The 72089-nt window shown below is 37.3% G+C and overlaps 1 protein-coding gene and 1 long non-coding RNA gene across 5 annotated transcripts; one reads left to right on the top strand and one right to left on the bottom strand.

Annotated features, from left to right (window-relative positions):
* Positions 1 to 23627: 23627 nt before the first annotated feature.
* Positions 23628 to 27056, top strand: LOC147494030 (uncharacterized). Of its 2 annotated transcripts, XM_086566297.1 has the most exons (6): positions 23716 to 23912; positions 24430 to 24571; positions 25034 to 25260; positions 25712 to 25969; positions 26367 to 26424; positions 26506 to 27056. In XM_086566297.1, the coding sequence occupies exons 1-6, from the start codon at positions 23850 to 23852 to the stop codon at positions 26715 to 26717; spliced, it is 960 nt and encodes a 319-aa protein (XP_086422423.1). In that variant the 5' UTR covers positions 23716 to 23849; the 3' UTR covers positions 26718 to 27056. The 2 variants fall into 2 exon arrangements, with proteins under 2 accessions (XP_086422422.1, XP_086422423.1); XM_086566296.1 differs by having other exon boundaries at positions 23628 to 23912; positions 26367 to 27056.
* Positions 27057 to 43995: 16939 nt separating this feature from the next.
* On the bottom strand, positions 43996 to 67388 carry LOC147494029 (uncharacterized). Of its 3 annotated transcripts, XR_015199990.1 has the most exons (7): positions 67222 to 67361; positions 67012 to 67132; positions 65954 to 66036; positions 63903 to 64064; positions 63726 to 63800; positions 45571 to 45749; positions 44088 to 44439 (listed from the first exon to the last, which is right to left on the bottom strand). It is a non-coding gene; the product is annotated as an uncharacterized LOC147494029 (long non-coding RNA). The 3 variants fall into 3 exon arrangements; XR_015199988.1 differs by lacking the exon at positions 63903 to 64064 and having other exon boundaries at positions 43996 to 44517; positions 63726 to 63773; positions 67222 to 67388; XR_015199989.1 differs by lacking the exon at positions 63903 to 64064 and having other exon boundaries at positions 63726 to 63773; positions 67222 to 67388.
* Positions 67389 to 72089: the final 4701 nt, after the last annotated feature.

Raw genomic sequence — 72089 nt, 5'->3', positions numbered from 1 at the left:
ATTCTAATGCAATCAATCTATGTTCGATTTGGGACTGTGCAGAAGCCATTCCTTATTAATTTATTGGTTTTGCAGCCATTGCAGTGATATCTCCTCTTTTTATTGAAGAGGGAGGGATTTTTGACAGTGAAAACCGATGAGTGGCCTGAAGAGTTGAATCAGTTTAAACCTGAGGATGAAAAAGCTAAGAATATTGTCATAGATTTGCTGGATTGGCAGGTGTGTCCTCTTTTCTTTGCAAGTTTAGTGATTTTAATTACCAAATGCAATCAATCTATGCTCGATTTGGACCAATCGCGAAGCCATTCCTTATCTATGTTCAAAATTCCCTAAATGCAGTGTACATTAGTAATTTATGTAAAATTATTGCTTATGGTCAACTGTCATTGTTCCCCTCATAGTCATCCGCACAAAAGTTATGCATGTTTTTAATTCATCCCATAGTCATCCGCGCACAACGTTGTGAACTTTTCTGTTCAGACAAGAAGAAATATTGTTTTTAACTAATATGGGCTTGTGTCGCGTGGTGATCATGTTATATTTATTTTGATGCCTATTATGTTAAATAGCTAACCAATGGTCCTCATCGGCGTTGATAACAATGTTAGAGGAGATTTTGTATATCTCTCTTATAGTTAATTATGCGTGGTCGATCAATGGGTGCTGTTTTTAGCAGGATTTTACTTGCGTGTAGTTTTGGGATTTGCAATTTTTTCCTTGCTAGCAACCCGTTGTTCAGTCATTTTCCTTCATGGGCAGCACTAGAAAAGCCCCAAAAACTGAATAATCTGTTCCTTGATTCAGTGCCCCATTTGAATGTGTCTCCATTGACTCCTTTTGTAGTGATTTTACACTAAATGAAACGTTGCCCGATGACGCTATTTCTCAGTCTGCTCTCTTTTTCTTTCTGATCTTCTCTGATTTCTTCTGTCTCTCAATCTCTTTTTTATTTCTTAGTTTTGTTTTCTTCCTCACAAAGACCCAGAAAAAATTTACTTGCTCCATTTCTCTAACCCTTTGCGATGCAATGTACTAAAACCTGCCCAACACACGACACATCAGAACCATGTCAACTCATGCTTATGAGGGAGACCTCCATCCTCATTGTTGTTAGATGTATTTCCTAAGAACTCCTTGGTAAAGCGATGTGTTAACGTTCATTTCTTACAAGTAGTCATGACGTAGTGTGTCGAACTTCAGCTTTTTTATTTTATTTTATATAAAGTAGTCTTTAAATGGTGTTGTTTAGTGATTACTGTCTTATTGCTTTTCACTGTATTATTGCTTTATAGACTGTGCACTTCATATACAACCAAGTTATTTTCCATTTGCCAGCGTTTGGAAATGGCTGGGATCGGAGGCCATCCAAATTTGCTTTCTGTTAGTGATAATAGTGTGTGCCAATAACAACAACAGGCTCAGAGAATTAGAGAAAGAGAGAGGAAAAGAAATTTGACTTCAGTACATATAGCCCATCGAAGGGAGCGTATCCGAAGGAATTATTATCGACGAGTCCAAAACCAAAGAAATGAACAACTTGCTTCTCAAAGAGAACGCATGTGTGTGGCATGGCGCTCGCCTGGATTGATTCCTGCTGATGAATTGTTGAACTCCAACAGTCTAACCTCTCATAGGTTGACCCACATACGCCGCCAAGCTAGGAATATTTCCAGCCAAATGCTTCGTGCAAGTCAACATTCACAGCGAAGACGCCTGACTCCTATAAGGCAACGAGCCCCAAACTTAGGCAATCAAGAATTGGGTTGTATTGATGCAACATCACTTCCATCAGAAAGTGGAAGCAATGATGGTAAATCTAAAACCCCTAGAATTATTTTGTGACTAATACCACCCTAGCTTATTCCTCAATGAGACAAATTATTCCATGCATATCGCATTATTGATTGAATAAATTTGTCCGTTCGTATCACATCTCCTATTTTGTCTTATTTTTGGGAAATAGGTTGATTGTCTCAACTTTTCAATCCCAACATACCCAAAAGTACTTCCAGGAGGACCTGTATGTCAATTTACAGTTTTCTGTGTTCCTGTTCCTCAGCTCTATTTGACACTAAATTTCTTAGGCTTTTAATCCTTTAGTGCATTCTGCTTTTGGAGTTAAGCGGGAAGCCTGCTTATCCTGTTTTTGACCAAGGTCAGGATCATGACTTTGAGGAGGATTGTGGTTCCGGTAACAATCAGAGTCAAATACATTAGGCTTTTTTGTGTGAACATAATAAAGTGAATACTTATATCATAAAATGAGGAAATTCGGACGCCGGTCATAATTATCCCTCCCACATGTAGCCATGTAGGTCACGCCTAATTTTGTGTATGTACTACATTCTTTCGGTTACATTGCCCAAATGTGAAAGCAATTTTAATCGAAGCTTCGATTAGGTGGATATGTATTTCATAACATAAACTAAGATATTGGTAAACAGAAGGCCGAAAATGTATATCATAAACTAAGATAGTGGTAAACAGAAGGCTGAAAATGTCAATAAGTATTTTCTTATTACTTTAGAGATTCTTTCAATGATCGATTGAAGTAGACTTTTTCAGTATCAGTGTTTGTCAAGATGTTATACGCGATTGTACTTGGTGTGACCAAACAACTGGAAGGCATTAAAGGACCAGGACCTTATGCGTCCTCTGTATATTTTAATCTATATACTTGTAAGGATTTTTAAGTGTTACTTCATAAGCTTCTGACATATATATGTATTGCATCATTTTTAACTATTCCTTTGTTTCTCCATCATTGACAGAGGTACCATCTCCCGATGAAGTGGAGGTTTATTTGGTTCTACAAGATTGTCTTCGATTGTGAGAAAATTATGTGTTCAGGGAAGAGGTTGCTCCTTGGGAAAAAGAAGTCATAATTGATCCGAGAACACCAAAGCCTAGTCCAAATCCATTTTCATACTCCTTTGAGGCAAAAACTGACGTGAGTTTATACTTTTGAAACTTGAATGCTACTACAGCTGGTGATTTTGTATTTCCATTTCTTCAATACTCCCTTTTTCTGCTTAGTAAGTAAAGACTGAAAGCATGACTTGGTAATTGCTGTGGGGATGCGTCAATTATTTAATTTCTTTTCAAATTTAATTGTCCTTTATTTATTTCCACTTAAATATTATCCTTCTCCTTTTCGTTCACATCATTATTTTTGGATGGAAGATGGAGTTGTTCAAGTTTATGCAAACAAAGATTGTAAGATGTCAACTCCATAGTTTATTGTGCTTCAGGATTTTCTTACATCCTTTCTTATTATCTTCAGAATTTTTTATGCTGTTCTTTTACCTCTTTTCTTTTATGCAACAACCTTTTTCACTGATCTACATCGTATTCTTAGAGTGATTGCAGCAGGAAATATTCGAACTCTCTGTCATCATCGCCTGGTCCTTCTTAAGCTTATTGTGTGTTACTTAGGGATTTAATCCATGGCTTAGAGAAAATCAGCAAAAACAATTCTGTCATCATCGCCTGGTCAATATATGAGCTTATTGTGTGTTACTTAGGGATTTAATCCATGGCTTAGAGAAAATCAGCAAAAACAATTCTGTCATCATCACCTGGTCAATATATGAGCTTATTGTGTGTTACTTAGGGATTTAGTCCATGGCTTAGAGAAAATCAGCAAAAAAAAATATTAAAATAATATAATACCGCAAAAAGATGGATTCTAATCCAACCTTTGTCTGATTTGCAGGTCCTTCAAAGTTATGCAGTTGCAGTTTAGGATCTCAAGGCTACTCCTTAAGGATTTTTTATTTAGTAGAAGTTTTTAGTTATTAGTTTTTCTCATTCCCTTATGACAATTGTGGCGATAATTAATGTATCTTTCTGATTCAAATTTAGAGGAAGCAATTATTCTTCAATTCCTATGTTTGCTATGTTGAGTATGGTCTTTAACTCAAATCTATAATAAACAATTACAATTTTTTTTCTCACATTCTTTGCATGGTTTCCGTCTATAGAACCAGATGACATATTTTGTTAGATTATTTTAGTTGTCACTTTGGAAACAAGTTATCATACATACTTTTTTTAATACATTAAATTTGTCATCCACGTGTATATAACACATGTTTTTTGCTAGTACATATAAATATAAATATCAATATATATATATATATATATATAAAATACCCCAATTCGAGTTCTTTGCTACATTCAGGCTACATCCATTTGACATTTTATTTGTACCAATTTCGATCGATACGATATAATCGAATGCCTACTTTTACTCTTATGTATTACGCTTCTAATTACTAGTTTTCTTATTATTTATTTCCAATATGGGTCCTGGGATACGCCGAAACAATCAAATCAATGGAAGGAGGTATGGGCAAAGTTAAAGAAACCCAGTCATCTTTTTTTTTAGCATTCCGATAAGAAGTAAATGATTTTGCCATTGACAAGCGATTTAAGTAATTCCGTGGGAAATTCTTCATATTTGTTAAAAAAAGTAGTAGATACCACCTATTTCTAACATGCAAACCATGATATTAAGCGACTTGATAAAACATAAAGAATTATATTTCTAGGAATCTGAAAACAAAGCTAAATGCGCACGCCCAACGAAAGATCTTATTATACGTATTGCTTCATTAGACAAATACTATATCCATGTTTCCAAAGTACGTATCCACATAATAATAGATAGACTTCCTCTCCTCTTTAAACAGTAAAGTGAGAAACAAAAAAATGAGGGGGTGGGTTATTACTTTCAGAGATTCAAGTTTCTACATATTAAAAGTTTTCTATTCTAATAACTACCATCAGAGAAGCTTTCTTGACCAATTGGGTAGATCAAGAAAAACAAAAACAAGAGGCCGCCACAGAGCTGAATATGCAACAACAATCCAAGGGCGATACCTAAACGGAAACTAAGTTCCCACTCACGACCCATGTAACAAGCTACACCAAGTAAGAAGTGTAGAACAATTAGTTCATAAGGACTGCCATTGTATAACCATTCATCAACGATCAGCTGCCTCTCATATTGGGTAAAAGTGCAACCCTATAGCTACTATACAAATTATAGCACCATAAATGATATTGTTTCCATAAAGTAGAGACCCGAAAACGGGTTCATGAATACCATCAATATCTACCGAGGAGCAAAGAATGAAGGTAATAATAAATACGTAGTTGCGGTCAATAAAGTAGGGATCATCAAAACACCGAACCATCCAATGTAAAGACGGCTTCCGGTCTTTGGTTACCTAGTTCTGAAAGCGACCCCATAGGCTTTGGCTTTCGTGTCTCTCTAAAATTGCAGTCATGGTAAAATCTTGGTTTATTCAATCATCAGGGACTCCCAAGCACACAAATTATCTACAAATGTAAATAGATAATTGAAGGCTTGTTATTCAACAGTATACCACGACTTATATGCTCGTGTCAACCAATATCATATCAACACCAATATATATAGATTCTATCAAAACGATTTTTGAATGAAAAAAGTGAACTACAAAAAATGAAATAATGGGTTGCCCGGGACTCGAACCCGGAACTAGTCGGATGGAGTAGATAAGTTCCTTATTGAAATAGGATAGGGAAAAACTGATAACTGTAAAATGAATAGTCTACCTACGAAATGAACGATGAATTCAAAACGTAAGTAAACTAAAACTGGACTTAATAGTCTCAATTATCAAAGCTTCTACTCTCGATGCGAATTGCACTAAGTGGAGTAGGAAGTTCGTTCCACTCCTAGTTCCCTAGCATGGATTGTCTTCTAAATCTAAGAAATCAGTCTTAAGTCAATGAGAGCTTTACGAAATGTTATGCTAACAAGACGCGTTATTTTAAATAACTAGATATAATAAATAACAAGATAAAATATAACCGTAGTTAATCTAATGGCTACGAAAATACGATTGTTTGAATCTAGATAAATAAATTAGAGGGGAATTGAATCCACCTCGAATCCAACTTAACGACCTAGCGTAGAATATTGTATCTCAATTCTCACGTTCTTACGGCGAGAATTTCGAGTTCTAATCCCTAGTGTTCATGGCATTCCTACCGAATACTAACTAGCATGTGAGGTCGTCCACCCATTCTCATGGCGAAACACGACCTTCTAGAGTGGAATAGATTCTACAACCAATTCTATACTAACCACTAAGTCTTCATCAAGGCTTCATCAACCCCTCTAATGGAGGTTTTAGCCTTGATTCATCAAACTAACATTTTCCATTGAATCTAAACTAAACATAATGTAAGAAATTGAGATTTACTTAATTAAACAATAATAAATCTAATTTAATGGCTGGAATGGAATAAGAACAAGAATTTAAATTAGATCTAGAATGGAAATGACAAGAACGAAATTGAATAATAACTATTTTATTTATCTAATCAATCAAGAACAATCATTCAAGAATTTAATCTAAAACAAGAATTGAAATGGAACTAACACTTAATTAATTAATAAAACTAGATCTAGAATTCTATATATTAATTTAGGTCTAACTAGCTACCATTAACAAAGAGCTAAGCTTTTGTTTTTATACATCCAGATCCAAAAATCGTGCATGGGCTTGGAGCCATGTTTTGGGCCGCAGAATCGTGCCCAAAACCCAATTCTTCGGGTCCAAAAGGCCTCTTCAGCTGCAGTTCGCTTCAACAGACTTTTCGTCCACTTCTGCTCCTCTGATTGGGTCAAGGCTTGGACCATTGGAAAGCTCTTTTCGAGCCGGTCGTTTTGACATAAGGTAGGCCCAATTCTGAGGTCTGAGTCTAAAGATATGGTCTTCGGAGTTCTGTTGACTTTGTGCAATCAAGCTTTACTGCATGGACTTTGACTTTTCATCTTTTGACCGGGCTTTACAAAGGCTTCGTCTTCTTGAATCTTGGCCTTTAATCACCGAACTCCTTAGTAACCAACCATTGCTCCTTTATCTCATCAAAGTGGCACATTCCTGCACATAATTGACTTTGAAGCCCGAAATACATAAAACACGTGAATCGGTGATTAACTCTTACTTATTACTCACATAATCGGTCTAAAAGTATGATCAAGCTAAGGGGTTAAAACTACAGTTTTGGGCTTTTATCAACCACCCCAAACAGCATTTTGCTTGTCCTCAAGCAAATACGAAAAATTAGCATAAGTGACCAAAAATGGAGTTCTATCTACTCTCGTCTCACGAGTCGCGATTGCATTGACCATATGCAACAAGGCCTTAAACCACTAGGAATTCCCTAGTGGGCGAAGTTATAACCTCGTGAGAGTTTTCCAGTGAAGGTACTCACAAACTTCATCTATACTACAACGACTAAGAAATAAAACTATTGTTTTCTCCTTCATGTCTCAACTATCTATACATCTCACTAGCAAATACATAAGAATAACCCAAATAACCCTAAGCTAATATATGCATAATAATCAATCATCTAAAATAAACATATAACAATGAGTAATACTATGAAATGTAATAGCAGGTCCGTTTATGAAAACTTCGAATAAGCGTCCTTAAGTAGGTCCTCACATAAATGTCAAGACAAAACCACTCGATTTTTCCACTCTGTTCATTTGCTCCAATTAATGCGGTGGGCACACTTTACCTTACAATCTCAATGACAACAAGGAAGCCGAGTCGATCAAATACATCTGCCACTTACTATCACACTAACATATTCCTAATTGAGCTAGAGGTCTTTATTAGGTGTTCATGGGGGATTAGGAGATGGTTTAAGAAGGAAGGAAATGGATATACAAAAGGACAAGTCCGAGATAATAGAGTCTTCATATTATGTAACTTAGAAAAACCTTGTTATTTTCTTTTTGCTTCTATACTTTGTTTCCATCCTTAGCCATATTTTTTCTTTTTCTTTTCTTTGGCTTTTGACTCCCTTTTATTCTATTTTTTGGAGTTTTGATTTATTTCTATTTTTCTTTTTTTCTTTGGATGGAAACTTCTTTTCTTTATTTCTGAAGCAACTAACTAATTTTTGTTTACACAGGTTTTTCTCTTTTCCTTTCTTCCTCATTCTATTCTCAGACTTATTCTAAAATGGGTAGGTTGATTTATTCTCTTTTTTATTTTTATTTCTTTATTTTTTTGTTTTTGTAATAGGGTAAAGGAATTGTGGTTTATGGAAGGCTAAAGGAAGGCTCGAGAGGGGCTTACTAGCGGAAAATAATTCATAGGTTTGAATTTCGGCTATATCGATCCAAAGAGGGCCTAAATTCTCGCTTAGGATATGGCATAGTGATCAAGCAAGTGGACGTGTGATTTCTCTATCCGGATTTTACTTCTCCCTTGTGTCATTTCTCAAATGTTTTAGGCTCATATCGGCTTTAGGCTATATTCTCCACGAGATTTGTAGAATAAGTACTCTAGCCTAGATTTCAAACTTATCATTGCTAACAATCATAGATACTCATGTAATATATTTATAGATAGATGCAAAGATTATTACCTACATATTAACCTATGTTTCTAACAATTATTACGATGCAAAAGCTATGTGAGACTTCTAAATTGTTAAGAGCATAAAGAAAGAAAACAATACCAATATTCCTAAGTGTATAGCATACTTTTTATTTATATTTTTGAATTTTTGAAATTTTAACTAGAAAACAAGTGCATATTATACATATCTATATCCTAACAGATGTCTTAATTACACGTGTTTCTATGCCCCCAAACAAGAAGCATGTTTTGTCCTCAAAGCATTTAAATAAAGAGGGTAGGAAAAATACCATTGAAGCGCGTGAAATTCAGGAACATCTGCAAAACAAGGTTAAAACATACAAATATAGTAATATAAAAAACTGACGCAACTCTATAAGAGTTCCACCCATTATGGGGTTAACAAATTAAATTGCTTGGGACATAAGCGGACACTAACTTAACTAAAACTTACCTCGCCCCCCATTTTTACTCGTCATCCTCCTCTTCTATATGAGGTTCTTTCTCATCCTGCCATGCCATAACAACTTGCCACGCCTTCCGTCGGCTTGTATCATCAACTAGTGCTAACCTGTCTAGTGTTACTTGGTCTGATGGGGTGTAAGGGGAAACCAAATGTGGTTGCACCTGCCATCCCGACCAAGTCATGGCTCGAATGATCTTACCACAACGATTGGTGGGTCTCATGGTTTCGACCCTTTCCCAATCTGTGTACTGTGTACTGTGTACAGAATATGGGTAGGCAAGCGCGCATAATGCGGCAAACCAAGACAGGCATAAGAAGGTACTTATGCCTCAAGGTATGGCCTCGCTTCAGAGTAGCAACTAAAACTCGGGGAATGTCATACCGACGACGTCCCTCAGCTAAAGCAAGGAAAACGTCACCAAATGATATTATTGGCAGAAGTAAACTGCCGTTCCCCTAGAATGTTCATCATGATGAACAACATGGTTGTGCCTACATTCAGCGATAGGCTACTCAGGGCGATGTTATATTGGTCTTGGTCCATGATACGAAACACCCCTCCCCCATAATACTCATGGAAATAGGCATATTCATATAGGTATGAGTTATCTGTCATATATCCCCACGTGTGCATAGGGTCAGGTAATGGCAACCCCGAAACCAAAGCTATCAATTGCTTATTGAATTCCATAGTCGTGCCATCAATAGCAAGGGAAAATTTTTGTTCTCCTTCTTGGGTACAATAAAAAGTAATATTATTATAGAAGAATTCAGTTAGCTTAGGTGAAAAAGAATCGTCATCACTCACCAGAAGATGCCGCCATCCTAACTGCACGATCCGCTCGCGGAACGATGCTCCATAGGTATCGGTTCCCATCAAGTCTTCAAATGACTGTTTAGGAATCACTATAGGAGGTGTCATCTCAAAACTACTCTGTAGAACAGCTGCGAAAACCTGGAAGAAACCTAAGAAAATCGGAATTTCACTGCTTACGAAAAGGAGGCGGAGGGGCGCCTTTAGGTTTTGAATTACACGATTGTTTGTCGGTCGCTCTTCTGCTTGCGCGCGCTCTGAGATTTTTCGATTTATAGTGTTTTAGGGCGAAGTCGCTCTGCTTGAAGCCCGACGAAAAAATTTATGGAAGTGTATAGGGCGCAGCGCTTTACCGAAGCGCCAGCTTCGTAGAAATCTTAAAACAGTGTTTACAAGAAAAACAAGCAGAAAAAGCTTGGAGTGAAAGGTGAGAGATGATTGTGGGGTGTAGTATGGGTTGTGAGTGTAGATTGATGGAAGTTTAAATAGGTTCTGGTTTCCAAAGCGAATCGGCAAGTTGCCAAATTGTTTTAAAGGCAATTTCGGAAATAGAAAACTGCCAAACCCGAAAACGGAAACTAACCATAGTTTTGATTTCCTAACAACCCTGGTATCTTTTAAACTTGGTTTAGAATAGTAACTTCTAAACTCTACTACATATCATGCTACCACTACAAAAAAAATCATAGATATGCCGATATCGGCCTAATTTTCAACTTTGACTCCAAGACAACTTTACGAAAGATGATCAAAATAAATTATATTAAAATAATATGAAATCCAAGCAATCGAAAACAAACAACTTAATATTCCAATCTAACTACTGAAATAAAATTCCACTAACAAAACAATAAAAATAAAAACAATGAAATAACAGGACCAAACCGATGGTGAACACCTAGGCGTGTGAAGAAGATGGTCCCGAGATGGAGACCCGGGTTACGTGGTGAAGAATGGCTTGAGCCATCCGCTGCGGCGGCGACGCTCATGCCTCTCGGACTTCGGTGAGAGACGGACTCATCCACGAAAGTGGCATCGTCGTAGCATCTCTATCTTGAACAAGCGTACGTCTTCCATCTCGATCTTGAGTCTCGCATCTTCGGGCTTGGTGATTACGGTGGATAATCTCCAAGTTAGACAAGATATCTTCCCGACCCCTTTTCGAGCATTTCAACTCTCGTCCGAAAAGTTCGTTTGCTTATTTCGAATTACAATTTGTCTATGTCGGATATCTTCACGATATCGATAACCGCGATCGAAACCGGTTTGCGATATTATCATTCGTTCTAAATTAGAAGTATGACTATCGAAATTATCCTCAACCAACCATGTCATATCTTCCCTTCATTATCCGACTCAACTTCATTCTCTGCGCGGACAACGGCCAAGTCTCTTGGATGCATTCCTTATAAATACTTGCATTAGAATGCAATTTGATCTTAATAGGAGCAGATTTAGCGACAGCTCTAAATGAGAGCATAATCTTAGTGATCAATACGGGGAAGAGGCCATGCTGCTTTTCCCACTCCTCTAATCACATTCAAAATTAAATCGAGGATGCAGAAATTACACTCATTCGTTTGCAAAATCCAGAACGAACGTCACGGAACCGAAGTCCGATGTCGTGACTTTGTCTTTCCCGAGGGCGTTCCTACCAATCCACCGAAGCTCTGACCCGGTTGATTGGTTCTCGTGGTCGTCCGGCAAACGCAATGAGATATCGTATTGTATTCACCCTCTATGACCGTATCTTTCATCAAAACAGAACTGCAGATATCGGGATTCACGAATGGTCGTATCTAGGTTGGTTCTGGTGATTCCTAATAGCTCGACCAACAACCGCCTCGTTACTTCCCTCCTCGCTCTCGCTATCCTAATGAAAATCCTATTTCCCTCAATTCTCGTTTCTTATAAAACTGTTCTACCAAATCATAGTGATAGAACTCATCCGAGAATACCACGATCGTTTCCAATCCCTCTTAATCATATTGGCGCCGTAAAATGGTGCGAAATGGTCGGCCTCAAACGCGTGCTCGGCAACATTCTTCGTCGTGAAGCGCCATTGAAGTTTCTTAGATAACAAATGGTTTTGTAGCCTGTGGGGAGGCGAGTTTGATAAAAACAATGATGAGAAACAATGGTGGTGGCGGTGGTGGTGGTTCTGATGGCGGGTTTGAAAACTTGAATTGGTGGGTGTTTTCTTGGTGGAAACGGTTGGAGATTGTGTTGGTGTTTCACAAAGGGCGTGGGTGGTCTTTCTATTTTGATGTATTCTATTTTTATTTTTATTTCTTTATTTATTTATTTATTTTTTTTTATTTTTTTTATTTTTTTATTTTTTTTTTTTTTTGTTTTTTTTTTTTTTTTATTTTTTTTTTTTTTTAATTTTTTTTTTTAATAAGCAAAAACATTAAGCAAATAAAAACATAATTCACACCATAGAGAAACATGACTCAAAAATACGAGAAAACTTGCAAGAGTGGAAAACGTGAAATATGTGAACCGTGGACTTAGGATCCGGTACTTACAGCCACACACTCCATAGGGAGGGCCCGGTTACCTTAATGGTGCACTTACCATTAAATGGAAGTGAAAGGAAGTACACCAATGACAAGGGTCATTCCTCATATATAGGGTCCTCGTAAAAAGGACTTCCTCTATATCGGGGGGCGAAGTAAGTGAAAATGTTTTAATCGTTGACCGTTAACTTGAAAGGTACCGTTGTCCTTGGGATTTACCAAGGTAATTGCCCCGTAAGGGGTGACTTCATAACTTAAAAAGGACCGGACCAACGGGTTTTAGTTTCCACTGGGAAAATATGTAGGCGGGAGTTGTAAAGCAAAACCTTTTGTCCGACCACAAACTCTTTGCCAAAGATATGCTTATCATGAACACGTTTCATGTTAGCTTTATAATCCTTCGAGATCATAAGAATCGCCACGGTTTCTTCAAGCTCATTTAATTGTAACTTGCGTTTGACACCCGCCTCATCAATATTGTAGTTAAGGCTTTTTATAGCCCACACGAGCACCTGCTCTAATTCAACCGGGCAAAAATGACATGGTTTCCCAAATACAAGTCTAAAGGGAGACATACCTATAGGAGTTTTGAAAGCAGTTCTATATGCCCATAAGGCATCCGATAGGCGCTTGACCCGATCTTTCCTATCGGGGTTTCTTGTTGTTTCTAAAATCTTTTTGATTTCCCTATTAGAAACTTCTACTTGTCCGCTAGTTTGTGGATGATAAGGAGTTGCTACTTTATGTGTAACTCCATACTTTTTCACTAGGGATGCAACAACTCTGTTGCAAAAATGTGTTCCACCATCACTAATGATGGCTTTAGGAATGCCAAACCCGGCCGAAAATATATTCTTTAATAAAAATACAACGGTCTTATGGTCATTGCTACGGCAAGCTAGGGCCTCTATCCATTTAGACCGCGTAGTCCACGGCAACTAGAATATAAATATAACCGTGGGAAACGGGGAAAGGGCCCATGAAATCAATATCCCGGACATCAAAAATTTCTACTATCAAGATTGGATTTAATGGCATCATATTACGCCGTGGGATTAAGCCCAAGTTGTTGGCAACGAATACACGCCTTGCAATGCACTTGGGGCATCCTTAAAAAGGGTAGGCCAATAAAATCCACATTGAAGAACTTTAGCGGCTGTTTTCATTCCGCTAAAGTGGCCACCACACTTTTGTCATGACAGAACGATAGAACTTCATTATATTCCCACCGGGAATGCAACGACGAATAATCGATCCGCACAATACTTAAAAAGGTAGGGCTCATCCCAGTAGTATAACTTGACTCTGGCCAAGAACTTCTTACGTTCATTTCTTGTCCAATTATAAGGCATAACATCAGCCGCTAAATAATTTACGATGTCCGCATACCATGGTGATGAAAAAATAGCATACAGATGCTCATCAGGAAAAGAGTCCGGTATGGACTCAGAATCACTACTATCGTCATTTGTAAGTCTAGATAAGTGGTCGGCAACTACGTTTTCGACCCCTCTTTTGTCCTTTATTTCTAATGTGAACTCTTGCAAGAGAAGAATCCATCGGATTAATCTCGCTTAGCATCCTTCTTTGCAAGAAGGTACCTAAGAAATCGCATGGTCCGTGTAAACTAAAGTTTTAGAACCAACCAAATAAGGACGAAACTTATCTAAAGCGTAAATGACAGCTAAGAATTCTTTTTCAGTAGTTGAATAATTCCGTTGAGCATCGTTTAATGTTTTACTAGCATAATAAATAACAGTGGACTTATTATCTAGTTTCTGTCCCAAGACAGCACCAACTGCATAGTCACTAGCATCACACATGAGTTCGAAAGGTTTAGACCAATCAGGAGGCTGTATAATAGGTGCAGTGGTTAGGGCGGCTTTTAAGGTTTCAAAAAGCCCTGTTTTTCGATTAAAATTAAAATCAAAGATTGCATCCTTCAAAAGCAGGTTAGTTAAAGGCCTAGCTATTTTCGAAAAATCTTTAATGAAACGCCTATAAAACCCTGCATGGCCTAGAAAGGCTCTAATCTCACGGACAGTCCGTGGTTTAGGTAGGGTCGCTATCTTATCTAGTTTGGCTTTATCTACTTGATGCCATCACTAGATACAATATGACCTAGTACTATGCCCTTTTTGACCATGAAATGACACTTTTCCCAATTTAAAAAGCGAGGCTCTTTTTCTTCACACCGTGTCAAGACCTTAGACAGGTTAGACAAGCATTCAGTAAAGGAGTCTCCATAGATAGAAAAATCATCCATGAACATTTCCATAAAGCGCTCTACCATGTCACTAAATATATGAAGCATACATCATTTGGAAGGTACGGGGGCATTACAAAGGCCAAAAGGCATTCGTTTATAGGCATATGTTCGAAGGGACATGTGAAGGTTGTCTTTTCTTGGTCATCAATATCAATAATAATCTGAAAATAGCGGAGTAGCCATCCGAAAACAATAAAAAAGGCATGACCAGCTAGGCGTTCTAGCATCCGATCTATAAATGGTAAGGAAAGTGATCCTTTCGTGTCATAGCATTTAAACGTCCCAGAATCAATCTGATTCTCCATTTCATAGGACCTTGAGTGACAACATAGTCACCCTTCCCGCTACGCACCATGGTAACTCCCGATTTCTTAGGAACTACATGAATGGGACTTACCCATTCGCTATCGGAGATTGGGTATATAATACCCGCGTCGAAAGTAATCGCAAGACTTCTTCCCTAACCACCTCTTTCATGGCGGGGTTCAAAGCGACACCGAGGTTCATGAGAAGTTTTCGCGTTATCCTCCAAATGGATCACGATGAGTGCAAACATTAGGGTCAATTCCCTTAATGTCGGCTAGGGACCAACCAATCGCAGACCGATGTTCCCTAATCACCCTTATTAAACATGTCTCTTCATCCTTAGTTAACGGAGAAGATATAATTATCGGGTGACTATCATCCGGATCAAGTTGAATATATTTTAACTCAGGGAAGAGGTTTAAGCGCGGTGTGGGCGGAATGTCCATTGATGTTTCATAAGTGTCCTTATCTTGCGTAATGAAGACTTGCTTAGGTAGCAAGTCTTAAGTAATCGATATATGGAGCAACCGGCGGTCTACACAATTGGTGTGGACTCGGGATGGTGTTGACTTCCTCTAAGTAGGAGTCATTTACAAAATCTGAAGTTCCAAAAGAAAAAGGAATTTGTACATATTGTTTTCGAAACGTGTTGTTAAAATAATCTTGAGCTAAACTCTCGATCATGCTAACCTCCCCATCTACGAATCGAATCCGTAACTGTTTCATCATTTTAAAACATTTACCTCGGCGGAAAGATGGCCAAAAGATAAGGACATCTTTCCATCGCGACAATTTATAAAGCGCGTTGGCGGTTGCCAAAGAGGCGCCCTAAAATGATCGGTCTGAGTCGTTAATTTCCTCAGTATCGAGGATAACAAAATCAGCAGGATAGTAGAAATCCTGAACCTTAACAAGCACGTTTTCCACTACACCTTTAGGATACTTAATTGACCTGTCCGCTAATTGCAACGTTATTTTTGTAGGTTGCATTTCCTGTAGACCTATTTGTTTATACAAGTAATACGGGAGTAAGTTAACACTCGCCCCCAGGTCTAATAAGGCGGTCGTCGTGTGGGAATCTCCTAAGGTGCATTTTACAGTAGGACGACCAGGGTCCTTGTACTTAACAATTCCATTATTTTCGGATAAAGTTGGGAACTGTTCAGTTAAAAAGGCGTCTTTAGGTATGTTGGTCTTACGCCTAGTAGTGCACAACTCTTTAAGAAACTTAGCGTGGTTAGGTAGCTTTTTAATAGCTTCGAGAAAAGGAAGGTTTATCGTTAGATTCTTGAAAACGTTCCTAATTTCCTCAAAGTTTGTATCCCTGGTTAGCATGGCTAATTTTTGAGGGAACGGTGGTTTCGCTCTATATTTCGCATATGGCTCTACTTGCTGTGTAACCTTGGCTTTCGGTTTCTTTGGTTGTGATTTAACCGGTACCTCTACCGTGGTAGGCTCCTCGGTTCTATTCGCGGTATCTAGTTCGATATCCGGTGTAGGGATTACGGATGGGGTAACTATAAAGCGTAGTTACTTTGTTATCAACCACTCTTCCGAATCGGAGAGTGGTGATGGCATTTAGGTCACCTACGATTGTAGTTTCCGTACTAGAATTACCGTTTATCTCAAAGGCTGTGTTTCTTTGTTTTAGGGTTTGGTATTGCTTGTCCCGGAAACACGCCTTTGGTTGGGCTTTAAGCTTGGGCTAACTGTTGTATGCCCCCGATTTATGGATTGTAAAATCTGTTGGTTTGATTGAGTCATTATGCGGAAAAGTTGTTAGGTAACTTGTATAAAGGCATCGATACGATCCGGTTGTGTAGGTGTAGTAGTCACGGGTGGTGTGGACCGGAACTATCTCTCATTGATTATTTATGGGTGGGTTGTGATAGTTATTATTATTAACCTAACGATACCTCTATTGGTATTATAATTATTATAATTATTCTGACCTTGTGCTTGACCTTGTCGTGGTTTTAAGCTTTGGTTGTTATAATTATTATAATTCCCTTGACCTTGTCCTTGTCCTTGTCCTTGCCTAGGTGGAGCTTGGTTATAATTGTTTGCTTGCCTAACGTTTTGATTATTGTACCACGGAGGTGTTACTTGTTGATTATTTCTCCAACCGGGGATGTTGTCTCCAGGGCGTTAGGAATAGGATAGTTATTAATAGAGTAAACATTATCTTGTTACGGTGGTTGTTGTTCATAAGCTAGAGGACAATAATCGTCGAGTGCTCTGGACTCAAACATAAATTACATGGGTTGGAGTTTACATTCATGACGGGATAGGCTTTTGTTGAGCGAAATAGCCTCTACTTTTTTAGTTAGAGATTCGAAAATTTTTAAGTTACGGATCGGTTTTAGTCTCAAACATACCGGCGGCCTTTATGTTGAAGAAGAACTAGGCTAGGCGGGGATATCATCACTACCCCAATTATTATTCCGTTTAGTTTGGTCTTCTAAAAATTTGTAAGCCTCCGGGCTCCTTTACTTAGGAAACTACCCCCATTCATTATGTCAAGGACTTCTTTATGGTGGTGTAGAAGACCTTTGAAAAGGCACGAACTAACGTGTCTTTAGCTAAGTTATGATGTGGACACTCTATAAGGAGATCGGTGAAACGATTCCATGCCTCGAAAAATGATTCATGAGGATTAAATGCGAAAAAATGAATCTTGGAAAGCATCTCATCCGTCTTTTAGGGGTGGGTAAAATGTTCCATAAACAAATGAACAAGTTTAGCCCACGAGTCCACGAAATTAGGCGCTTGGGCGTTAACCAAGACGCCTTTATCGGGCTAATGTGAAAGGGAATACCCCGGTTTAATTTGTTCGCACCTACCGTAGGATGATGGAATGTTGTAAGGACTTGTTCAATCCTACGATAATGGCGATAAGGTTTTTCATGGTCTAACCCATGAAAAACGGGTAACAAATTAAATATGTTTGGGGATTCGAAAATCCCCCAATGGGTTCCGCTAGAGCGATGCACGATTTAGGGCTATCGCTCAAGGCTTTGTAGAAGTCGGAGAGGAGTCTCTTTTCTTCCCCATTATGTCGGTGGTATATGTGAAATAGTAGCTAGAGGTGTAGTGTGTGGTATACTAGATAGACTTGTTTGTTGTCGTGTAATTACATTTGTTGTTTTGTTCGACCGGACCTTAATCTCATGCAAGACTAAGTTGAGCTTAACTAAACATGCAACACTCCAAACAATTACGATATACTAGTAGAAAACCTCTAACCGGAAATGCGAGGTATGGAAGAAAGGAATACCTGATATAAATCCCTTGCTTCGGCTTATGAATAGCGTCTTGTGTGCGTGTTGGTGTATATATAAGAGATTAGAACAACTGAAAAATATGAAAGATCAAAGTTTGAATCAAAACCTGGAAATCCGGAAATTTTAACATGGCGCTCGCCAGATAGAAGCCAAGGCGAGTAATTTTCAGATTACGGTGTTTTAGGGTGGGTCGCTCTCCACATGGGGCGGGTCGCTCGATGTGAAGTCGAAGTTCCAGTGTTTGGCTGGTCGGCTTGGTATGAAGCGGTATTTCGATTGGTAGATAAAATTCCAAACTTAGCGCGCTGGTCAGCTCTCCTTGAAGCGTAGGCTCGTATTTTTCTCGTGGAATTTGTCAAAGCTGAAATGGGCAACCACAGTATGAAACAAATAAGGGTGGGTGGGTTTAATGGGACTTAAAAATGACTACTTCTACTATAAAAACAATGCTAAAGTGTAACTAAGATGGCAGCGGCGCCATTTGATAACTGTAAAATGAATAGTCTACCTACGAAATGAACGATGAATTCAAAACGTAAGTAAACTAAAACTGGACTTAATAGTCTCAATTATCAAAGCTTCTACTCTCGATGCGAATTGCACTAAGTGGAGTAGGAAGTTCGTTCCACTCCTAGTTCCCTAGCATGGATTGTCTTCTAAATCTAAGAAATCAGTCTTAAGTCAATGAGAGCTTTACGAAATGTTATGCTAACAAGACGCGTTATTTTAAATAACTAGATATAATAAATAACAAGATAAAATATAATCGTAAGTTAATCTACGAAGCTACGGAAATACGATTGTTTGAATCTAGATAAATAAATTAGAGGGGAATTGAATCCACCTCGAATCCAACTTAACGACCTAGCGTAGAATGTTGTATCTCAATTCTCACGTTCTTACGGCGAGAATTTCGAGTTCTAATCCCTAGTGTTCATGGCATTCCTACCGGATACTAACTAGCATGTGAGGTCGTCCACCCATTCTCATGGCGAAACACGACATTCTAGAGTGGAATAGATTCTACAACTAATTCTATACTAACCACTAAGTCTTCATCAAGGCTTCATCAACCCCTCTAATGGAGGTTTTAGCCTTGATTCATTAAACTAACATTTTCCATTGAATCTAAACTAAACATAATGTAAGAAATTGAGATTTACTTAATTAAACAATAATGAATCTAATTTAATGGCTGGAATGGAATAAGAACAAGAATTTAAATTAGATCTAGAATGGAAATGACAAGAACGAAATTGAATAATAACTATTTTATTTATCTAATCAATCAAGAACAATCATTCAAGAATTTAATCTAAAACAAGAATTGAAATGGAATTAACACTTAATTAATTAATAAAACTAGATCTAGAATTCTATATATTAATTTAGGTCTAACTAGCTACCATTAACAAAGAGCTAAGCTTTTGTTTTATACATCCAGATCCAAAAATCGTGCATGGGCTTGGAGCCATGTTTTGGGCCGAGAATCGTGCCCAAAACCAATTCTTTTCGGTCCAAAAGGCCTCTTCACCTATAGTTCGCTTCAACAGACTTTTCGTCCACTTCTGCTCCTCTGATTGGGTCAAGGCTTGGACCATTGGAAAGCTCTTTCCGAGCCGTCGTTTTGACATAAGGTAGGCCCAATTATGAGGTCTGAGTCTAAAGATATGGTCTTCGGAAGTTCTGTTGACTTTGTGCTTTTGTTTACTCACGCGTGGACTTTGACTTTTCATCTTTTGACCAGGCTTTTACAAAGGCTTCGTCTTCTTGAATCTTGGCCTTTAATCACCGAACTCCTTAGTAACCAACCATTGCTCCTTTATCTCATCAAAGTGGCACATTCCTGCACATAATTGACTTTGAAGCCTGAAATACATAAAAACACGTGTCGTCGGATTAACTCTTACTTATTACTCACATAATTGGTCTAAAAGTATGACTGCTAAGGGGTTAAAACTATAGTTTTGGGCTCTTATCAAAAACCCCTCCCCAAACCGTGCCTGCATTTTTAATTGCACACAACTTTCTCTATGTATAAATATAATCTAAAACAAAGTTCCCTAAATGGCACTTTATTTTAACTTTAGCTAAATACTCAGTTGATTCAATCACTACTGAGTAGTTGCCACAAGAGATGAATATGCAACAACAATCTAAGGGCGCATACCTAGACGAAAACTAAGTTCCCACTCATGACACTCATTACTATGTCCACGACGTGTCTCAACCCCACTATAAACTATCCTTTATAGAACTCATTACTATGTCCGCAATGTGTCTCAACTCAGCCAACAACTCTCCTTCATAGAACTCACTACTATGCCTGCGGAGGGTCTATTCCCTTTCGCTCTCACTCTTCAAACTTAATATCATGCCCGTGATGTGTCTCAACCCGGCCATCAGCTCTCCTTCACAGAACTCACTACTATCTCCACGAAGGGTCTCATCCCCTTCGCTTTCACTCTTTAATCTCCATCATGATGCCCGTGAAGTGTCTCAAACCAGCCATCAGCTCCCTTTATATAACTCACTTTCATCTCTGCGAAGGGTCTCTTCCCTTTCGCTCTCACTCCTCAAACTCAACATCATGTCCACGAAGCTTCATAATCCTCTACCATCTCCGCAAAGGGTCTCCTCCCCTTCGCTCTCCCTATTCAAACTCAACACCATGCCCGCGAAGTGCCTCAACCCAGCCATAAACTCTCCTTCATAGAACTCACTACCATCTCTGCGAAGGGTCTCATCCCCTTCGCTCTCAATCCTCAATCTCAACATCATGTCCACGAAGGGTCTCAGTCCCTCCGTAGAATGTGGTCTTCTGAAATACGATACGTACTGGAAATTTGATCAAACTCCATAGAATATCCAGTAGCAACTCAGTTTGCCCCCAAGTTTGATTCGGACACGAGGGTCCCCGGAGGGTTTATCCCCATCGCACTCATTTGGATAACCCCACGGCATATATGCGAAGGGTCTTCTTAAATCCCTCCACTTTCCTTCGGAATGCACATCTAGGAACAACTCAATCTGCCTCATGTTTGATTCGGACACGAGGGTTCGCAGAAGGCTCATCCCCCCGCACTTATTCAGATAGCCCCACGGCATATCCGCGAGGGTTCTTCTCAAACCCCTTTGCTCTCTTTCGGAATGCACATCCGAGAACAACTCAGCCTGCCTCATGTTTGGCTCTTTACACATTGACCTTAGTTGTGAAGCAAGCATGGAATCCAATTCTATGACCCAAACTCACTACCCACTCCTTACTGCTTCAAGAAGAATGACAAAACAAATTATGAATTCACATTAGAACAAATCCCAATCATTATTCTAACTACATAAAACTAAACACATATTACCTTTACTAATTAGCCTTGCAAGAATTATACGTTCTTCCTATTGTTTAGCCATTAAACAGTGAAATAAACTATCTAAAAGTTCCAATTATTAGTTTACAGACACAGACTTGAAAAGGAGATGAACCAGACAACCAATCTTTAAGCAACACTCATTCAATATCAAACTACCCCACAAATCGAAATTCAGTAACGATTTAAGAAAACTGAGGATTCAATATCACTCTAATGACTCTACGAGAAGTTTGCACCTTGTAATACTCTCTCTAGTGAATATAACTGAGTTATCCAAACTTTGTAAAGAAAAATTCAATTTTGGAGATCAAATGGTGAAGCTAAACTGATACTGTTAGGATGCTGGAAGTTTAAGGACTTATCTGAAAGTTCCAATAATATGAAAGTCTACCAACTTGTTAGACCATAGTAGCTAGGAGAAATCGCCATTCAATGAGCTGACATTGATTCCATAGAGGAATTCTTCCAGTAAGAGAGTTGTTCAAAAGGTCAATGTACTGCAATGAAGATGAGCAGTTGTAAAATAGTGATGGTGCAATCTGGCCCACAAACCTGTTACTTCCCAAGTTAAGATAAACCAACTGCTTAAGATGGCCAAGTTCGGTAGGAATCTCCCCATCAAATGCATTGTTTGAAAGACTAAGTTGTTTGACTCGAGAAAGCGATCTAAGCTCGCTCCTTTGGAATAGGACCAGTAAAGAAGTTGTCCAATAAATCAAGCACGAATAAGAAAGAAAGATTTGAAATTAAGAGCTGGAGATATTGTTCGTCGAAGTGACTTTCCACTGAGGACAAGTAGAACAACATCAGTTCTTGCATTGTTACACTCAACTTCTTCCCAGTTGACACAAAAGTCTCACCTTGTAAAACTCGTTTTTTGAAGACTTTACTCTATAATCATCAATCCAGAGAACCACATCGATCCCACCGAGGGCGCCAAATGTTGTATCACCACTTTCCCTTCTTTCATTTTTTTTTTCTCTCTCTCCAGGTCTAGTTTTCTCCTTCGTTTCTTTCTTCTCACTCCCCTCTTTCTCTTTTATATCTCCTCCCATTTATGACCTTAGAGCATCTCTAGGTGGACACATTCGTGGTCGCATTCTTCAAATTTGAAGAAATGCGTCGGAATTTCCCGGAATTCCAACTCTAGGTGGACGCATTCGTGGTCGCATCACTTGCTTGTTCGCAAATTTGGCAATTTGGATGCGGATGTGGCGCGACATTGGTAATGTCGCGCGCCATTGCAAATGTCGCCCCACAACTTTTTTGACTTTGACCAGCACCACACGCGCCAGTTGCACTGTCGCGCGCCACTCCTAATGTCGCGTGGGTTGTTTTCAAATTATACATGGGCGACATTACAAGCTGTCATGCGACGATGCGATTAATGTCACGTGGGTTGTTTTTTGGTAATCGAATTTGCGACCACCTAGAGTTAGTCGAAATTTGCGACCAACTTTTCCATTCGCATTCTTCAAATATGAAGAGTATGCTACCACCACCTAGAGATGCTCTTATCTCTCTTTCATCTTTTTATGACCTTATCTCTCTTTATATATGTTTAGTTCAAGGGACATAAAATGGTTTTGGGCCTATTTTCTTAGCCAATACATACTATAGTTTTGGGCCTATTTTCTTGGCCCAATACATATATGATCCATCTATAAATATGGCGACTACAATAATAGAACCTAATCATATTAAACAAAACTAAGAGTTTATTTATTTTTCCCTCCTTAACGAAAGTTAAATATACAAATTATTATATTATATCTCTAATATATATTATCGTTTCTCTCTCCCCTTATTTCTTTAACTATTTAACTTAATTTTTGTGTTTGACATTATGTAGTACTCTAAAATTGAACTAGTTAGATGTGATTATGAGAATTTGATATATTTTGTATTTAGAAATATTTGATATGATTATACTATTATACATTTTGAAAATATTAAATATATACATCCAATATAACCGATTAAATCACCAATTAATTGCATATCGCTCATGGACCAATTAGTTCCGAAAACTTATTTTAAATGGTTTGCATAGAATAGAAGGACAGACAGATAGATTATTAGTCAAACATTGAGAATCTTCGAAAACTTGGTTGACCAAAAACTGAATACAAATTGGAAAAATTATTTCCGTTATGGCGGAGAAATAAATTTCACGTGATCGAGATATGTTCTGAAAAACCGAAACAATCATTTTCGGAATATCGGAAAAAATTCTTCAACCACCAAATCTATCTCACTTCTTCTTTAACTCAAACCAAATTATTACCATCTTCATTTTTTCCATTAACAAGTAGCAATAACAATAATTACAAGAAAAACATCTGCTTAAGAACAAGTAATAATAAAACAGTTGTGAAAGCAATGGCAACAGAAGGAACAAAGATGGTGAAAGCAATTAGAGTACATGAGCATGGTGGACCTGAGGTAGTAATACTTTCTTCATGCTCTTACTCAAATTTAGACCACCCCAAGATGTTTGTTTGTTTGGATTATTACTTCTTTGTTAAAAGATTTGAACTATTTTGCTTTTTAAGGCTTGATCATGTGGTCGTGTAATTTATTTTTTGTGCAAATGTGATCATTATTGGAAACTTGTTAAGCAGGCCCCTACCTGCATCGAAATCTGATAAACTTTCCCCGCTTTCTCCTCATGTACAATTTTAGAGAGGTTGTTACATATAGGAGGTACAAAGTAAGAGATGCGATGTATTTACCACTAAAATCTAGAACCCTAGATCTAAATATATGTTTTACCTATTACCTGAGCCACTATTTATGTTTTTGGGTTGGAAGCTGGAACCATTTTGAGTTTTATAGTACAGATGTAAATTCATAGTGCACCCTCATATTGGATTGAATTGGGTTAAAACAAGAACTTCTTGTTTATTCATACATTTGTGTAACGGTTAGGGCATTAATGTACTTCTTGAACTGCCTGCAGGTTTTGAAGTGGGAGGATGTTGAAATAGGAGAGCCAGGTGAGGGTGAGATTCGTGTGAAGAACAAGGCTATTGGTCTCAACTTCATTGATGTTCAAATTCGTAAAGGAGCTTACAAATCTGCTACATTGCCTTTTATTCCTGGTGCGTTATATGTGTTTCTAGAGCGTGATAATCATTATATGAATTGTGACTACAAGTCTCCAAGTTTTAAAACTTGATAAACTTTACATGGGTCGCTTCTGAATTTGGTTTAGCATAACATAACAATCTGCTTTAGCATAACATAACAACATTTTCATATTTTCGGATGATAAGTATGGTAGTAGAATATGAATCAATTTGGTTTTGCATCTGGGTGAGGAGGGACGGTAGAGCTTCGCTCCATACTTAAACGATACAGGAGAGGCAGAAACTGGCTGCATTTCTCGACTTTATTTTATTATATCTGTCTTGGTATAGGTGGCTGAAGTTGTATTTTTGAAATGGAAAAAGGCTAAACTATAGAGTGGATACTATGTGTCTGCTGCAAAAAAAAAATAAAAAAAAAATGAAAGTGTAGGGTGAGATTAAATTGTTGAAAGGTCTTTCTCTTCCCTTAATCAGGCAGAGAAGCAGTTGGGACGGTGACAGCTGTTGGTCCTGGATTAACTGGAAGGGATGTTGGAGATATTGTTGCTTATGGGGGAAATCCAATGGGTTCATACACTGAAGAACAGATCCTTCCTGCAAGTGCCGTGGTGTCTGTCCCATCTTCTATAGATCCTATTGTTGGCGCTTCTGTCATGCTAAAGGGAATGACAGCTTGGTTCTTACTTCGCCGATGCTTCAAGGTTTGTTTATAATTTCAGTCATTTGGTACCTTCAACTTTATTTTAACTTCAATTGCAGTAGCTCATTGGAAAATCATGAAGTTTAATAGCACTAGGACATGTCCACCTAAGGTTTTAAGACCTCAAATGTTTTCGAAAGAGATAGATGTAAGATGGGGAACATAATGTATGAATTCTTTAATGTACACATTCCCAAAAGAACCATGTAATAAATATTTTATGTTTCTATTTTACCAATTGTTTCATTTTCCTTGTTTGGAAATTCTGTACTATAAATGAATAATGAATTTTCTTCACAATTTTTACATGGTACATACTATGAGTAATGTTTGATGTTTATCGCAAGAAAATGAATTGTTTCTGCTTGTAGTGCTCTCCTTCTAAATGTTTTCCCCAGATTGTTTAGTTAGTGGTCTTTTAGTTCTGAGATGTGTGGTTTATGTTTATGAAGGTAGAAGCTGGACACACGGTCCTTATTCATGCAGCAGCTGGAGGAGTCGGGTATCTTTTGTGCCAGTGGGCAAATGCCCTTGGCGCCACTGTAATTGGAACTGTATCAACAGAAGAGAAGGCAGCTCAAGCCAAAGAAGATGGATGTCACCACATCATAATCAACACTCAAGAGGATTTTGTTGCTGCGGTCAGCATGATAACATCAGGCAAAGGAGTTGATGTTGTCTACGACTCTGTAGGAAAAGATACATTCCAGGTAGGCTCTGTAAGAAAAGATACATTACGATGTAGACTTTGTAGAAAACATACATGCTAGGGAAAAAATCTGTGTGTTTTAGATAATAGACTGATTAGTGTTACTATAAAAGGGATTTTGAATAGGCAAAGACCTACCACTTTTAAATTCTGTATTGACTTGTATATCAAGAGATTGGGAAGAGCTGTTAGCCCGTAAGTATTTATTCTTATCTATTGGAACTTGATCATGTTCCAAAAAAGAAAATATTTGTAAAACATTCATATTGAGTGTTACTTGATGAATGACTACATGAGGACAAGTGAACTAAATTGTTTTCTACGCTTCCATGTATACCACTTACCGACTGTTTATTGTACAGATTTCGGATTCTTATGTTGGATGTACGTTTTTTCAGGGATCACTGGCATGTTTGAAGACTTGTGGATACATGGTTAGCTTCGGGCAGTCATCAGGTGCAATAGACCCTGTTCCATTGTCCGCGCTTGCTGCAAAATCATTTTTCTTAACAAGGCCCTCACTCTTTCACTACACAGAAGCTCGAGATGAGCTACTAAAAGCTGCTGGAGAACTGTTTACCAATGTCGCATCTGGTGTGTTGCGGGTTCGTGTTAACCACACTTACCCTCTTTCACAAGCAGCACAAGCTCATGTAGATCTTGAAAATCGTAAAACAACTGGTTCTGTAGTGTTGATACCAGATGGTGCTGACCTGCAAGGATGCAAGCCTGATGATGTTTCAATTTAATTTTGAAAAGACCCGTGAATAGTATATGATGGTATATACCTTCTCAGCATTTGTATATGGTGATTGGTTCCATCTCGCAGACATACTGTATATATCTGTGGTCTTTACAATTGAGCTGGTATAGTCTATGAATCGCGGTAACCAGGCAACTTTAAAATGGGTGTGGTATCGTGTGAATGCTATATGTTTCCATGTAAAATATCATGTCTATACCTTGATAGAGCCGTTTTAGAAGTGCAGATCTTCTAAAGGCCGTATCAGTCACCAGTTCACACATTGCTCCCTTCTGGTTATGTATCTACTATTTTGATTTGTAGAAGGTGTTCTTTCTTCCACAGATACTATCTGCATCAATTATCAGAGATTGCATCCCTTCTGGCATATTCTTGCCAGTTGTATTTTATATTGTTTGCAAAGGGTAAAAGGTGGAGTCTTAATACGGAGTGAAAATTAGCAAGTTGTTTTCCATGGACATGAAAACAGTGAGTAGTATGTAGCCTTGAGGGTAATTTGTAGTGAAGGACACAAGGAGAGTATGTAGCACAGTATCAGTAAGAGTAATTAACGTTAAGAAGGATGCTAATTTGTAGTTGAACATTACCTGAGATCTTTGGATCTTTCAAGTCACAACAGCTCTGCTTTGGCGCCCGCAAACGGTTCTGTTCTTTGATACCGGTTAGACATGCTGACTGATGCTGAGGTCAATTAGACGGGGTTTAGGGAACATATGCTCCATAGTAGCTTTTAGTTGGGGGAAACAAGAGCCTTCAGCTAACAAAATGCCCACAGCGGTTTCCTAAAGTCGTGGCCTAATTTTAAGGTACGCCGTGCACTTGTCCATCTGTTACTAAATCCGATTTTCTAAAACTAAAATTTATATAATTTGTTGTTTTTCCCTTGTTATATTGACCCAATTTATGTAATCCAGCAAATATATACAAGATTCATTTTCATTATATAGCAATAGATTTTTACAAGTTGAATACGTGGTATTTGTAGCATATTTTCTTTAGGAATAAGAGGCAAAGAAGAACGACCAAAAGGGAAAAAAAGATAGTAATGAAGTTCATTGTCACTGGCGATCAGTAGCAAGTAGTAGAAAATCTCTTAGTTATTAATCATTATACATCTCCCTATCACAATGCACAACCAACACATAAGTTATATTTGAGAGTGAATTAGATTTCCACCCCCAGTTCTTTCAATATTAGACTTCCACCCCTAACTTCACACCAAAATACATTCCGTCTGTTTGCTGCATGTGCAAGTACACATCTACCCCTCACCGTAAAAATGACAAATAAACCCTTTGACTCCCCAAGACCAAAACTCATCCAATTGCCACGGGCATCATCACACCCATCTAACTCCATCTAATCCAATGAACCTAAATTTTTTTTCCCTAAATGACGTCCACTACCCCTGCCCACCTAAAATTCCCAAAATAACCTCACTCAAGTTTTCTCAATGGCCACGTGTCATCATCCTAACGAAATCTATCAACGGTGGAGAACAAAACATGCACAACACGTCTCATCGAGAAACATTTTCAAGATGGCACATGTTACTCTTCTTAGCTAAGCTAAGCTCAAGAAAAAAATCGTTGAATCATCCTAAGTAAAGCTCCAACATTTTCATTGTGAACTCCAACATGATGTAAAGCTCCATCTTGACAAACCCAACTTTATCTAGTTTACTAGACAAATCCATATGAACAAGAACTCAAAGCAAGTACACTGAAGCAAGTAAGTAGGTGGTAGCTGGTTTACTTACACGTGATCTTACAAAAACTTCAAGGTAAGTTGCTTAAATTTCGCACCTTTAATCAGTTTTAACATGTTTTTAGGTGGTTTAAAGTGTGTCAAGTGAGAAATGTAAAACTTTTAGTCCAGTGTTTAACTTTCATGATAATGTTATTGTTAAAAACATATGTTTGAGTACAATCTATTTAAGTTTTTGTCATTGTAACATGAGTTATTGTTTATATAGTTGAAAACGTGTATAATGGTGGAATGTTTTGTTTTATAAATATGTTTGATTCATGCTTGTATTGTAAGCTGGATATTTTGTTTGTTTGGTTGTTATAATAATCAGATGGAATGGGACTGTTTGGCTAAAAGAAACTTGATCCTTCATTATCATGGGACATTTCAAGAGGCACCTGATGGTTCACTATATTCCCAAGATAATTATCGAGGTGGTGTTATGGAGAAAATGAGGAATGTGGACGGGGATAGGATAAATTTTATGGATTTAGTAGATGATATAAAGGAGAACTATTTGTTTGATATTAGTGTAGGATTTGAAATATTGTACACTTTGAATGGTGAGAAGGTGTATGTTAAGAATGACAATGATTTGATGCAAATGTGGGCTAAAATGGAGGTAGATATAAGGGGGTGGAGTCATGTATTTGTTGAACTTGAAGGGGAACTTATAGAGCTAGTTGAAACTATGATTGTGCCAACTCCACAAGTTAGAACTTCAAAGTGTAGGAAGCCTACCAAAAATGCAAAGAAAATGAGTACAAGGAGAAGAAGTATCACTAAGAATAAGTCTAGCATTAAAGATAATGATGATTTTTACTCAAAGAAGTGTATTGGTGCATTAGATGATTCTAATGGAGAGGATGACTGGAATGAGGATTTACCACCAATAGTACCTCTAAGTTCAGGTCCACAAGTTGATATATTAGCTCCACAAGCTGATATATTACCTCTACCACCACATACAACCAATGCATCTACTCCACATATTTCAGTCCATCCTTTATATCGATTCCACAACACCCATTTCACATGCACCAACACCTTTTTTTTTCTCCACCACCACCACCACCACCCAAGACCCATGAGATTGAGGGGGATGATGAGGGGTATAAGAGTACACATTCTTCCTCGAGGATGAGGAGGACCATGTCATTGCAAACAAAGTAGACTTTGTTGACTACATTCTGCGGGGACTCCATGTGATATTGATATAGATGAGGGAAGTAAGCGAATCGGAACAAACCAATAATTTGGGAGGTGGGAATGGAGTGGCCTAACATTGATGTTTTGAGAGATGATATACAAGATTTTTGTATAGGAAATAAGTTTGTTGGTGACTTAATCAAGAATGACCCATTAAGAATTAGAGTGGTTTGTTTAGGGGAAGACATAAATAAGGTACAATATCCATGGGTAGCTTATTTCAGGAGAGAGATGAAGATGGATTCACAATGAGATCAATACCTTTGAAGCCAATACATACTTGTCGGTGATTGTGATATGTTGAAGAATGGCCAATGCAAATTGGGTAGTCGAAAAAATTCAAGATCAAATGAAGGTTAGTTAATTATAAGTGTGTGGAGTTTAATTATCTCATATTTGTCTTTTTACATTGTACTAATGTAGTAACTCTTCTATTGTTTTGTCCAAGGTTCATTTCAAAACCATGACTCTGCTTTTCATAAAAGAAGAAGTCATGAGGGTTTTCATGTCAATATAAGTTATTGGACAGCTTGGAATGCAAGATTCAAGTCTTTACAACAGATTTATGGTGATTATGAGGAAAGCTACAACATGATCCCAGTGCTATGTAACATGGTATACACTTTATAAATGTTTACACTTTGTGATTTCAACTGTCAAATTGATTGTACTGAATAATTGCATGTTTGTTGCTTGCTTGTAGATTCATGAGAGTAATGGTCTATCAACTATTGCAAAATACTCAAGAGATGTTGACACACTTCAGTTTGAAGGAGTGTGTATTTCATTTGATGCTTGTATTCAGGGTTTTTCAGTTGGTTGTAGGCCATTAGTGGGGTTGGATGGTTGTTTCCTTAAAGGGAAATATGGAGGCCAGGTGCTTAGCATGGTTGCTTTAGATGGAAATAATGGTTTATTTCCATTGGCTATATACATTTGTAGATCTGAGTGTAAGCAAATCATGGAGTGAGTTTTTGAGTATCATGGTGAGAAGCTAGAACTACACCCTCGCTGTTACCTTTATTTCCGACGAGCAAAAGGGTTTGATTCAAGCTGTAGTGCATATTTCCTAGAGCACAACATAGGTTCTGTTTCAAACACATGTATAAGAACTTCAAAAAGTTGTTCAAGGGTGAGTATATGGAACAACTTGTATGGGCTGCCTCAAAGGCATATAAAAAGGAAGACTTTGAGAGGTGGATGGAAGTGATAAAAAAAGAAAACATTGAAGCACATAAGTGGTTGCAAAAGGAGGAATATGAAACATGGGCTAGGTCTCATTTTGCTGAGGAACTTAAAGCTGAACAAGTAAGTAGTAATTTCTCAGAGTCTTTCAATAGTTGGATCTTGGAACTGAGAGACCTTCAAATTACCTGTTTACTTGACAAATATCACATTTTGTTGATGAGTTTAAGGTACAAGAGAAAACAGGCTTGTAAATAATGGGATCAAAATGGATTGGTCCCTAGAGTGAATAAACATATATCCAAGATGATTGAAGTATGTCCCCACTACACATTTGAAGGTTCAGATGATCATCTTTTTTGGTGAAAAATTACCATGGTGATAGGTGGGTCAATCAATATTGTGGACCACACTTGTGAATGTAGGGCATGGCGATGACCGGGATTGTGTGTGTTCATGCGGTGAGAGTGCTCTTACCAAGGAGAGTTGAGTGGGTTGAGTAATGCAGCTCTTTACTTTTGGTCGCAGAGTACAAGCTAGCTTACACAAGTAATGTCAAACCCATGAAAGATGTCAAAGATTGGCCTAAATCTGTAAGTATGTATTTATATATGAGTTTTATATATTTGCCAAGTTTAATGTTCTTCAAACAAATTTATGTTCTTTAAACAAATTTGTAAAGTGTTCTATTTTCTTAGGATCCAACCAAACATGTGAAACCACCTCCTTTGGTGAGGGGTATTGGAAGGCCTAGAAAGGAGAGAATGAGGGCTGAGGATGAAAATGAAAATGGGCATGTCTATAAAAAGAGGAAAATGACTTGCAGCAAATGTCAAGGAGAAGGGCATAATGCAAGGTCATGTAAGGGTCCTGCTGCATCAGAAGTATCAAGCAATGGAAGTAATGGAAGCAATGCAAAGAAAACAACATCAAGACTGAAACCTAAACCTTGGACAAGGTCTAGAACTGTGACAGGAGAGTCCACTGTCATGGACAGGGAAAAGTAAGTTGTGATTGTACTAGGTTAGTCATTGTTACTAAAATGATACCAAATCTAAATTGTTTTTGTCTTGCTTTGTAGAAAAATTGTGCGGAAGACTCAGAGTGGTATTAAAAAGTCAAAATACAAGGCATTAAGAAATGGCAGTGATGCTCCTGCAAGTGATGCTCCTGCAAGTGACCCTATAGCAGAACCACCAAACAATGCACCAGTTAGAGTGGCACCACCAAGACATGAATACCCAAGGAAGAGCCAAAGCAATGGACATACCTTTTTCAAAGCACCGAGCAATGCATATACATATATGGGTGACTTGATCATGAAGCAAGGAGAGGGGCAAAGGAATAGTGTAAGTGTTTTACATGCTGCTATGGGTGACTTGATCATGAAGCAAGGAGAAGGGCAAAGGAATAGCGTAAGTGTTTTACATGCTGCTATGGGTGACTTGATCATGAAGCAAGGAGAGGGAAAAAAGAAGAAAAGAATAGTGCAAGTGTTTTACATGCCGATCATAAAGAAAAACGAATATTGCTAGTGTTAGTCGCTAGTGTTAGGGCTCCTTTCAAGGCACCAACAAATTGTGGAGTAGCTACTAGTGTTAGGGATCCTTTCAAGGCACCACCGTCAAGCCGCTGGAGAAGCTATCCGTGAAGCCCCAGACAACCTAGACCAAAGTTCAAGGTGGTCGGGTTTAGTCTTGTTACTTTTGGAGTTACTTTTGGGATACTTTTGGAACAATGCAATCAAGAGTACTCTGCAAATCAATGTATAGTTGGATGAATGATACTTTGTAAGTTAGTATGTTTGCATTTGTTTTGGTTGTTTTTACTCATTTTGGACGAAACATGGTGTATCTTGGGTTTTAAAACTCATTTTGGTATGTGTCAATGTATAGCTTATTTTGGTTACTGACCGATGGATTAATGGCGATCTTGGGTTTTAAAACTCTTTTAAAATTGGCGCTTATGGATTTATACTCTTAAGTTAGCAAGTTAGCATATTAAGAAAGAAAGTTGTGATATTGTGTTTGCTTATATAGGAAGAGACTCATATAGAAATGAGTACTCTATAGAAATAGAAATATTGTGATGAGTTATTGTGATAATTTTACATCCGCTTTTTCTAGGAGTTTTCTAGGTCGGCTAGTCAATGCCTCGTGAATAAACATTGTTCATCTCTCGTTCTATAAAGGCATAGCCACCCCCAAGCACAACTCACATCACCAATCACATCTTTCATCTCCTCACACAAAAATGCAAACAAAACAAACTCAACAAACAATGGTGAAAGCAGAACAATGAATAAATTTGAGTTAGATAGCAAACAAATTGAACAATCTTTTGAGCAAATCAAGTCATTGCTCAAAGACAAGAAAGATCGAGGGTGTTCTTGGAGATGATGGAGAACGATGGTAGGTTAAGTCTCTCAAAGTCCAGTAGATCGCAATTGCATGTGCTATTTACTGATTGGACTCTTATTTTGGTCGATGTGAAGATGAATTAGGATCATATCCTCCACCGGCTTTGCTCCAAAACCGGGGTTTGCTCCTCCACCACCAAAGGGATTTGATTTGAAATTTGCATCACAAACTTAACCACCACAACCAACACCACCACCAACAAAAGCACATCCTCTTCTTCTCAGGCGATCATCAAGAGTAGGTGGTCCAGGACCATCACAATCACCTGGTCCCACTACTAAAAAAAGGGCGTTTTATGACAATTTTTAGCTGTCATGAAATACATATCATGACACTTTCTGATTGAAAATCTAGCCGTCATTACTGAGGGTGTCATAAAAAGTCAACCAAAACCGTCATTAAATTTATGACGGTTCATAGAAAGATGTCTTAGAAGGTCCTCCCATTATGACATATATTAGTCTTTAAAATGTCATAGTAGGTAAGTTTTATTATGACACCTCATATATAACCGTCATTAATTATAGTTAGAACCGTCAAGAAATTAACAATATTTTCTAACAGTTCACGTCAGAACCATCATGAAATACCAATTGACTAATGTGGAACCGTCATGAAATGCCCATTGACTACTGTTGAACTGTCATAAAATGCCCATTGACTATTGTAGAACCGTCATGAAATGCCTATCAACTACTACAAAACTGTCATTTTATGGAAGAAAAATACGTCAACAAATAGTTTACACTGTGACAGTTCTTCTACAACCGTCATCTTTTTTTTTTTTTTTTTTTTTTTTTTTTTTTTTTTTTTTTATATTATATATATTTTTATTATATTTTTCCTGTAAAAAATACTGCATAATAACCTGTAATTCAATTCCTACCTAATAACCTGTAATTCAATTCCTAATCTGTAAACTTATTTCGCCAATAAAACAGCTATAAAATTCTCAAAAATAAAATTAAAACATCCACAATAACTTCAACCCATGTATTTTCAAACCATTCGGAAACACTTATTCCTTACATCAATTTATCATTTATCCAACATCACTGAAAAATACTAGATACATTTATTTGATAGCACATTCAACCAAACTAAAAGTCATTCTAATAAACTCCATCATCAACAAATTAAATATTAGCCAAGGAACTGCATATACCGATCTAAACTCGAATTGTCTTTAAGCTCAACCCTGTAGTTCCAGCTGTGCAAAGATTGGAACCATTTATCAGAAAATTTTATTGCTTAAACTAAAATTCAAGATAACTTATTAAAGAAAAGAAAAGACAGATAATCTTTAGTTGGTCAGAGCTATTTGCAAAACGAAAAATCACAACTGCTAGAAATGCCACTGGAAAATGCTCAGAATGCCCACCAACATGAATAAAAAATCAGTCCATCACCTAGTGTAAGAGCAGTCCCTACTTTGCCAATTCACTTACATAATCAATGTTGTTAACACTGGAACAATAAAAGCTTACTATTGGACACCCCATCTTGTATAACACACATCTAGCATGATTAAAAAAAAACTAAAGTTCATCTAATTAGGGACAACACTTATTTAGAGCTAGTCCATACTATATACAAAGATACAAGCGAGATGTATAACATGCAATGACCGGCCATTAGGGAAGGATATAGGACATATTATAGATAATTAGACAGGTACCTTATTTAAAGCTTGAAATACAGCCTCAACAATGTTGACTTATTTCATTAGGCTAGCTTCAAGATGCAATTGCTTTGACAAGAAAGCAAGGGGCCACACAAAACAAACTTATATTCAGTCTTTTAATAACATCCCTTGGTCTGAGCTTCAATGAGAATAGAAAACCTAAAACATTGTATTTCTGACGGTACACCATGCCTCACAAAAGGAGCCGGTACACTCACAAGTGATTCTCGTTCTGTGTCCACAACAACTGGAGACATTTGCCAAATGGGAAATATTCCTGCAAAACCGCCACAAGCACCGAAGAACTAACCGGGAACACTTTTGATAAAACGAAGTATTCCGCGTCAATGCTTGCCATTCTCCGTGAGGAAAACACAGTTCCCCGAGCGGCAATCTTAAATTTAGTTCCTCGGCTTGCTATTGGCCGCATTTAAATGAAGAGAAGAAAGAGATCTAGAGGGCGATTTGCATTCGCGATGCGGCAAACTTAACTTCACCACTCGGTGTAAGAATTTGCGATCAAATGTACCAATAGATAATCCAACATCTCTTGACGGAGGAGTCATTGAGACGCTCCAAAGAACTCGAACGGCACACAACCTTCGGTTGTAGATAACAATGCAGATTGCGGATATTGGAATGAAACAAAGACAAGAGAAAAAAAACGTAAACGGAAAACTCCCCGCTCGCAATCTAGCAACATTAACTCAGCTTACTCGGTGCAATAACTTGTCCTCGCCTGTACCAAGAGATGCTCCAACGCCTCATGAAAAAAAGAGTCATTGAGACGCTCCAAGGAACTAGGAACTGCATACAACCACATGGAAGTCTCAGGGCGAATGTTGCATGCAATTCGAAAGTGCCTCGGAATGAATCGGTCGCGAGAAAAGGATCTAATGACAATATAGCATGCTTTTGCAAAGACCAATGATATGAGAATTCCGAACATCAAGCTGACATATATGGCAATCACGACTACTCGGGTATGTCCTAGTCTAAATATAGATAGACATGACTGATCAGCATACTTAAATTCTCTACGTAAGTCAATTTTTTCATTGACATAGAAGTAACATTGTGAACTTTACTTTGATACAGGATCGAGTAATATTGAAGGTGACAATAATTCCAAGGTCCAACAGAGATGGAGGCTTTGAGAAAGGAAATGAAAGAGAAAAATGGAAGAAATAGTGGATATAGTTAGTCGTAATCAAAGTCCAACTGTCAAGGAGCTTAAAACCAACCAAGAGATGGAGGCATTGAGAAAGAAACTGAAAGAGAAAACAGAAGAAATAGAACATTTAGTCAATCTCAATCGAACTCTAACATTCAAAGAGCGTAAGAGTAACCAAGAGATGGAGGTTTCGAGAAAGGAAATGAAAGAGAAATGCAAAGAAATAGAAGATTTAGTTAACCATAATCGAAATCTAACAGACAAAGAGCTCAACAGTAACCAAGAGATGGATGCATTGAGGAAAGAACTGAGGGAGAAAACAGGGGAAATAGAAGACCTTAATCGAACTCTTAGTGTCAAAGAGCTTTATACCCATTTCGAGTTAAGCCCATAATAGTTTTGTTAACTAAGACCACATTTCGTTCAGGCATCTCGTCAAACATGATATTAGCATCTTTTTGAAAATAACCATTTCAAAAAGCAAAGATGAAATATCTTTTTTTATTAAGCTAAGGGGAGATCAGATTCAACACGATTTTTTTTGACAACCAAAATACCCCACCCTTCTTATTCGATATGAGACAGACCCTAAATACCCAATTTAAGAATATGAAAAATGTGATAACTCAAACAACAAAACTAAAAAATCATAATACAATAGTAAAATAGAAAAATCGTGGTTTAATCCTATATTTGAAAGGGAGACAATGAGAGAGACAAACCTGTTTTTGTTGTTCTTTCCCGTACTCCACCAAAATTCACCGAAAAAGATTGTGCTTTTTCACCAAAATACATTACACCAAAAAAGAAAAGTGAAATTGAAATGTAACGTGAGATAGAATTGGGAGAGGGAAGAAGAGTTGAGAGAGTGTAGCATACCTACCTGAATCGGCTTGAGCAGGAGATATATTTTTTCCTCCTTGACCTAACGTGCTTCTGGAGAAATAAATATTTCGCTGAAAATTTCGTAGGCAGTTTAAAGGTTTTCTTTTTAAATTTTCGGTTTTCTTTTCGATATTAAGTTCAGTTTTGAACTTTTTTTAAAGGTAATTGGGCTAATTAGAAATATGGGGAAATCACTTTCAAAGTGATTAGCTTCATCTAGTTTTAACACCACTCATAAAGTGATTTGATATTTCTAATACTTAGAGCATTCCCAATGCAGGTGAAAATGGGGGGTTTGTGAAAATAGTCATCTTTATTTTGTGGAAAATTAGTGCCTAATGCAAAGGTAATAAGAAGGATTATGCCATCAACTGAACCATCATATTTGATGAAAATAATAATAATAATAATAAATAATAATAATAATAAATAAAAAAAAAAAAAACATTAAAAAATGATTTTTTCAGATGAGATAAGAAGGATAGAGAACTTCGGTTCAATAGGTAACCATAGACTCACTGTGCAACGTTGAGGGAGGATGGAGAAGGGTCTGGTCATTGGAGAAGAAAGGTTTTGGGTTTTTCTCTGTCTCGTAAGTTTTAATTTTCTCAACCGAATGTATCTACCGAAAATACCCTTTTAGGATTTGTAGAAGGCGTGGAAATAATAATGTAACCGTAAATGCTAATAGAATCTAACTGTATGGATTTGGAGTGAGATTGGAGTCTAAATAAGTGGAATCTACCTAACAGCTACCATACCTTAATTGAATGCCATTTTTATTTGTTAAGTTGTTAACTGTTTAAGTGAAAGCGAAAATATTCCAACCCAGCTGGTGCCCAAATTTTTTTGAGAAGGTTCACGATTTATTCTATTGCTAATTTGATTGTTTTAGAAACACCATTATACTTTCTTGACGCTTGTGTTATATACGACATAATGTTGCAACAGCCGTCATAAAATTATTATATTTTCTTAACGTTTGTCTCATACACGACATAATATTGCAACAGTCGTCATAAATTTATTATATTTCTTGACGTTTATGTCATACACGACATAATATTGCAACAGCCGTCATAAATTTATTATATTTTTCTTGACGCTTGTGTCATACACGACATAATGTTACAACAGCCGTCATAAATTTATTATATTTTCTTGACGCTTGTGTCATACACGACATAATGTTGCAATAGCCGTCATAAAAATATTACTAAAACACCTATCTTGACGGTTTTTAGCAAAGCCGTCAAGATAGATAAAAAACAAGCGTCATAATATGTCATTTTTTTAGTAGTGTCCATCACAATCACCTGCACGTCAAGCTAAAGAAATTGTCTTGGCACTAGAAGCAGCTGGAGTCTGCATGAGCAAGAAGAAGTCCAGCTACAAGAAGAAGTAATCTCAAGTTTGTCCTGTTTCATGGTGTGCTCTATGGTTGAAGTTCAAGCATTCTATGTTTGAAGATCTATGTTTAAAGTCAAGTTAGGAGTTCAAGTCAGTGTTAAGTGTCCTATGGTGAGTACTCTCCTATGGTAGTTCCAATGTTTTGTCCTATTAGTTAGTTTCAAGAGTCAAGAGTACTCTAGTTTCAATGTTTAGAGTCAGTGTTAGTTTTCTTTGGTTTTTTCTCGAGTCTATTTTCTCTGCAATACTGTTTTACTCTTTTTGTTACTACTTTCCTCTGTTTTCAAACATACACTAATTGATTGAAGACTGACAAACATACTCTCCTCTGCAATACTGTTTTGCATACAGTTCAACATATTTGAGAAGACTGATTGATTGAAGAGTACTCTTGATTGAAATTGAATGAACATTTACAACATGAGTAAAACTTCAGAGTACTCAAAACTCAAACTTCATTAACAAACTAAAACTTCATTAACAAACTAAAACTTCATGAGTACTTCATTACCAAACTAAAACTACACTTCAACATTTAAAACTAACGGCAAAACTAAAACCTTAAACTTGGCAGGATTACAAGATGACTCTTACAAGATTATAACGAAACATCCAAAACAAAACAACAATACTGATAAAACTAAGAGTACTCTAACAAACTAGAGTACTCAACAAACTACAAACTTAACCCTTCTCTTTCCCTTTCACAAATACATTTGCCTCGAACCCATCACACAAATTATCCATTTCTATTTCAATTGAAACTCTCCACTTCCCATTAGAACTCCCTACGTAAGAGCTCCCCCATCTACGAGATAACAACTTACTAGGTTGTTGCCGAGTTTGTTGTTCGATTGACTCCTTGAGCATCCTTCATCCATTGAAAGCCTCGCACTTTGGGTTTGGGCAACTCAAAAACTTTTCACCAAATGAATGAGGTTGTTGTGAAGTTCTCACAACACGACCAACATCGCATCTCTTGCAAGGAGAGCCGCCCAGGGACAATTCTCAATCCAATGATCAAGCTTTCCACATGAGAAGCAACCACGATCCTAAAATTAACAAAAAGAGTACTCTTAACAAATAAGTAACAAGAACTAATAAGTAAATGAGAGTACTCTAAGTAACAAGAACTAATAATCTAACACGCAAGTGTACAAAGTGGAAAAACCTTCTCCAACGTTGCTTTTGACGCGACTATTTCTCCACCACCTCCCATTTTTTCAGTTTTTCTTTCTTCCAGTTCTTCTTCCCCTTTGAGTTTCTTCCAGTTCAGAACCATTGTTCTAAGTGAACAATGAACAATGGTCACGTTTTTAGAACCAAACGGCTATTTTTGCCACGTGGCCATTGAGAAAACTTGAGTGAGGTTATTTTGGGAATTTTAGGTGGGCAGGGGTAGTGGACGTCATTTAGGGAAAAAATTTAGGTTCATTGGATTAGATGGAGTTAGATGGGTGTGATGATGCCACGTGGCAATTGGATGAGTTTTGGTCTTGGGGGAGTCAAAGGGTTTATTTGTCATTTTACCTGGTGAGGGGTAGATGTGTACTTGCACATGTAGCAAACAGACGGAATGTATTTTGGTGTGAAGTTAGGGGTGGAAGTCTAATATTGAAAGAACTGGGGGTGGAAGTCTAATTGGCAAAGTTGCTGGGGGTGGAAATCTAATTCACTCGAATATCAGAGTCCTTCATTCTACTGTACGTCTGTACTTCAGTTTTCTGAAGCCTAAAACACAAATGAGGATCTTGTGGGCTTAGTACGGATTTGTTATCCATGCCATGACCCTATCAAAATCTCCCGTATAAATAATTTCAATACTAGATCGTGTATTCCTCATCAATCATTTTGGCGTAGTCATATATATGCATCTGTATTTATCTTAAATGGTGCTTTGATCATCCTGATTGATATCGTGATCAATTAATGGTAAAAAGGGTAATCATCACAGTGCTAGACCTTTATTTAACCAAATAAATGACATATGAAATCAGTATAAGAGATTATGCAGTATTGATCCATCATATATTCATATATTCATATATTTTCTTCCAATAAAAGATTGAAAAGTTCTGAAGAACCCGTTGGACTTGACGGCATTGATAAATTTGACCCTTATTTATAGGCTGCTTACATCATGGATTTTATAAAAGAAATCTTTTTAGAATTATTTTGTTTAAATTATGGGTACCCTAAATTATTGGGGTAAGAATACCCTATCAACTAGGTCAAGAAATTAGTCAATTGTATTTAGTCTGTTAGGTGTTTATTTGATCTTACCGGCTAATATTCAACATGGGCTAATTAATTGGGCTAATTACACTCATGATTAGGCCGCTTAGAATATTTAGTGTTCAATGGCAAATACATATGAACTTTACATATACATACATGCGCTCAAAAGGGAAAAAAAATAACCTAGTGAAAAGTGTCCATGCTTGCCACTAATTATAAGGTATAATAAGGCCATAGACCTCAACTTTTACATTTTAAAAACTCGCATCCATTTCTTAAAAGCTCTAGATTTACATTTTTTCTGGCATTTTGTTCAAATTCTCATTTTTTTTTGTTTTCTAATTTCTTAACCATTTAATGTAAAACAGCAAAAATAAAGAAGCAAAAATTAAATTCCAATTGCATGTGAAAAAGAATACCCAAATAAATGTATGCATACCCTTCTAAGTCAAATGAACAACCTTAACAATAGATCCATCCTCAATAAGAAAATTATGCGGATTCGTATCTCGATTAATAACAAAATTAGAATGTAAGTATTGCAATGAGCTCCCCTGAAGAATTTCAAAAAAGAATATCTAAGCACATACGTTATACGTAGATACTGAACTCAAAATTGAAACAAAGCTAAAATGGGTAAAAATGATTATTAGAACTTTTAGCAACTTACAATAGATATTAATATAAAATAAACTGAGCAACTAAGAGTAAATTAAGTACTTATTGGTTAGCAAAGGCTTGAACTTGATCTCTATCAGGAAGGCATTTCAAAAAATTTCCCTTGCAATAAATCAGTCGCAATAGCTAACATATTCAATGACAAATTTCAAGAAAAAAAAATAAAAAACTTCATAATTACATAAGCCCACTACCTGTTTGAATTCACTGAAAACAAAAATCTTGAGGGGTTTTAAAGAAATCAAGCATTTTCATCATGTTCTGGTGTTTCAGCCTCCTTAAAATCTGTCCACGTTTCAACAAACGTTAATAATTAAATTTCTGAACACTGAAAATTTCCATCAAAAAGAGCAATAAAACCAAATAATACAAGAAAAAAAAAAGGAATAATATGTAAGTCGAAAGAGAGAGCGGTTAAAATTCAGGAGAAGAAAAGGACATGCTTCGAAATCATGCCCCTAATGTCGGTTTGCTTACTTATTGTATGGTAACACAAAGGTTTAGGAAGAGCAGTTAAATAACTTGGAACTTTAAACCTTTCCTTACTTTGGCCAATGGGACAACCATTTATTCTCTGACCATATAGTAGCTTCTTGCACATAACCCGCCGGATGAGATATTAAGTAACATTAACACGGTATTGAAATACCACACAACCTCATTTCAAGCAATGACGCAAAAATAAAACCAACTCGGAGTTGTTACAAACCAAAGTATTTGCGCTAATTACAACAGTGAAAAATATTCTTAAGTGTCCATCGCTACTGCATTGTTCGCACCAACTCAACCCAAAAGAAAATACGAATGTTGTATCAAACCAAATTGGCTTCAATAATATAAAGAAAACAAATCACACTATTAATTTATAAAAGTTATCGATGCACAATTAAGCAATTCAATTGTAAAATTTGACAATGCATGTTTCAAAGATATACCAAATAAAAGTAAATTGATCGGAGACGATGTTAAAAACCTGATTGATGTGATGACACAACCTTCCTTTCATCCGAGGAGTACGTAGAACAAACAAAAAAGTAGTAACAATTCATAGAAGTGGAGAAAACACAAAAATATGGAGGAGATGAAGAGGACCATTACTTCCAATGTTTTTTCATGAAAGAGTTGCACAGAAATTAAATGAAGGAGATGAATGTAGCCATTTGTTCCTTATTATTAGAAGAATAAAAATTAAGATCACCAAGAGTCATATTGAAGGCCGAAGCAGGTATTGTTAAGAATATTATTCGAAGAGAACGTTGAGGAATTCAAGGGGCACTAAAGACGTGGTGATCTTAATAAGTCATTTTGTGCCAAATAAGTTAGTCGTTCAATTCCTTATAACAATTTTGCCTCACCATGCATTTTATGAAAACTGTGTTAATTGTCTCCACTCAAGAAATTTTAGCATTACAGAAAATTATTCAAACAAAAATGGAAAACTTAAGTTAAATAGTTATGCATAATCAATAATCAAGGCAAGAATTAGCTTTATTTTGGTCATGTGAACTAAAGCAGTAAGGATTTGTTTTTATCTTTTAGCAGTGCAAGGATGATGAAAAGGCTAGCTTTATCTTGGACTAATGAAGAAGTTTACACATGAATAAAAAAAGAGATAATATTAAAAGGCTAAATCTATGGTGCGCGAGATGTAGGGTACGTCCTGACATCTCGGCCACTCATACCAAGGGGTGCGTGTGTATTTAATGGCAAAAGTATTGATCCAACGGCCTATATGACCTGCGCACCATACGACCTGCGCACTGAAGACATGCTCAAAAATAAAAAGGGATTGGTACAAAAATATTGATAAAGTGTTCCTCGAAAACGGGATTGTTCGGCACGGTTGACTTCCTCGTTTAGGTGAATCATTGGTGTCATTGGTACAAAGATTTTTCCATCCACATTCACACTTAAAGCAAACCGAACTCCAAAAATGAAACCACAAATATATGCAATAAAGTACGAGTAATGATTGTCGGTCTTTACATGAACATGGACAATCAAATGTTATTTGAAGCTTATAAATACATACCAGTGCAAAACACTTTACATATAAGTGCAAACATCATGTTTAGAGTTTAGTAGCAGGCAAATGTAAGTATATATTGGTTGAACCAGCCCGTTATATGAACTTCAAAGAAACTCCACCATGAAAAACAATGAATTAGAAGCTGATTTTTGGTGGAGATGTTGGTCCCACAATATAGATCATTCTTAAAAAAAATCAGCACATTTGAAGATGTCTAAACGTATCAAAATTTGCTTGCAATGTTATAAAATTATGCAATGATCTAGATTTTTTAAATTTCAAAACAACTTTTGATAAGGTTAAACATTTTCGTTTGGGCTGATTTTTTGTAGGAAGATTATCTATTATGAGAAGATTATCTTCACTATAAATCAGCCTTCAATTCATCTTATAAATGCACTTTTTATGGTGGAGTTCATATAACGAGCTCAGTTGTTGAATACCAACAACGGAAGTAAAATTTACCAAAACAAATAAAATCTGAAAAATTGTACACACACAATTTAATTTATGGGAACACAACACCAAATCTACAAACTAATCAAATTAATCCCAAAAGAGTTTGACATTGTTCAATTTAGGTTAATAAAAAATAGACCAACATGACAAAAGAAACATTGAATAGACTAATCATAATAAACCAATCACTAAAAAAGGACTCAATACATTCCTAACAAAGTTATTACAACCTTTAATGGATAAACTACATAAATGAGTTTTTATTAATATGAAACCCAGTAAGAAACCTAAGTAAGTTGAGCATGGAGTGAACACAAACATCGATCAATGATGAAATATTTTGCAGTTCAAATAATTACATGAATATTGTATAACCAATAAGGCTCTTTGCCGCATTGGTAAGCATCTTCACCTAATGCTTTGCTTTTATGTTTTGCATCACCCGACCTTTTTCAATTGTCTTCACCAAATCATCGCCTCATACTTTTTGCATAAGTTCAATCATTCCTTTCCTCCCCCTTAAGTTGCATGTCCCATAATCTCTGCTTTCTTGTCAATTCGCTTGAAGCACTCTAAAATAGCAACTCTCTTCAAAAAATAGCTGCAAGTTAAATAGTAGACAAAAAGAGAGTTCTCCACACTAACAGGTGATCGGATAATGACCGTCTGCATTCAATTAGCATAGCATAGCAGTCATAGAATTGCAAATGGCATCAAATACATATATCATCAATTTCTAGTTATCCCAAAATCCTAATAAATTCCTAATCAAATCCAGACAAAATTATACGCAACCAAACATATCACATGTTTCGAAACAAAAACTTATATTACAGATATAGAAGAAGACAAATTTGTATTTATAGGGAAAAAATGTCGTGATGATATTCTGACTAAATGTATCCACCATTTGAGGTTTAGAGCATTAGAGGATAATCACATATCTCATTTATCTTTTATAGTATACATGAGATTGTGAGCCTCAGAAGGAGAAAGTGGCAGTGCATAAGAGACAGACATCAAGAGAAAATAGATAAGTTCATGGCGCCTCCTGATGCCATTTACACCCACACATTGCATATTGATAAAGTGAGCATTTGTTTACACAGGGAATATCTATATATGATGTTGACAGTATTTATCCAAAGAAAAACCATGACCAGGCTCATCATACAATTCATCCAACGAAAGTGAGGTGGTAAATAAGATTTAAAGGAATCGCCAATGAGGGCATTAGGTAGTCAGTATGTTGAGAACTCCCCCACCTCAGGTACCGTGGTTCTATAGTTAAATGCTTTCGAAAAATCTAAATCAAAACATGAAACTTCTTCACATTTAAGTGTAAGCACTTTATCCATCCATGCTACGTACCATAAGTACATGTACGCATTATGTCTTTGTTAGTGAAAATTGAGTTTGGTTTTTCACCAAAAGTCAAAATGCATCATTAAGTAAATAGAGTAGGTTCTAGTTTGCGCGACCACTAACACCTACTCAGGTTGAGTTGTCATCAAATTGAACTATAGATAAGGGAAAGAAAAGGGGAAAAATCTCATTGGGTAGAAGCAGATGTGTGTGCATGTAACTATCAGGTGCAATCAAGAGAATCTTATCAGCAATTGCTCAACCTAAAATGAACGGCACGAATATTACATGCACATAGACATGCAGACACATTCACAAATGCTTAATTAGGCAGAAAAAAAAAATCTAACTCACCTAATTATATATCACAGCTATAATATTTGTTGAGCACGGTATGCAGGACTCACTTTCCTTGTTGTTGGCATGTGATGGATGGTCTTTTTTCAAACCACTTAATAACTTGTCTCAAACCCGGAATTGTATGATAAGCAATGCTTCAAGTTCTTCTTCACGTTTCTCTACTTGCTAAAATTCTTGATAAAAACAACGATACATTAGATACATTAGATAACGAATGCTTAAAACTGAAAAAAAATATGTAATGTGAAAGTAAACAAATTATCATATTTGCCTCTTCACTGAAAAAGAAAACTAATAAATTATAGTTGTTATGCTAATACACTTTATGATAACATAACCATATCAGTTGCATAAGACAAAAAATTGTCTGACCAATACAAATGTAACCACTTCATTCCTAATAATTCTCAAACTAAATAATAAAACCACCCTAGCTTAAAAAAAGAGAGAAACGAACAATGGGCCTATTCGAACCACTGAAGAACTATAGATCTAGATTTATTGCACATTTCTAATATATATGGATTTCCATAAAAGAAAATGAAGTGATGAAGTCATATTAGTCTGTTACTATGTTTTTCAATGTCACGCAAGTGTGTACTTTGTCTCAGTTGTCTTACCCTTGAATCAGCTGTACCACATGATACATGCCCTATATGATAAATAATGAAATTGGATTGAAAACTGAAGAAACTTTAAATCCTCTTGCGCTGCCCATTTGGGTTAATGAGAAAAGTAAGTGATCAATTGGATTTTAGGGCACATATGGCATTACAAATAGGAAAGCAATTGTAAAATTCAAAAGAAGGCAAATATTACAAAACTATAAATTAAAATTCACTGAATTAATATGAAATGAACTACGGAAACATTTTAAAAAAAAAAAAAAAAAAAAAAAACTTAAAAAATGTAGCGGACAATTTTGAAGGAGGAAATTAAAGCTAGAGAACCACCTTGTGAGTTATGGGAAATATTTTTGGTCGTGGGATTTAAAATATCAAGTAAAATATGGGAACCCCAAAACACAAAACTTCAAAAATTGATTAAAGAGGAGAAAAATATTGAGATCTGATAAGTACCAAAAACTGTAATATTAAACCCCGAGAGACATAACATTTTGATCAATTATGTGTTTAATAATCATGTAATAATTATAATTTCGTGACTTTGCGGGTTTCGCAATTAATGCGAATATAATGATAAAACATGCATCAAATGCACGAATACCTAATATTTGAAGTTTCTCACTCAATCCCAGTGAAGCCCAACAAAGCCTGACTAGAGCCAAAGTTTCCAAAAGAACAAAACCAGTGCAGAACTGGTCCACATATAAAGAAGCAGCAAACTTCCGAAGCTCACATCTGATAAATCTAGATGTCGATGTTGGCTAGTGAACTATCAGAGCGACCAGGGCGACCAACTCTACGCAAATACAGAAAGTTGTAAAAACGCCAAAATCAGCGCCGCTACTAGACACACTAAGTGGACCCACTCTGCGGGCCCAAAGACATGACGAGTCAGCATATGCAGGGCAGGTGGCAAGAGATGGTCACAAATTTGTGTCACCTTGCAAAAGGAGAGGACACGTACCAATTCAAAGTTTGAATTGAATTGGGCTAAAAGACAAAACCAAAAAAAAAAAATTGGTTTGATATGGAGAAAAAGACAAAAGCTAAAATTAAATCAGGTATAACCAAAACTTTGTATTTCGAAGTTTTGAATCTCGCAATTCAACAAAAGGACAAAATCCAATTAAAAGCTTCACGAGAGATCAGCCTATATATATGAGGGAGGAGGGGAGGAGGGGTCTTCAGATATTCTCCTTCAGCAATTATGTTTTAGCTTATGCATTAGTTAGTTTTCATTACAACACTTACATTCCGTCCTTTTTATTCCAGCAGTTTAAATACTGTAAGTCATTTTCTTCTTAATGAAAGTCATTTCTTTTCAAGTTTAATTTTTGTCCTGCATTTATTTATTTAATGTATACAGCAAGTTTAATTATCCTTTCAATGACCATGAGCTAATTCCCCCCCCCTCAGGGGGAGGGTTATGCCGCTCGTGTGAGAGTCCGGATTGACTCTTTAGTATTCTAGAATCACTGCTTAGGAATTAGGTGTAGATTATACATCCGGTCCCAAAATAATTGAGACTGTACAAATTTGGAGTGCTGATGGTCCAGATCAGTCTCGCGAGAGACCCAAAATGTCTCGCAAGCGACTCTTTTGTGTCCAACAGCTCTCCAATTTGTCCAACTGATGTAGAATCGAGCCAGGAGCTGAAATGATATTCTAGAGATGGAATATTAATTCAACTTCTTATGCTAGTGCGATGCGACTCAGAGATGTGCGCGTTTCACTAGGGATCAATACTCGACGTCATCTCGGGTTTGTCTACGAACTCGAGACGTATTAGAGCTGTAGTGATGTGGTAATATAAACTGTTAAAAAATAATTCTTGTATGAGTATGATTAACCCTCTCCTTGTTTCTCTATCTTTGTTTATTCACATCGAAATCATTGTTAGTAATTTACATTATTTACATTACCGTTAATTTAATTAAACCAACTAAAAAACCTAAAATCCTACTCACTAAAAGTTGTAATTCCAGTTGTGAACCTTGCCGAGCCCCTAAGGTTTAGACAATCCCTTACTCGACCTATCCTACCAAACCCACGTGAGTAAGGTAACTTGCCTAAACGAACGACTATACGGACTTTGGACTTTGGACTTTGGTCTTCAAACTTCAGACTTCGGACGGTGGACTTCGGACTTAAGTAAAAGAATAAAAAACCAAAGAAACGTACAATTCCACGTTTTATCAAATGGCGCCGCTGCCCGCCGAAGGACTCTAGACATTTAACGTAATAACTGGAATACATCAAACATAAACCCCCTCCTCTGCCCCCTCATCTTTTTAATTTCCATTTCTTTTGTAATACTAACATGTTACGTACCTTATTGCCCCAATTTTTTCTACTAACAAATATATGTGAACCAAGTCTTGTTTATTATCATTAGCACAGTCTAAGTATTTCGTAGGAACTTGAAGCATTGAACTGATAAAAGAGTCTCGGACGAGACTATATTAGTAGCGCGCGAGACTAACCTGGAGTATCAACACTCCGGTTTTCAAGTACAAACCACTTTCCTTTTCAATACTCTTTTGGACTCTCTAGTCCAGTTTATCCAGTAAGTTCACGAGCTTGGGAGTTAGTTTGATCGTTGTACGAGGAATCACGGGACGCCAGGTTTCAAATTCTTAAACTCCTCAAACTTTGTCGAGGATATTATTTGGTTGTTGCTATAACCTGTTTTACTTTGCATGTTTGTGTGTTGGCATGAGAACTCTTTGCATATAAATGTGGTTCGTCATTACATCTTCACGTTAACACGATTAATATGATTCGAATATATTTGGATGTATGTGTAGTTTCAAACCACCTGCTTAGAATATTTTTGTATGTGTATGTTACATCAATTAACGTCTGTATTCATTCATTTTCATTTGTATGAGTTCGTTCTCGACATTCCCCTAGCTCATATTTAAGTTGCACGTAGCGATAGCTATAGATTATTGCATGTGTAGGACACATTTCTATTCACATAGATTTGCATATGTAAACTTCCTGTGTAAAACTAGCATGTGTTAATTGTATGTTTAATTTCTATTTTGACATCTATCGTTTTGAATTGCATGTTTCGTAATCACGTTTCCATAATACATTAATTACGTAAACTAAAAGTTAAAAAAAAAAAATAATAATAATAATAATAATTAAAAAAATAAATATATATATATATATATATATATCCTAATAATTAAAATTTCATCTTAATCATCTTAATAACACCCCACATAATACACCATCATAAATCATCATCCTATTCCATCAGTGTCTAGGAAACTTTAAAAAAATTGAGGTTGCCTAATTAAGGAACGTGCTAGCACGAACAACCTCCCTCAATTCTATCAAGACACGACTGGGCCGCTGGAATATTTCACACGTTATCCTAGCTTACCCGCCAAGTTAGCAAATGCCAGAACACGCGGCTTCACCTCCCTCCTCCCTTAATTCTAAAATCTCTAGTCACAATTCGTTCCTTATGAGCCTTGAATTAAAATTTGTATTTGTATGAGACTACGGTCTGGTAAACATAAGGAATTAGAACTTACATATCGTCGTCAGAAATACAATAAACAACTGCTTATGCTATCTCCTAGACATAGTTCCTCCTCCGTAAACCAACCTCGTCAAACATCTCCGTTGCCATTATCTCCCTTAATTATGGCCCAGGAAAATCCCACAGTCGAGAAACCCCTTTTGGATTTCTATATTTGCCTTCTGAGAAGGACTCGCTCCTACATTAAACTCGATGCGATTGTAGGTAATTTTCGCATTCCACCAAACATTTTCGGTTTGTTACCTGTTTACCATGGTTTAGACCATGAAAAACCATACAATCATCTTCGTCGGATGCAACAAGTAGTCACCACTTTCTGCCATTCGACTGTTACAAACGAACAAGTCTTGCTTAGGTTGTTCCCCTTCACCTTAGCTGATAAAGCTTCAGTTTGGCTCGCCGGACAAGCGCCGCAATCCATTGACATATGGGCCAAACTCGTACAAGCATTCATGATAAAATTCTATACTTAGAAGAAAACTACGAAAATGCTTCAGAAGATTCAATTCTTTCGCAAACACCCCCAGGAATCCTTTTCGGAAGCATGGAGCATATTTACTGATCTGCTTCTCGAATGTCCCCATCATCAACTCGACACCACTGTATTAGTCCGTTCATTCTTTAATGGTCTCTCTAACCATCAAAAGGAAACATTAGATATCATGAATGGTGGTTGTTTCATGGACAAAGGCGCTACTGAAGCATACACTTTCCTTGAGAAACAGGCTTCACGAAGCACCCATTGGGGAAACACTGATTCTTCTAGATCTTCTAAAGACACTGAAGCATACACTGATTCTTCCGATCCGGAATTAAAAACCCTGATCGAGTCCCTAAACAAAAAGGTCGATGCTCTTTCGGTTCAAGTAAATGATCAGAAACCCAAACAGGTCATGGCTTCCAACGCTTTCCCATGTCCTATTTGCTTAAGTCCTGAGCACGCCGATTCTTATTGTCCTTTGGTATGCCCTCCCCAATCTTCTGCAGAGGCTTGTGCTTTTTACATCCCTAATGCACCTTGGCGACAACATCAGAATTTGGCTTGGGCACCTCCTGCCCAACAACAAGCTCTTCCGGGTGTCAACAACGCTTCTACACGACCCCCCGTGAACTACAATTCCTACCGTCAAGGAAATCCTCCACAATTTCAGCAAGGGCAAAATAATTTTCCCAACAACCCAAATATAGGGTACCAAAACAACCGCAACCTTGTTCCCACTAATCAAGGATATGACTACCAAAATCAACCTGTAAACAATAACCGTGAACTTGTTCCTACTACTCCACTGTACAATCCAACTGCCGATAAAAAAATAGTCAAAACTTTTATGACTTACATGAATCAACAAGAATCAAATCTTAGCATCTATCCAATGATCTCTTTAGTCATTAGCACAAGATAAAAGTCAAAAGGACGTGTTCCTTGGCCAAGCAATTCCAAACCCTAAGCCTACAAACACTGCCTTTGAACTCAACAATGCACCAGGATCTAGTAATCCAAGCTAGGGTGAGGTAAATGCCATTACCACTCTTCGTTCTGGCCGAACCGTCGACAATAACATACGTATGCCAGACGAAGAATCGACGGAAGCCAAGGCTGACGTCCTTCCAACTGCTACCCCGCAACCTATAACGGACGAAGTTGTTCCTTCCAAATCTATACCCACGTCCCTAGGGAAAGACGCCACTGATCCTTATGCATGATTCCGCCCAAAAGCTCCGTTCTCTGCCCGTTTGGCAAAGAACAAACGTGACGAACATTTCGATGAGATCCGTGAAACCTTCAAAAATTTGACCATAAACTTACCTTTTCTAGATGCGCTTAAGCATTTGCCCAAGCATGCCAAGTTTTTGAAGGACATGTGCACCACCAAACGACGTACAAATGTTCCTCAACAAGTATTCCTCACTGAGCAGTTTCCCTTAATCACTACTACCAATGGTGTGGTTAAATACAAAGACCTGTGTCAATTAACCGTACCATGCACGCCATGGCGACAAGTATACCATACCGCTACCGCACTTTTAGACCTAGGAGCCAGTGTTAACCTACTTCCCTACTATTTATTTAAGCAGTTAGGTCTTCATGAATTAAAACCTACCAATATGACTCTACAACTCGCGTATCGCTCCATCAAGTACCCAAAAGGCTTAGTAGAGACGTCATAGTCAAGGTCCAAGATTTTTACAACCATATTGATTTTGTCATTCTAGATACCGAAGTGGCCTGTGACTCCATTCCTATCATCTTGGAACGTCCATTTCTTACAACTTCTCATAAATTGTCAGGGTCTATACTCTCATAAATTGTCGACGGTTCAATGACATTGTCTTTCGGGAACCTTTCTGTCGAACTCAATGTGTTCAAATTAATGAAACAATTTCCCGATCCTATAATGGAGGGTGAGATTAGCTTGGTTGATAGCCTGGCACACGATTATTTCACAAACTCTTTTCCCGAAGATGAGGTACACCAATTTCTTTCTTTTGATAATCCTGAGTTTGACGATGACTCGTACATCAAGGATGTTCACGCATTATTAGAGTCAGTACCACTATTTGATCCTACTACTACGGTGCCAACTGATTCAGAAGAACCAGACTCGATCTTTTCCATTGAAGAGACGGTCGCTCACGAATCTTTAATCCCCAATCCTCCAACTCCATATTTAAAACCTCTACCCTTTGATTTGAAGTACGTGCATCTTGATCTCGATGGTAGTCACCCTATAATAATTTCTGCTCACTTAACTACCGACGAAGAAGCATGTTTGATTCGTGTCATTCATGAACACCGCTCCGCTATCGGTTGGTCCTTAGATGATATCAAGGGAATAGACCCTAGTGTATGCATGCATCGTATACATCTCGATGACGGCTTAAAGACATCACGAGAACCGCAACGTAGCCTTAACCCCGCCATGAAAGAGGTGGTGAGAGAGAAAGTTTTACGTTTACTTGATGCAGGTATCATATACCCTATCTCCTCGAGTAGTGACCGGTTAGTCCCGTCCACGCTTGTTCCTAAAAAGTCCGACATTCAAGTTGTACAAAATGAAAATGGTGAATGCATCTCCACTCGCATTCCATTAAAATGGAGAATTTGTATTGACTATCACAAACTTAATACCAGAACAGGTAAATATCACTTCCCTCTCCCATTCATTGACCGGATGCTAGAACGCGTTTAGCGGTCATGCTTAGTAATTGTTTTTATGGCTATTCCGGCTACTTCCAAATTGTCATCGATCCCTACCATCAAGAAAAAAGACAACTTTCACATGTCCCTTTGGAACCTTTGCATACGCATCGAATGCCTTTTGGTCTTTCCAATGCCCTGTGCACCTTCCAACGCCGCATGCTTCACATTTTCAAATATATGGTGGAACGTTATATGGAAGTCTTTATGGATGACTTTTCCAGCTTATGGAAATTCCTTTGACAAATGCCTATCCAACCTTTCTAAGGTGTCGTTGGCGTTCATGAAGAGAAAAATCTGGTACTTAAATCGGGAGAAGTGTCATTTCATGGTTACCAAAGGACTTGTTCTAGGTCATATTGTTTTGAAAGACGGATAGAGATTGATAAAGCTAAAATTGTTAAAATTGCTTCGCTACCTTTCCATGTACGCCGCGTTAAGATATCCGTGCCTTTTAGGACACACGGGTTTTATAGATTTTATTCAGATTTTTCTAAGGTTGCTCGACCCTTTAACCAATCTCCCCGCTAAGGATGCGGTATTCGACTTCAATTACAATTGCAAACAAGATTTCAAACTCTAAAACCGCCGCGACTACCGCCCTATCATTCAACCCCCGATTGGTCTCAACCATTCGAATCGATGTGTGATGCTAGCGACTTTGCTATTGGCACGATTATTATAGCCAACGACGTGATGACAAACCCATTGTTATTTACTACGCTTAGTAAAACTCTTAATGATGCTCAACGCAATTACACAAACAACCGAGAAAGAGTTCCTAGTCATTGCCTATGCTTTGGATAAGTTTCGCCCTTACCTAGTTGGATCATCCACCATCGTGATATAATCGACCATGCCGCGACTTCGATACTTTTTCGCGAAAAGGATCACGAAACAAATGATTGTTCACTGGATCCTTCTCTTGCAAGAATTCACCCCGGAAATCAAAGACAAGAAAGGAACCAAAATGTCGTAATGACCATTTATCAAGGCCGGTTGGTGACATTGATAGTGATTTTGAAGCCATCCGCGTGATTCCTTCCCGCATCGAATATTTGTACTCCATTTTCTCCTCCATGGTGGTGCTGGATATCGTTAATTACCCGCCATCGAGGAAGTTCCTTCCTCTTGGTTACGCCCCAATCGTAAAAAGTTCTTATCCATCGTGAAATATTATTTCGGGATGACCCTACCTCTTTAAGTATTATTTCGACCAACTCGTTCGTGATTCCATTCCCGGGGAGCACACCGACGATTTATCCTTTTGCCATGAACAATCTTGCGGAGGTCATTTCAGTGGAAAGAAAACTGCGGCCAAGGTGTTATAATGTGGTTTTTACTGGCCTACCCTTTTTTGCAATGGACACGAACATTGCATAGCCTGCATTCGTTGTCAGCACCTAGGTCGAATTACAAAACGTAATATGATGCCCCTAAATCCTCTCTTGATTGTGGAAAGTTTTGATGTTTGGGGCATTGATTTTATGGGACCTTTCCCGATTTCTCAAAGCTTTCTCTACATTCTAGTTGCTGTAGATGATAAATGCTCAAAAAGTGCTATTTAACCCTCGATTATGCCTCTTGTTTAGCCATCTTAGTAGACTAATAGTGTTTGTAAGTTATGTTTTATGATTCTACAGGTGAAAGAGAGAGTTTTGTGGAATATTAGAGAAAAAGGGGTAAAACGGAGCAATTCGAGCATTAAGGATCACATGGGAAGCCCGTGGACAATCATGGAGAAGGCCAAGGAATTGGAGATATTAAAGATGCGACTTGGACCTATTTTAAAGCCTATTTGGAAGCCCAAGGCCAAAGGATTCGTTGCTTGGACCAAATCCCACAAAAGAGGATAGAAGGATAGAGCAAAAGAGACAAAATAGGCTTACGCGTCCGGACGATGGATCGAAAGGCCCGGACGCATTGATCGCGCTTTGAGACATGAATAGTAGCGTCCGCACATGGATCGACAATCGTAGCCAATTTTCTTCGGTTTGGAGGCTTAAGTTGGACTCTGAATTTTATTTGTATTAGGAAACAAATGACGGTTTGGAATGCTTCTAGAGCTCATTGTAACCTCTATAAATAGAGGACCTAAGTGCCTCATATAATTTGCCAATTCACTTATATTCTTGTCTCTAGAACTTGAGGCAGAGAGAGATTAATAATAAAAGATCGGTTTTAACTAGCTGAGTCTTAATAAATTAGTCTTTCTAGTCTTATGTTCTTCGACTCTTCTTCTTCTCGTTCTTCGTGTTCTTCCTTCCTTATGGAAGGCTAATCTTCTCCTTCAAGGGAGGAGATGAAGCCAGTGCTTAAGGTTTAATGATTCTTCCGGTTCATGGTGTTCTTCAATCAGGTTAGTTTTTTATGTTTTTAGTTATTACTTCCATTGCCCACACCATGGGATGGAAGTATAGAATAGGGTTTATGTTTTGCAATATTAATATCATGCTAGTGTTATTTACTTTTCTTCTAGTAGTATAGTTCTTTAGAGTTAGGGAAGTATTCTTTTTGTTCCCTTAGAAGGGGTAGCTCAGGGAGTGGCTTCCTAGGGGAAGTATTCTTTGTGTTTGCCTTAAGTGGTGATTCATTGAATGGTCGCCCTATTAGGAAGTACTCCTTGATGTTGCTCTTGGTAATACATTGAATGGCTGCCCGAGCTTACATAAAAGGAAAAAAGATATTAATAGCATAAACATATGAACAACCTTAAGTAGAGTTAATTGTTAACGATGTATCGTCCAAGAGGCATTGCACTTTCGCCGATTGCCTAATCAGTAGTCTACTTGTAAGAACAACCATGAAGCAGAAGGTCATTGAATCAAAAGTATTGGTGGATTCTAATACCTTGAATTCCCCCTCTTATAAATTCTCAATAGTTTAGTTAATTTAGTTTAGTTTAGCATTAGAATCTAAAATCTCTACAACATAGTTTTAATCCCTTAAACCCCTTTCCAAATCCTCGCTTTTCACATAACATACACTTAAAAGTGGAGCGATACCCTACTCATCCTTTACTTATTGAGGGATAATTAGGTTTTGATACGCTTCTGTTTTGTTCAACGACCATACACCATCTACATACACAAAAAAGAGGCAGGTTAGTATACTATGTGTCTAAATGAATTGAGGCACTCGCATGTCGCTCAAATGACCATAAGACTGTTGTGAAATTTGTAAAAGAAAACATTTTCTCTCATTTTGGTGTCCCCAAGGCTATCATCAGTGATGGGGGTACACATTTTTGTAATAAATTTTTTAGGTTTTTAATGAAGAAATATGGAGTTATTCACAAAGTTGCTACTCCATATCACCCACAAACAAGTGGCCAAGTGGAAGTCTCCAACAGAGTGATAAAGTCCATTCCGAGAAAAAACCGCAATCCATCAAAAAAAGATCTCTCTCGCTTTTATCGGATGCCTTGTAGGCATACCGAACAACATTTAAGACACCTATTGGGATGTCTCCTTACCGCATTGTTTTTGGAAAACCTTGTCATCTGCCAGTTAAACTTGAGCATCGTGCCCTTTGGGCCATCAAAAGCCTAAATTACAACATCAATGAGGCAGGTGAGAAGCGAAAACTGCAATTAAATGAGCTTGAGGAGATTCGGAGTGATGCTTATGATCTCTCGAAATCCCACAAAGCTAATATGAAAAGAGTACACGACAAACACATTTTGCGTAAGGATTTTAAAATTGGCCAAAAGGTTTTTTTGCATAACTCCCGATTACACATTTTTCCCGTAAATTGAAAACACGATGGTCCGTCCTTTCATTGTGGTCACCGTGACACATTATGGGGCAATCTTTTTGCTTAATCCACAAGATAACAACGAATTTCAAGTCAATGGACAACGCCTAAAACATTACCACGAATTACGCTGCCCAGATGTTGAACAGACTCTTATTTAGGATCCGGTCTACATAGACTAGATGTTTCGTTTGGTGTACTCAATCTTGTTTCTATAGAGGGTATGCCATTTTGGTAGCCGGGCCATCTTCTATTTTATGATCTCAAAAGTTCTTTAAAGTGTGTGGTTGCAAGCACCGGAACCTTAGTCCATGGAAACTCTATTTCGGCCGAAAGTATAAATGTCTTTTTGCAACACGAAAGCAAACGTGCACATTTTGTAAAACGATGGGTACCTAAAATTTCACTTCCTTCCTTCTCTTCCCTTTTCTATTCTCTACCTCACGAACTTCAGCTAATCATTTGGTGTAAGTCTCACTCATCACGAATAGGGAATGGTCTCACTCATCACGAATAGCGAAAATGGGTTGGGAATCGTCTTGAGAATCTGACGATAAAAGACTCACAAACGTCTTGAGAATCTGACAATAAAAGACTCGATTCGTCTTGAGGATCTGACGTTAAAAGACTCACCTTGTAGATATATTGTTGCCCTTTATAAACAAATTCTCCATGCTTTGAGTTGTACCCATAGAGATTTGTGTTCAACCTCGGATATTGCATACTTGGAACACAAATGGGCAATGGATTCCACCGCACCAACCCCTAGAATTGGTTACTTTGAGTTCCCTTTGGGCGGTTTGAGGATAGCCTTATGTAATAAGGGCAATATTATTAGGCAAGTAGCGACGGGTCCAGATGGTACCGGCCCCGCCTCTAACCTCATAAATACATAAAGGTAAAGCCACGGTTTGGGGCTGGATTGGGTTCACTCCAAAGCCATACATGACAAATTGCCTATGAATTTAGATGTTAACTCGTCTGGACATCCAGTGTATTTCACGTAATCTCCCTTGTATATAAATAAAACATTTGTTTATAAATAAAACACCCTCCTTTCTTTTCATAACTATTGTGACCTTTGAGAATAACTCATATAATTGGATAGCATTTTTAGTGCCGATCATTTCGATATCTCGTTCATCCAATTCGGAGTCCAAACGAGTCGTGGGTGAGCGTTTAGATTTTTTAGGCTTAAATTGGGCTTTAGGCTTAATTTGGGCTTGGGAAATTTTTTTGGCCCAACCAAATCTCGAAATCTCAGGCCATTTAAACCCGACAAACCCGACCACACAGCCACCATCACCACTTCGCCTTCCCCAAATTTCCTGATCTTGTCCCTCTCGATTAAGTCTCGCGACGAGGCAGTGCTCACATTATATCCGTGTCTTCATACGAGACTCCTACAACTCGACCCCAATTCCTTCCGTCAAGAAGTCCCATTTCTCCCCTCATCATAAATCAATAGCCACCTCTCCCTACGAAAGCAAGAATGGCCTAAAACGAGAGAATTTGTGTGGAGAAAATTTTGGAAATTTATTTGATAATGAAATTCACTCTGTGAGGATGGGAGTACTTGTTATATGCTAATGGCGGGCTTTATTCCAAGGATTTGGTGATGAAATTCTACCGACAATGAGAGCTTTAATGGCGACCATTTTTTGGGTTACCGTCGAGGGTGTGTGCCCGCGGCGGCACACTGCTTTGATCTCCGGATCACGGGCATTCCTCCGGTCGCGACCACGTCCGACTTCGCCAGAAGAAATTGGGTACCCATGGACTTATGACCTAATGCTCGACACGCTAATTGAGGAGAGTACAACATAGATGGAAATGCGCCAGATCGTATCGGGTTTCGGTCGCGACGAACCACCGGTCGTGGACTCAATGGTCGGATCAACGCGTCATTGGCACCTCGAAGCCCCGGACATCAACAAGACCTTCCTCCACCTTCTCGGATCCTCCAGAGCGAAAAGGGTAACTTCGTGATAGTTACCTTTCTTTTTGATATTATTACACATGCCACTCTTAGGTAAGCCCCTCTTGCCGTTCTTGTAACGCAAGTTATGATTAATTTGGATTTTTTGTCTGCCACTACACCCTATACCACAATATGAGAATATACTTGTCTTCAAGAAATGCATACTGAGCCCTTGGGAACCCATAACACTAATGGTTGCTGAGCACGCTAACGTAAGCCCATCTCACCTACCCTACTTTGATGAGACTGCTATGAGTAAGATGAGTCACCTATGAATGCCTTACGTGCTATGAACAGTGGCATGAGAGACATGTACACTCGCCCGTATCAATGAAATATACCTTTGGGCGAAGTTAAAGCGGCGGATATGACCACTTTCGCCACGGCCGACAGACAAAGATGGGCGAATTTCAGCAGGAAATGCGAGCTTCCATGAATGCATTTCAAGACCAGATGACTACTCACCAGAACAAGTTCCAACGAATGTTCATGGCAAACCAAAGATCGGTTTGTGCTCGGTGTTGGATACTCCGGGTGATATCCAGAGCGCTAGCCTCCACAGAGCTCGTCTCCGCACAACGCCGCAAGACTCTTGGTTCTTTTCTCGCACCCACGAGGATTCTCCCGCGTTCCCAGAGGATTCTCGATGAGACGGTTTATTTTCAGCGTTCTTGTATATTAATTATGTCGGATATTTTATTTAAGTGTTTGCATCTTTATTTTCGAACTTAGGATGTCTGTCAATTCCTACATTCTCCAAAATTTCTGCCTTGTTAAATAGTATATTAGTTATCTCTAATATTATATTATATAGGTAGAAACATATATAATAATATTAGTAATAAAAATATAGATAAATAAATACATATATTTTTAACGTCACAATTAACGGCAAAATTTTACCGTAAACCAACGTTTTGCAAAACGGTCATGAAATCGCATCTAGAAACGATCAGAAAATGGCTCAATTTTCTTCTATAAATAAGTTCAACACATTCTTCACATTTCACTCCTTTCACCTTCTCCCCTCTCCACTTTTTATTCTAAAATTTGTTTTTAGATCACTCCAAGTTTCAAGATTCATGGATGCACTAGAAAAGTTTGAGTAGCAGCAGATTGAATATGCTACTCAAGTCTTCATGCTCGGTTGTTTTATTATAGTAATATTGTTAATGTGGCATATAATTCTATATAATATTTAGGTTTGTATTTTATTTCACGTATCATTATGATGTGTTTCGAATCCTCTGTACGTTCTTACATCTTATTGTAATAATATATTTACATATTCCTTTGCTTTCTACTTACGCTATTTCTTTTCAAAAAAAAAAAAAAAAAAAAAAAAGGCACTCCTTGTAGTCACATGCCCCATTCTTCTCATCCACACTTTGCGCCATATTTTAGAAAATACACGTGGTCTAACTATTCTGTGACACCTCGATCTGTATTTTCTACATCTTCGGATTGGTGCCTATTTATAACAAGGATAGACACTCTAAATACCAACTTCCCTTTTTCCACTAAATTTTTTTCTTTACCCCTCCATCTTTAATGGCCTTCACTCGAATTTTCGTGCCCGAGCAAAATTTTATGAAAAATTTCCAAAACGGTCTTTTTCATCCATTTTTTGATACAAAAATTTTACGTCGAGGATGGTACCCTCTTTTACATCATAAGCAGGCATTTTTTTCCAGAGAATTGGTCCTGTTGTTCTATAAATACGGTTATTTCCAAAACGGGCAATTCTTTGTCCATACAAACGGATGCGAGTGTGAATTGACTATGGAAATTATCTCCGAGGTACTTCAAATTCCCATTACAAACCAAGGGATACATTTTCAGGATTCACCATTCGACAATATCAGACATCTGATGTTTGCAACTATCCTTCACGGTGAATACAACCGGAAAAACCGTGTTGTTTATCAGCGTGATCCAATGGCTGACTCATAATGTGCTCGGCACGTCTAATACTTCCGAAATAACAAAGCCCCTCCTCCATCTACTATGGGTTTTGCAGACTAACTGCAATAATTTTTGCATTATTAAATTTATCTGGAACGCTATCGCATGTGCAAGGAAAAAGACAGCTCCTTTGCCTACCATTGTGACACTTATCATGATGCGTTGGGGTTTTTCTAGTACTCCTAATACACCTCTCAGAACAGCTAGCATTCTTACCATTCACTAAGTTTGCAGGAATAGTTTCTGGAATCCCGACGTTGCAAAGAACCATGTCAGTACAGAAACCGAAGAAGCTTGTTCCGTTGACAACATCTTCACTGAAAATACATTAAGCAATGTATTTAATCCTATGGAAGGCCTTCGTTTAATTCAACAAGGACTGATGACATTATACAAACGTCAAAACATTATCATCACCAGTCTCCTTGAATTTCACGCCCTGCGGACAATACATGAAGAGGAACAAGCACAATTCTTGCACAGTCACAACCTGTTCTCGACAAATCACACTTTCATAATGGAGAACCACGCTGAGATTTACCAGACACTGAGTGAACTTATGCAACGAGCTGTTGCCAGAATTGACGGCATCGAAGATCTTATAAATGAATTTCTTTCATAAAAGGATCCTCACCGTTACTTGGGCCTATGACACAATTTAAATTTTGCAATTTTATGTTCTTTGTCATTTTCTTTTTAGTTTTTTCAAATATAGTACAATTTCCCTATGGTAATTTGTTTTTTCTTAATTATTCTCATCATATTCTAATATTTGTTTATAGCATCTTTCTTCACACATCTTCTACAATGGAAGCTCCAAAGATGATTCCAGAACAATCTTTCCAGTCGTTGCTGAATTCTCTTACATATGAACATCTTTTTAGAGACTACATCACTCGAGTCGGTTGGAACTCTCTTATTCTACACTCGGAGCAGACATACTCCCCAGGTTTGGCAACTTATTTTTACGCTCATATGGAAGATCTACCTCACCGCATTGGGTTTCTTTGAACGGATTTACAATCCGTATTGGTAACACCCGACAATCTTTTTACGAGCCAACAGTTGCTATGGCTCTAGACCTTCCTCCTTTTCAGCCAGACATCCCCATCCAATACATAGTAGAAAACAACTTTAACCACTATTCTTGGGAAAAATTTGCCGCCCGTTATGGCGATGGCCTTGCCCAGGTCAGGGAACGTGTCGTAGCTGGCCGATGGCCAGACTTTACTATTCCACTTGCCAGTATGACCATGAATGTTGGAACTGCCATGTTATTTATTCTTCTGAACATCATGGGGGATTGACATTTTTCCACTGCATTAAAATCAACTTGTAAGACGTTCCACGCACTAGCCCAGCAACATACCGCCTTTGATATCACAGACCTATTAATTGAGAACCTAAAGAAGGCTCGGTCTTTTCGGCATCACTATATCACCTTGCCATCCACAAAGATGGGATAGTGAGGGCGCATTTCCCACGCTTTGCGACCACCTTCGGACGGGTAAAGGTCGAATTTATGTGTCCAACAACAAGATCATTCGTTCCTTGCGATTTCGAACATGGCGACGCCCTGCAAGGTATCTAAAGAAAGTGCGTTCCTTCCCTAATGATGATAAAATGATAGCTCATCTGGACACTGCAAAGAAGAGGAAGTGGAGCGAAGTTTGGAAAGCTATGATAGATTGGGGTGATGCAAATGAATGACATTTCTACAGGGACGAGGCAAGGATGGACTATCCCCCAGTTCAAGGTTGGGGCAAGGTGAGTTGATGCATGTACATATTTTTTTTTATGTTTTGATGTGAGATAAATAAATAACCTAACGATTAGCCAATCTAATGATTGTGCTTTTCACTTTGATGATGTATAATATATAGTGTGTTACAATAAATTTCTGTGGAAGATGTCAGCTATATTTTTGCTCAAAGCCTCTCAAGTATACTCTTTCTTCCTCTTAATACTTTGAGGACACAGCGTCCGACTGTTTGGGGGTGGTGAGAACCTTTCGCAAAAATTAAGTATGCATAGTTGTATATAGTTTACTTTATGTCTAAATAAACGTGTTAGTAACAAATTCTCGTTTCCTTTTTGTGATGAAAAATATTTAGAAATCTCACCCTAGCATCAGAATTAGGACTGGTTCTTAGAAACTTAATTTACTACGTATGTAATAGTTTTTACATTTTTTCATGAGCATTTATGCACTAACTATCATTAAATGTACACAGCAGTAAGTTTCTGGAACCCACGGTTAGACAACTTAATTTCTATATCCAGTAAGAATTTAACCAAAAGGCCTCAAAATGTGTGATATGTGAGTAATAACACAAAGGAGTAGTTTTTCCGAATAGAGAAGTTCACACGTCTACTTACTTGATCACTACCCAAATTCTAGGCGAATTTAGGCTTTCTTTGGATCGATATAACCAAAAATTCACACCTGTAAAAAAATTTACCGCTAGTCGCCCCACTGAACCTTTAATTAACCCTTTCTATTTCACCAAAAATTCATTACCCATCTATTAACCACAAATAAATAAGCCTACCTAGATAATGAGTATGAGAAATAAGATGAAGTGCAGAAGAATTAAGAGAAAAACCTTGTCACAAATCAAATTCAATTACCTGTTTCAGAAGAAAAGAAAAAGAAAAATAGAAATATATTTCCAAAAATCAAAAGAAATATCAAAGTTAGAATTCCCCCAAAAAATCAAATAAAAAAGGAATACAAAAGCTTGAAAAATCCAAGTATGGAAACCCATGTTAGAAGCAGGAAAGAAAATAAGGATTTCTCTAGACCTTATTCTCTCATACTTATTATTTTTTAAATTTTCTATTCCATTTTATTCTACACTACCTCCTAAGCCCCATAACACCTAATAAAGACCTCTAGCTCAGTTAGGAGTAGGATAATGTGATAATAAGTAGTAGTTGTGACTTCTCGACCTCGACTCCACTGATTGTCATTGAGTATGTAAGTAAACGTGTGCCCACTGCACACTGGAGATAGCAAACTTGAGTGAAAAAATAAGAGAGAAATTGTATTTCAACACATACCTGTGAGAACTTACTTAAGGACGTTATCCAAAGGATCCAGAAACGGCCCTGCTCATACATTTCATTATAAGATCACTGCATGCATTCTCATACGTAGATGTTTTGATTATTGTATATATATTAACTTGAATTTCGAAAAATTAAATCATTGTTTCCGCAAATGAGATGTCTAGATACCGAGATTATTTCGTGAAACAGCCCTTATTCTTCGAAGTCGTTGTAGTATAAATGAAGTTTGTGAGTATCTTCTCTGGAAAACTCTCACGAGGCTATAACTCGTCCACTAGGGAATTCCTAGTGGTTTAAGGCCTTGTTGCATACGGTCAATGTAACCGCACTCTGCGAAATGAGATTTAGCTTAGGACAACACATTTTTGACCACTTATCATTTTAATGTCTCTTCTTTACTTGAGGACAAGCAAAATGCTGTTTGGGAGTGGTGTGAAAAGCACCCAAAGCTGTAATATTAAACCCCGAGAGACATAGCATTTTGATCAATTATGTGTTTAGTAATCATGTAATAATTATAATTTCGTACTTTTGCGGGTTCCGCAGCTTAATGCGAATATAATGATAAAACATGCATCGGGCACGGAATATTAGAATATTTGAATTTTCCCACTCAACCCCAAAAAGCCCAACAAAGCCCCGACTAGAGCGAAATTTCCAAAAGAACAAAACCAAAGAATCGGGTCCACATATAAAGAAGCAACAAACTTCCGCTCACATCCGATAAATCTAGATGCCGATGTTGGCAATCTTGGAATCGCCAGAGCCACTGCATGCACCAACTCTACACAAAGACAGAAAGTTGTAAAAACGCCAAAATCAGCGCCGCCACTGGACACACTAAGTGGACCCACTCTGCGGGCCCAAAGACATGACGAGTCAGCATAGGTAGGTGGCAAGAGATGGTCACAAATTTGTGTCACCTTGCAAAAGGAGAGGACAGGTACCAATTCAAAGTTTGAATTGAATTGGGCTAAAAGACAAAACCAAAAACAAAATTTGGTTTGATATGGAGAAAAAGACAAAAGCTAAAATTAAACCAGGTAAAACCAAAACTTTGTATTTCAAAGTTTTGAATCTCGCAATTCAATAAAAGGACAAAATCCAATTAAAAGCTTCACAAGAGATCAGCTTATATATATATATAAAGGGGTTGGTCTTCGATATTCTCCTTCAGCAATTATGCTTTAGCTTATTCATTAGTTAGTTTTCATTACAACACTTACATTCCGTCCTTTTTATTCTAGCTGCTTAAATACTGTAAGTCATTTTCTTCTTAATGAAAGTCATTTCTTTTCAAGTTTAATTTCTGTCCATGCATTTGCATTTATTTATTTAATGCATACAGCAATTTTAATTATTCATTCAATGACCATGAGCTAATCGCCCCCCTCAGGGGGAGGGTTATGCCGCTCGTGTGAGAATCCGGATTGACTATTTAATATTATAGAATCACTGCTTAGAAATTAAGTGTAGATTATACATCCGGTCCCAAAATGATCGGATCAGATAAATTTAGAGTGTTGATGCCCTGCATCAGCCTCACAGAGAGACCAAAATGTCTCCGGTGGCTCTTTTGTTTCCAACATCTCTCCAATTTGTCCAAATTGATGTAGAATCGAGCCAGAGTTTGAAATGATATTCTAGAGATGGAATATTAGTTCAACTTCTTATGCTAGTCGCGATCACGACTTAGAGATGTCTGCGCGTTTTGCTGCTGGGATCAATATTCGACGTCGTCTCCGGGTTTGTCTATGAACTTCGAGGCAATTAGAGTCAGAAGTGATGTGGTAATATAAAATGTTAAAAATAATTCTTGCATGAGTATGATTAACCCTCTCCCTCGCTTCTATCTTTGTTTATTCACATCGAAATCATCGTTAGTAATTTACATTATTTACATTACCGTTAATTTAATTAAACCAACTAAAAAACCTAAAATCCTACTCATTAAAAGTTGTAATTCCAGTTGTGAACCTTGCCGAGCCCTAAGGTTTGGACGATCCTTATTCGACTTATCCTACCAAACCCACGTGAGTAAGGTAACTTGACTAAACGAATGACTATACGGACTTTAGACTTTGGACTTTGGTCTTCGGACTTTGAACTTCGGACTTAAGTAAAAGAATAAAAAACCAAAGAAACGTACAATTTCAAATTATATCATGATCACACCAAGAAGAAAATACTAACATAAAAATGAATAACTTGTGTCTTACATTGAGCAAAATTGTGATAAAGGAATGAAGTGGGACTCTTCAAGTATATGATGAATGGAAGGGTAGACAACAAAGTGATGCACCTGTTAGCGAATTGAATCAATTAGTATTTTGTAAAATACCAAAATAAAACAGCACTGCAATGAAAAAGTTGATCAATAGCGACGTCAATCATTAAATCAAGCAATTGAAGAATTCTATGGCCAGCTTCATAGCTTCTGCTACATTATTGTTCATTTGTTATTCACTCTACTACATCAAGCAACGGGGAACTCATTTGCTAGAAAGAGTTGTAGAACTAATGAGAGTCGTTAGAAGATAATAGCTCAAAAAGCAACATCTAATACATTGTGATCAAACTGTAGGAAGACTATGAAGTTCTATTTAATCCTTCCACAACTAACTGCATACAACCCAATGAAACCATGATTTGGAGAGTCAAATAGTCAAACTCCTTAAGGTATTTCTTCATGCCATTATCCTACAATTACATGAAAAGAAATACACCGAAACTCATATGCTTATTTTTTATCACATTTATCTTTTTTATTAAGCTAGAAGCGAAGAATTTCTCTGAATTCGCTAAACTAATTAAGTTAATATAAACACACCAAAACTAAAGGGTACATAAAAAGTGAGTGTCAATTGAACACCAAAACTTGCATACCGATGAATACAAAGTAACATAGAGGTATGTTATTTTTTAAAAAAATCGTCGAACTGTGAATATTACGGATGAGAGCCTTCAATTATATAGTTAAATTGTATAAGGCAGGGTATGTAGGAAAGGCGAGGGAAGAGGAGTTCTCTTCGTTTCCCATTATACACGTTCCAAACCAACAATATACTGAAATTTGACCACTTTGTGAGAACTTGCAAAATATTGTGAGGAAAATTAAAATAGGGAAATGTGATTATCATTTCTTGGAGATCATGGCATGCTTATCAGGTAATAGCGTGCCTCTACTATCTAGAAATGTTCATGTAATAATACAACCACTTTTTGTATCTGTTGCATTCGAAGTTTTAATAGGATATTAATTCGATGATTTACTTACAGGCTATTTGAATGGAGGGGGTCAAATCAAACCGAACGAGGGGCAATCCACAAAAGATTTGCTTCAGTCGGTAGAAACCGTGCATATGGAAGATATTTATCAACCCCTCAAAATCTGCGCCCTACAACAAATCAATCACATTAGCTAAAATTTCTATAAAAGACTTAAAAAATATATATAAATAAATAAATAAAAAATAAGCGACTTAACTTGAATAGTAAAATTTTGATTTAACTTCAGTAGGTAGATCAAATAAGAATTCCAAGTAGAAGAAGGTAACACTGAATTCATAAGAGGATAGTTTCTCACTTTCTCGCAGGTTACAAAATAAAGAAATGGGTGGTTGTAAAATAAAGAAAAGTGAACATAACTATCTTGTAGCCCAGAAAGATGAGTATACCCTTTTATGAGAATTTTCTTTTCCGGTTCAGATGTAAATCAATGTTTTAAATATCATAGGTGTAAGAAGTAAAAGTGGCGTCTTCTTGAATATGATATCCCTAACTCACCATTGAGATATGTTGCGACAGTGAAGATAACCTTTATTAGACCCATTTACCTGATTTTGGGAAAATTAGAATACAAATTACAATTAAAGTCTACCCTTCAACTTTGTCCAAAAAGTGCAAGGTGCCACTTAATACCACATAAAGAAGAAAATATTTTAGACTATAAGAACTAAAAGAATATCCCTCCTCAAACATTATCTAAGGCGACTAACATTCCCCATTTGCAGCTTTTGGTCGACCCCAAACACGTTGGTTTAAAAGCTTTTTAATCTTGAACTTGTACACATTAAGTTCTCCCACAATTTACATGTTATTATCAATTAGAGAATAAACTACAATACCTTGATTTATTGCCAATTAGAGAATAAACATAGTGCAACTTTAAGACGAAGATGGATAACTGGCAATACCTTGATTTATTCCAGTTAGCCATCATGTTACGATTAATAGGCCTACCACGAAAAGGAGCAATATAAGCCTTCCTGACAGCTTCATTTGCAATAGGAAACTGCTTCCCCCTGAAAATTTGTCCTCCTAGCTCTAAGCAAGTGCCATCTGTCTTAGAGAGGATCTAGAATCCATACACTACCTGGCCTTCGACAATTTCTAAGAGCAAGATTAAAAGATTTTTGACTTTTATCTATTAAACACGAGATGTAAGGTGACCTGAAACCAAAATTGCCAACATGAGCCAGATGAATTACACAAATAAAATTGTAATTGCGTGGGAATGGACTCATTCTTCAAACAATTCAAAGGATAATGAGACAGTGTCAATTCTTCTACATAAAGAAATCCTAAAAACCAAATAATGGTAGAGTTGGCATGAAATAAAGAAAAATAAAATATAATGATTATTTCATTATTAGTTAGATTATTATTGTCATAATTAATAATCTGAATGTATTTTTAATATGTTAAACCCAAAAAACCTTCCAAACACTATATGTATGAGAGAGTTAGTCTTTGGTCGCATCTATACCTATAATCACTCACCTAATCATCAGTCCTGACACCATGTCTCACCAAAGGGGAATCTTGAAAGAATGCTTAGCATGAAGGAAGGAAAGTCTAGCTATGTTAACATTCACAAGATCAGGCTGCTTATCGTAGTAACTATCAAGTTGTCTTAACTTCTTTTGACTCTTACTAGGTTAATTACTTATTAGAATATAATTTCTGCAACAAGAACAAACAGTGAATATAAGAAGGCTGAGGCACAGATCGGTACGCTCTCTTTAAAGTTGTTTCACGTATGTTCTTCTCCATGCAGACAGACCACGCCAACCTCCATGATACAATAGCCAATTATCAATCTTCTGTGTTTACTGCACTCAAACAAAGAAGAAAAGGACGAACAACGAGACTGATATTACGACTGCCCAAAAACCTAGTTTAGAATAGAAAATAAGGTTTTGCTGATACTTTATAGGCTGCTGGAAGAAGCGTTTTTAAGGATTGGAGTCGACTAGTCCACTACGTTTCTGTTTCCCAATCCATATCCAATCCTGTTTCCAAACCTATCAAGAAATAAATAAAGAAAAAGGTTTACCAAAAAGAAGATAAGGGATCAAAAAGCCCAAGCCCAAGCCTCGAGCCCGGCCCGGCCCTACCCGGTTCGGCGTGTGTGTAGCTTTGTGTGAATCCTCCCTCGTAACACAAAATCATTTGTACCCTAAGGGCATGCCCTTAGTATGGAGCTTTCACATATAAACACTACTCACTAGTGTTTCCTCTCCAATGTGGGACTAAAGTATTTCATTTACATTACGAAAGATACCTAAAAGATCCTGGGAGTATATGCCCGGGTTCAAAATCTAGTGTGGGACTAAAGTTCTTTACTTAAACCACTATCCCACAAAGAGGTCAACGTATCAAACCACCACAAAGCCACCCCAACTTCACCACTTGTTTTATTCAAAATAACACAACAATCCTCCATTTATTTTTGATAAAAACAAAATATAAAATATATTTAAGGGCAATCAATATTAGTTTCAACATGTTATGCATATATGAAAGTGTCTAAGACTTAAACCTTTACGTAATGAAAATTACTCAAAGTATAATAGCCATAAGTGACTAAGTCTTAAACTTAGGTCTTGAGTATATAATAAGTTAGAATCACGCATAACACATCCAGTGTTCTCCTTTCATGTCTGTACATTAAAGGCCCTATGCTTTCATCCTGGATTCATGCATGATCTAGAGAATCTACTATCATTCTCATAGAAAGTGGCTTGTACTTTCCCATTCACTAGGTGAGTCTATCAAGAGTGCTCCTGTACTTATGCACTCCGCCCATAAGGACCATAGAACTTCATTAAGAGTTTTTCCCAGAAAACCTCAACCTTTATTCATCGCTTTAGGATCTCATACATTTTACTATCCAACTACGGGACATATAAGTAACAATGCATGTCTTACAACCAACATTCTATGACTTGGTCTTCCCTTTGAACCTAGTTCTTGGGATCTCCAGTCCCTAGGTTGGGTTACCATCATAAATGTTCATCTTTCAATTGGCTTCAGTCCCATGCTTCTAGTAGTAGTCCATAATTTTTCTCTGGCCAATGTTTTGGTAAATAAATATGCTAGATTATCATCAGATCTCACAAAATCAATAATCACTGCACCTTTAGATATAAAATCCCTAACAATACTATGTTTACGACGAATCTATCGTGGTTTACCATTATAAAACTTACTGTGGACTCGCCCAATAGCAGCAGTGCTATCACAATGTATCAAAGTGGTTAGTACCAGTTTATGCCAAACCGGAATATGAGTAAGATGATCTCGTAACCAACCAGCCTCCTCACTTGCACTAGCCAAAGCAATCAGTTCAAACTCCATGGTAGACTGTGCTGTAATGGTCTGCTTTTTAGACTTCCAAGATATAACACCTCCACCAATGCTAAACATATAACCACTGGTGGCTTTAGAGTTTTCTGAGAGAGTGTTCTAGTCGGCATCTGTATACCCCTCAAGAACAGCAGGATATCTCTGATAATGAATACCGAAATCAATAGGTTTCTTTAGGTATCTCATTAACCTGCCAATTGCTTGCCAATGCTCAACACCAAGATTACTAGTATACCTGCAAAGAACACCTACTACATAGGCAATATCAGGTATAGTACAATCTGTAGCATATCTCAAACTACCAATGATACTTGCATATTCCTTCTGATTCACAGGTTCACTATTATTCAAAAATAATTTAACACAAGGATCAAAAGGAGTACTAACAGTCACGTAATCGAAGTAGTTATACTTCTTCAACACTTTTTCAATGTAGTGTGACTGAGCCAACCATATGCCATAAGATGATCTTGTAATTTTGATCCCCAACATTACATCAGCCTCACCTAAGTCCTTCATATCAAAGTTAGAAGACAATAAGTTCTTGGTCTCTTTCAAAACATGTAAATTAGAACCAAAGATTAGTAGATCATCAACATATAAGTATATAATAACACATATTCCATCAGAGTACTTATAATAAATGCACTTGTCACTCTCATTTATCTTGAACCCACTGGTAATGATAAAGTTATCAAACTTCTCATGCCACTGTTTAGGTGCCTGTTTCAACCCATAAAGTGACTTAAGTAATCTGCATACTTTTTTACCACTACCTGGTTCCATGAAACCTGTTGGCTGATCCATGTAAATCTCCTCTTCTAAATCCCCATTTAGAAAGGTTGTCTTAACATCCATTTGATGAATAACAAGATTATGAACAGCAACAACATAAAATAATACTCTAATGGATGTTATCTGTGTAACATGTGAATATGTGTCAAAGAAATCAAAGTTCTCTCTCTGTCTAAAGCCCTTGATAACAAGCCTTGTTTTAAACTTGTCCATTGAACCACTGGTTTTAAACTTCCTTCTTAAAATCCATTTGTTTCCTATTGTCTTGCAACCAGGAGGCAAATTAATAAGCTCCCAAGTTTTTTTATCCATGAGAGAGTCAAGCTCACTCTATATGGCTTCTCTCCAAAACCCAGAGTGTCAGAAGATGTGAGAGCTTCTTCAATGGTGGATGGATCTCCTTCCAAAGCAAAAGTGACAAAATCAGGTCCCAAATCCTTAGTAACCCTTACTCTCTTACCTCTTCTAGGTTCAGATTCTGTAATAGTGTTGATAAGCACCTAAAAGTGTAGTTTAAACCCCCTTAATAGCATTCTATTTAGGCCAATTATGTTTATAATAAATAAGAGTTAGTAATGTTTACGTGTTTTTATGTATACATGACTTGAAGTTGATTAGGTGACTAAAGACACCACTTTTGTATGAAAAACGAGTCAAGATGATTGCTGAGGAAGTTCTATGTTTAAAGCCCAAGAATCAAGAAGAAAAACATTTTTCAAACCCAGTCAAAACTAGGAAGTCAAAGTTAATTCAGGTAGAAAAAGGGACAAAAAGCCACTAGAACTTCAAAAGGGCGTATCTTTGGACCTGGGCCTACTTTATGTCAAAATGACTGGCTCAAAATAATTTATCCAATGGACCTGGCCTTGCCCCAATCAGAGCTATAAAAGTAGACAAAAAGGGCACTGA

Source organism: Coptis chinensis, chromosome 6 (genome assembly GCF_015680905.1).
Source record: "Coptis chinensis isolate HL-2020 chromosome 6, ASM1568090v1, whole genome shotgun sequence".
In the NCBI taxonomy this organism is placed as follows: domain Eukaryota; kingdom Viridiplantae; phylum Streptophyta; class Magnoliopsida; order Ranunculales; family Ranunculaceae; genus Coptis; species Coptis chinensis.
This window is presented reverse-complemented; position numbering and strand designations above follow the sequence as displayed.

What these genes read in the sequence shown, in the direction of transcription:
- LOC147494030 (XM_086566296.1), top strand. Translation starts at nt 23,850, where the DNA reads ATGGCAACAGAAGGAACAAAGATGGTGAAAGCAATTAGAGTACATGAG. An exon ending in TACATTGCCTTTTATTCCTG is followed by an intron (nt 24,572 to 25,033) that starts GTGCGTTATATG and finishes TCCCTTAATCAG; the next exon opens with GCAGAGAAGCAGTTGGGACG. An exon ending in TACTTCGCCGATGCTTCAAG is followed by an intron (nt 25,261 to 25,711) that starts GTTTGTTTATAA and finishes ATGTTTATGAAG; the next exon opens with GTAGAAGCTGGACACACGGT.